We start from the raw sequence: 72,089 nt of genomic DNA, 5'->3' as shown, positions 1-72,089 counted from the left end.
AATAAAGTGATTTCGAAATGTCATTTAAGCAAACTCTAACGACTTATTTCAAAATTCTTCACTTTTAAAACAAGGGTGGCTGCGATGCAGCGAGTCCCTGCACTAAGTTGAGCCTGCATAATACGTGATGTGTCATAGCTATGCTGGCAAGCTCTTAGTTCAACCAATGAGCTTGATTGACTAAGCAGTTGATTCGGGTGATTCGCTTGATTAACCAGAACCAGTGCTTTGAGCGTTATCCCTTGCTCTAGATTGATTATCTTACACTCTATCGAAGTGCTATCAAATATAACCAATAAAATAGATTGACATGAACGCACATATTTTATAAGATAAAGCCACATATTTTATAATGTAAGCTCTTAGTTCAACCAATGAGCTTGATCGACTAAGCAGTTGATCCGGGTGATTCGCTTGATTAACCAGAACCAGTGCCGGGGGTGCAGGTGAGCATCAAGATCAAGTTTCAAAGGCGGCAAGTAGAGGGCAGGCAGATCTAAGTTTAAGCAAGTGAGAAAGCCGGTTTCTTATCCCAGTCTGTTTCTGCAACAATCCAGCCAGTCACTTTCTATGCAAGATTTCTGGAAGACACTTTATTGAAGACGGGTCCCATCTGATCATTATATACACAATTTATGCAATGGTAATATTCGTTGACTCCATTAGTAGAATACATATTCTTAATTCGAAAGGAAAGTTACTTATTTAAAATCGAGAAGGATTAGTATACTTTTTCTTAATTTGAAGGTAAAGTTATTAAAAATACATAAGAATTATATGTATGAAATAGGCCTCCCCAGATATCACCTCTTAAATGCTGCGGTTAAGAGTTCGAGCTCCTCCATTGTTTCGAAGGTGTCGTAGATATCGTCGAGAACCGTGATCATATGACGTATTTTGGCAAATCCGAGTCGGAAGTCGTGTAGAACCTGTTCTGGAGATAATCCACGGACCCGCCATTCCGAAGACCCTCCGTGCATGTGTTACACCTGTTTTGCATAATCTTGGATAGTTCGACTAATGGAACAAAAAGACCGTGGCCACCATTCTGAAGACCCGCCAGCGTGCATGCATTACAGCATAATCTTGGATAGTTCACAGGCTCTTTCTTCCGGCAATGTCGAGATTAGCATAGATTAGCATGAAAGGAGATCTGTTCCTTTTGATCATGGTTTCCGAAGGATGACACTCCACCGTGTGTCTGCATCTGAATATTGTACAAAGGTAGCTTGGAAACCTGCTTGCTTGCTGAGATTCCCAGCCTGCACTGACTGAAAGGTAGGACGGAGCAAGGCATCAATGAGAAAGCAAAGCAGACCTTTTGATGAAAACGAAGACTGGGGTGTCTCCGTTTTCAGGATTTTTGCGCGCTCGATCCTGGGACCTGTGGGTTATGGGCCCAGGAAGCCCCATTCTGAGACTTCTCTCCGCCAAGCCATCGCCTTTTCTTCGAGAATTTTCCAATGCATCACTGCTTACGAGATCCTTAGCTTTCAGATCTTCTCCCGCAACATCATCGGCTTGCATTCTCGGCAAGCTCATCCAACCTGAAAGTTTCCAGTCCCGGATCATCTTCCAAGAGTCGACGAACACCTTCACAGGTCAAAGAAGCAGATTGTTTCTTGAAGTAGGATGACCGAGAGCGCACAGCTTCAGTGATGACCGCATCCATCTGAGAATCCTGGCTAGCCATGCCTTTCGCTTTTCTCTTTGCTGCTTTCAATGCCCACTCCAACTGTGTTCTGTCTGCTAGCCTCTTCCGCTCGTCCAGTACCATGACGATGGGGCTGGGGTGGCGTCGCAGCCGTGGTAGTGGGGCTGTCGAGCACCACTGCCGCCTCCTTTTCAGGGCTGCCTGCAACTTCTTCCTCGGCCGAATGCTCAAAATCAGAAAACAAGGTATCTTCGCCAAAAATTTACTCAGCAGCCATTCTTTTCTGGAATCGAGACTGCGTTCCTTTCCTGAACTGATTTCACGCACGTTGACTGTCAGGCTAAGAATAACATGGTGGCAAGAACATCCTTGACACACAAACTCGTATTCATAGTCTGCCTCAATAAAATCAAAATCATCCTCACCGACATGCCTATTCGGTGGCAATAACATTTTCATTTTCAACTGAAAAGAAAAACCAAAATAAAACACACAAAGACACAATTTCACAAAGATGAATTTTCATTATTTTACAAACTCATTTTACAGTTTTAAGGCATTTCAGCCTTAATCCAGATTTCTTTGGCAATCACATTTTGCCCTCTCTCACACGCGCAGGGTGTTTTCTTTCTTTTTCTTCCTCATTTACTCAAGAATCCTACAGTTCTTATTACACATACATTCAGTTTTAACTGATTTTTTAACTAAAATTAGTTCATTAACCGAATCTTGTTCAAGATTGCCTTGGCTGTCCATGTGGTTGTCCACTTGTCCTCTTCCTCTAATTTTCTTTCATTGACGTGTCCGGATGCTCCTGCATCAGACTCCCGAGGAACAAAAATTATGACTTCCTGGTCATATGCTCCCGAGGTACAAAATTATGACCTCCTGGTCATATGAGTTTCCTTCACAATTCACAATTCTACCCACTGTTTCACTTTGTCAGTGGAACTGCTTTCTGTGAGCTGCAACCAAACCTCTGCCATAGCAAGTCCTCCCTGCTACCAGATGCCCTACCAAGCTTCTCTGCTGAGCTTAGTCCTCTCGGCATCTCCGCGGTTCTCTCCTCTCGAACCCATTGAGCACTCCTGCTCTAGGTTTGCTGCAATCTTCTCACCTTCATAAAATAAATTAAAAAGAATAAAAATTGTACCTCTTGTTTCCTTCGTACCTTCTTTCTTCCTCTCCGCAGGAAATCTTTCCCGCTCTGATACCACTTGATGAAAACGAAGACTGGGGTGTCTCCGTTTTCAGGATTTTTACGCGCTCGATCCTGGGACCTGTGGGTTATGGGCCCGGGAAGCCCCATTCTGAGACTTCTCTCCGCCAAGCCATCGCCTTTCCTTCGAGAATTTTCCAATGCATCACTGCTTACGAGATCCTTAGCTTTCAGATCTTCTCCCGCAACATCATCGGCTTGCATTCTCGGCAAGCTCATCCAACCTGAAAGTTTCCAGTCCCGGATCATCTTCCAAGAGTCGACGAACACCTTCACAGGTCAAAGAAGCAGATTGTTTCTTGAAGTAGGATGACTGAGAGCGCACAACTTCAGTGATGACCGCATCCATATGAGAATCCTGGCTAGCCATGCCTTTCGCTTTTCTCTTTGCTGCTTTCAATGCCCACTCCAACTGTGTTCTGTCTGCTAGCCTCTTCCGCTCATCCAGTACCATGATGATGGGGCTGGGGTGGCATCGCAGCCATGGTAGTGGGGCTTTCAAGCACCACTGCCGCCTCCTTTTCAGGGCTGCCTGCAACTTCTTCCTCGGCCGAATGCTCAAAATCAGAAAACAAGGTATCTTCGCCAAAAATTTACTCAGCAGCCATTCTTTTCTGGAACCGAGACTGCGTTCCTTTCCTAAACTGATTTCACGCACGTTGATTGTCAGGCTAAGAATAACATGGTGGCAAGAACATCCTTGACACACAAACTCGTATTCATAGTCTGCCTCAATAAAATCAAAATCATCCTCACCGACATGCCTATTCGGTGGCAATAACATTTTCATTTTCAACTGAAAAGAAAAACCAAAATAAAACACTCAAAGACACAATTTCACAAAGATGAATTTTCATTATTTTACAAACTCATTTTACAGTTTTAAGGCATTTCAGCCTTAATCCAGATTTCTTTGGCAATCACATTTTGCCCTCTCTCACACGCGCAGGGTGTTTTCTTTCTTTTTCTTCCTCATTTACTCAAGAATCCTACAGTTCTTATTACACATACATTCAGTTTTAACTGATTTTTTTAACTAAAATTAGTTCATTAACCAAATCTTATTCAAGATTGCCTTGCTGTCCATGTAGTTGTCCACTTGTCCTCTTCCTCTAATTTTCTTTCATTGACGTGTCCGGATGCTCCTGCATCACCTTTCAGGACCTGCCAAGAGAAGATACATGGTCGGGAGGCTCACGAAAATAGATTGATATAGCAGTTTAGGTCGCTCACCTCCCCTCACCGGGAGGACCCCAAAAACCAAGACCGGTTCTGCGCCAGTAAAATTGGGACCAAGTGGAGTTGAACGCCTACCCAGAGAGATGAACACCATGAAGATCAAGGATGACAAGGTGATCACATGGTTTAGGTTATTTGAAACAGAACTGTTACAGTGTTTCAAATCAATTTTTCCTAATGGGTAAGTTCCTCAGGAGATGGAAGAAAAAGCAACTGTCGTAGCTGGAAATGTCATAGAGGCGGGGCATATTATTGCAACCACCATTGGAGGCAGAAATGGCGAACCTAAACAAGTAAGTCATGTTGAACATCAGGCATTTTTTTAGGTGGGTTAATATACATGTTACAGTAACTTTGTACAAGAAAGTAAGAAGAAGCCCTCAATAAAGCATGAATATTTGAATAGTTCACATGGCTGGTAAAATTTGCCCTCAGTACGTAGTTATAAACTTATATGTAAAGTGTTTTAAAACTTAAAAACAAGTAGGTAGTTGATACTCAAGGTGTTTAAAAACTTTGAAAAATGGGTATTTTCACAATATAGATAGAGTAGGTGAAGTTAGCCTTGGGGTAGCTACGGTGCAGAAATTTGTTGTGCAATTTTCGCTGTAACTTAGTCCTATAGTTTCTACAGAATCTTCCGAGGATGTAAATAAATATATTCTATTCTCTTGTATCCTATATAAAATCTCAAAAAAAAAATCTTGATCTATTTGAATCCATGTTGTTTTTTCCCAACAGACCATCAGCTATATGGCAGAGAAGTCAATCAGACTTGTGAAACCAACTATAAAGAAAGCAGTCTCAGGGATTTTCCTTCACTGCAACAAAAATAACATACAGGAATGGGATAACATACAGGAATGGGAAAACCTGTTGTAAGGTAGTCGAACGTGCTGGGCTCCTCCAGAAATGGTCGTTGATTGAACCAGGCGACAGATGCGAACCAGGCGACAGATGCGAGGTCGTTCCGCTACCCCGCCAAGGAAGGTCGAGCAGAATTTCCTGTCGTCCTACAACCAGAAGCTCTCTGGGAAGTAAATGCAAGAAACATGGGAAGCAGATGCAAGATGGTCGTTGATTGAACCAGGCGACAGATGCGAGGTCGTTCCGCTACCCCACCAAGGAAGGTCGAGCAGAATTTCCTGTCGTCCTACAACCAGAAGCTCTCTGGGAAGTAAATACAAGAAACATGGGAAGCAGATGCAAGGTGTTGATATTGGGGACCGCCCTCCTGACACCTGCCGGCAGCCACGGACACCTGCAGCTTAACACCAAAGCTTAGGAAACCTTAACATACCCATACCCCTGCAGATAATACGAATTAATGGGAATTAATGTTAACATTAAACCCAGACCGCTGACAGTTAGGGAGAATGCAGTGCGCATAAAAGTAATTTAAGGTATGATCGGGCCTCTTCCGCCTTGGGAAGAGGCCAAATAAGATGGCGAAGCGGATGTTGCAAATGGAACTTAGCTTATGTAAGCACATCGGCTGAAAGGCAATTTGGAAACCTTATGTTAAATAGCTAAAACACCGCAAATAACACCGCAGAATTAATGCTAACTCCACCCTGATCGATTACTATAGTCCCTGCCGAATGCCAGATGGCAGGGACTAATAAGGTGATTTCTAAATGCCATTTAATCATATTATACTCATTCAGATTCACATGAATCATTTATTTAAAATTTGTAAATGCAAGCTTTAATTTACCAAAGCTTTTGGTGTGAGAAAATAAAAACATTTCAGTACATTTATTTTATATATTAAGCAAATAGAAAATGCTAACGAAGCAATAAATTAAAATTTCAATTCCCAAATTTTATATCACCAAGTACCAAAGTATATTCATTATTTTGGAAAATTAAGATTTAGAATAAATTAAATAATAATTACGCTGAAGGCGTTCTCTACAAAGTTGCGCTGGACAAACACTATTCTACAAACACTATTCAACCCAAACAATCAGATAGATGGATTTTTGACTTTCTATTCAACCCAACCTGTAAGGCCTTCGTGCAGCAGGGCGACGGTGGGCGATCGTGCACGGGCACACGGGCGGGCACGGGCGCACGGCGGGTGAGTGCACACGATGGTGCGACGTTTTTGCGAGTTAGTTGTGACGATACCGGGGAGTCATATGCGACGATAAACGACACAATGCGACAATAATGTAAAATCATAATATGACTAAGTATTATGTGGACGCACATATTATATGTAATATGGAGGCGTGGAATAATAAAATATAATATAATGGAGCACATACATATGCGTACATGCTATAAGGAGATATGAAGGTTTATACATGTTAAACATAAAATATACAAAACCGACATCATAAAATACTATGTGAAGGAATTCATAACATAAGTTAAAGTCGGCCTTAAAAGAATACGCATGATGTGGAGTGTATATATATGAGGAGGATGCTCCTCATTCGAACCAAGGACATTCGCTCTAAGGACCTTCGCATAAGAGGAAGGAAGTGCGCATAGGGGTAAAGTAAATGCGCATAACTCATGCGCATTGGACTTGGAAGAAGTGCGCAGATCATCTTGGTTGAAGGTTGGCAAAGAGTGCCATTGTGAGTGGATTTCTTGTACACGGTTTTATGCAGGATTTGGTAGGGAGGTTGAGTGGCTCGGGTGAGCACTCCCTCTTATGCAAGGGTGCATGAAATGTTGTAAAAGGCAGGTGGCCTGTCTTTTGTAAAAATTGGTTAAGTGTGAGACTTGGTTCAGCCAAGACACACTTGTTGTAAAATCTGATATTCTTGACATAATATTATTGTTGGGCAGACTGTTCGGGGAGTTGCCCCTCCCTTTATACTTGTATTGTTCTCGGTTTATTATTGATGGTTAATGAATAAGAATGTTCTTTGTTGAAGTATAAAGGATAACATTTTATTCGGTTATAAGAGCACAAGTAAGTTTATGTTGGAATAGGCGTAGCCCATAAACGTTAGTATTGTTAAAAAGAAAGCATTCGGTGGTGCCGCACCTCGCTACAAGCGGTTGGAAGATCACCGCAGGTGTAGGGGCGTGACACAACCAATCATATGGATGGATTTTTGACTTTCTCTGGCGAATTATTTCTTTTAACCACGTAGCACATAGTAACTGGCATGGAATTACTCATGCTCCTCAAATTCTTGCACGTGACCATGACCCAACTTCTTTTGCATGACCATGACCTAACTGTTGTTGGTCCTGCTCTTCCCCTATCTGCTCTTTGGAATCTGCTCTGTGGAATCTAGTCCCTCGCGATGCATCTTCACGATCTGTTAGCCGAAAACACCACCTCTGTGGAATCCAGTCCCTCCCGACACATCTTCACGATTTGTTTGCCAAAAACACCACCAAAGATACCAATGTTTCCGCCCTTGGCAAAGCTTCCCACACAGACCACCAACCAACATTAACGATTGGAACCTTTCTGGGTTATACCAGCGTTAGTTGAAGGTTTTTGGGCTGTGCCAACCCCTGTACGCTCTTCAGCTTGACAAATTTGTATGCTCTTCAGCTTCACACATTAGTCCGTCCACAACTCCTCAACCCACAATTGGAACTATGTATTCTCAGCGATGTTTGCTCCACTTGCAAGCATTACTCCTCAACCCACAATTGGAACTATGTATTCTCAGCAATGTTTGCTCCACTTTCAAGCATTACAAGATATTGTGGGAACCAAATTGTTCAGCCGCAGTAAGTTGGATTGCATACTTGGTATCTTGGATCTCTGGGCCTCTTGCTCTTTTGAAATTTTCTTTCAATTACTGTGTCTGCAATGATGGAGGCGGGGGCATGGGATGTCATGTGACCTCCAAAAGCTCTTCCTAATATGAAACAAGGGAGTCAATTCAGTGAGTTCTTGTTGTGACTGATACCATAAGACATTTGGCAGACATGTGTAAATAGCTGGCTGCAAGTCTAATATTAATTTGATATCACTATACCTAAAGGTTATATTGTATTAGGTTAAAATTTATGATAATTGTGATGTTGATCTAGAACCTAATGTTGTATGTGAAATGGAAATGGATATGCGAGAAACAACCCTTAGATATGACAATCTTACTCTCTGGGAATAGATAGAAAAGAGGACAAGCTGCAGAAGTTGTCGAAAAGAAGAGTTCATGATTGTCACGTGGATGATGAATGGGTAGCAACAAACAGGCAGCTTCGAAAAACAATAGTAGCTTACACTATCAGTTTAAGGGAAGAAGCAAGGTTTTATTTTCTAGTTTTCTTTTATTTTAATTTTAAAGATTTATTAAAAAATTGTGCAAGTTTCTTAATTAATGATTAATATTAATGGAATGTAATGAACTTATTTTTCATTCTATTATTAATTAAATTTAAATTTTATTTTTATTAATTATTAAAATTTTAAAATTATTGTTTTCTTTTGAATTGTTAATGTTTATGAAATCAAATAAAAATTTTATTATTTTTAGATGTCAGTGTTATGTCTACATCCGTGAACATGGGATGTTACATATACCCATGGCATGAAACCATCTCAAGCATGTGCTAGCTCATGTAAGGCTTTAAAAATGGGTGGTCAATATTAAACTTTTCTCAGATTGGAGCTGATTGAAGAGAGATTGTAGAAATGCTTATGTCAAATTTTAGTATATTTACTTCACAGTATTGTTAATATTATGTAGAAGTCAAGGTTGTCTTAGTAAATAACACCATAAACAGAGACATAAACGGGGGCAGTCCGGAAATGGAAAGTGACCAGCATTTACCTATAAGTGTCTGCAAACTTTTTATGGGACCACAAATCTTCAAGTTTTCTCTTCATAGTATCATGTAAAAGTATATGGAAAATGCATTACTAACAAAAAGGAGCAGAAACTTAAAATATGAGAGGTACACAACAAATTTACATGTATGTAACAAAAATTAAGATGATCTGGCCTCTATGGATAGTAGTGACCACAAAATGGTGCAAGAATCCAAATCTTCCATCATGGTCTTCAAAACTTCCCTCATTAAAGAATGTCACAAAGTGAAGAACATAATAAAGAAAAGAAAACAAATTGCAACAATTAATCCTAGTTGCAAGACTATAACATAAGATCTTAGGCTACTTTATACCAATGAGGGAAATTTATCTCCACAATACAATTGGTGCGGATACATGGTTAATAAGCCAATGCATGATTTGTGTATTGCTAGGAGAACCACTAATGGGCATGATAACATAAATTTGGAGTGCAATATGTAATTATTTTTCTTAGAGAAACAATTTTGAACAAATATCCTAATGATCACATGCTTATGTTATTCATAATATATGTTATATCCACTGTCTTTATTTATGTATATATTTTCCCGAAGAAAAGAGAAAAAAATTGTTCATTAATGAATACACAATCATTTAACAATGAAGATAAAACTCTTAAAGACACCAAGGGGACAAATTGATAGTATCATCATTAATATGAATGTGAAAGATGGAATGGAAAGGCGGCAACAGTGACATGATCGAACAACAAAATTTGAGTTGCTTGATTTAATGCAAAAATTATATTACCACTAAAAAGTAATACCTTCACAATCTCTAGGACAATTATGAGTATGTTCCTTTAAAAAAAATAAAAAGCATGTTTAGAATTCTAAAATTAGTGGAATCTGTTGGGGTTTCTGACCATTCGTCCACCAAAAATTTGTCATGCATTTCTAAGACTATTGTAACATATTTCCTCAATAACTACTGCACCTAGCTTCCTTTGGAAGAGAACATATAAACCTGCAAACTTCATAGACACATCTTTGGGTGTTGTGGACATGGTTATAATCATTGGATTCAATTCAACAGTTAGAGAATTGCAGGGTCATGTCAGATTATATATGAACCTTATTAAAGATTCAAAACTCTTGTTTCTCTCAAACCTTTTTGAATGATTTTGATTTCCAGAAATAAGCTTGCCAATTTTCTTGGAAGACTAGCCAATTTCATGAAAGATCCAGGGTTTTGTAATTAGGAAAAAAAGTAGACTCCATCTTTAGGAAGTTTATCCTTGGTAGGAATCAATACGATATTGGAAGGTCCTCATACAACCCCCTACCAGTTTTGCAATTTGCAAAACTGGCACCCAATTTAGACCTATCATAGGATTCATAGCATATGGTAATAGGGTTCTAATTGTTAAAGACATCGAAATCAACCTCCTTTTATGCACACTTTCTTTGGTCAATCCATAGTTGTAGAACACTTCCACACTAACAAATATGCCAAAGAATATGGACTGGTATCCAACTACTATATAAAACATTTTATGCATATTGGTTTCCACTTGGTCAACTTCTTTTGGTGAGTTCATAGTTGCAAAATACTTGCATGCTAACATATATGCTAAAGAATCTGGACTGATGTCTAACTGCTAGATAGAAGTTTTATGCACAATGGGTTGCACTTCGAAACAAACCCTATTATTCATTTTATTTGTATCATATGTTTATCTTTGTTTAAGTTTCTTATCCATAGACAAGAGGCAAACTTTTGATATTGTCCTTCTTGAATCTGTTCATAAGTTTCTGTTTTTTCCCAATTGATTGATATATATCGTAGGACATGCTTCTTTGGGGCACTTGAAATTTTCATTTCTTTATCTTCCACGTTTTAAAGCAGTTCCATAATGATTTCTCTCTAGGAAGGGATCTGATTTTGTGGTCTTGGAACTTGCCTTGTGCCATTTTGCTTCGAAGTCAAGGTGGAGCTCAATTTCTTTCTTTCAAAAAATTAACAATTCGTTTTATCTGGAATTATAGGGAATTCTATCATTCAACATTTCAAAAGTATTATGCACAAGTATGTATTTCTTTGAACCTTCAACCTTTTTAGGTTCACATGGTAATTCTTGTTTTAGAGATTGTAGTTTTGTTTTGTTTTACTTTTAATAAATGTCACACTTTCTGTACAATGGCTACTTCACGACTGTGGATGTTAGTTCATGCAACAATGTGGGCCCATCACACGTGTTGGAGAAGACACCAACAAGAAGAATGTCCACATGTCTTACCAGAGTTGTGAAAGTTAATTCCTTATTGGAGGCCAGAAATGATCATCCAGATAAGGCAACAGAAGTTGTCTTGGTTCGAAAAAGACTGTATGCTGAGTAAAAGCTCTGCATCTGAATGCACTTTCTATTTTCGTTTATTAGAAGTTACAAGGCAATCTATCGTGTAAATCATGAATTGTTTGACCTCTTTAAGATTGTTGTTTTTTCCTTGTGATTGTATCCTTAATTCACATTACGCAATGAATTTGTTCTTTTATATGATTGTATGCAGGTTGACATGATTTGTTTATTTTGACAAAATTTACAAATATTTGGTCCCCAAGGATCATAATTCTTTGTAAATGTATTCATAGGTATGCATATATTCTGCATCATCAGTAAGTACAAATTTTGCCTCATTGTAAGCCTTTGCAAACATCCAATACTATTTTGGATAGACACTGTCTCCATCGCAACAAATGCTCTAGCTGTTACCCTGTGCTGAGAATTGAAAAACATGTATCAACTTGGCTGATATTATGAGCGGATTGGCTATGGCACAATCCTTAGGGATTAAAAACAAAAAGATAGGTTTGGCTTCTAGGTTAATATTTCAGACTTGGCCCAGAAATCCCATGACTCGCATTCTCTTAAAATTACGCAAGCCAAGGCCAATGGGAATGTTAATATATTGTCACCTTTCGATGCCATTAGTATGTGTAAGCATGGTTGACTGAAAGAGGCGCTGAGAATTTTGCATCTTACAGAATGAATTATAAACCCTTACACTTATGCTTCTCTGTTGCACGACTGCATTAAGAAGAGAGTGATATCAGGGGGTAAACTGGTCCATTCTCACATGAACGAGAGGGTAATAATACCAAATGTTTTCTGGTGGACTATTTTAATTGCAACAAATGTTAGGCATGGACTCTAAAGAGGATTTGAAATTGTTCAATTAAATGAAACAAACGGGGATTCAACCCAATCAGTTCACATTTGCCAATGTTCTCCCTGCATGTGCCAATTTGGGGAATCTGCAACATGGTATTGAAATCCATGAAGAAATAAGGAGAATGAGTTTCAGTTTAATTTGGTTGTGGCTAACGCCCTTCTAGATATGTCTGCAAAATGCATGAATTTAGAGAATGCACGCAATATTGGGATATGCACAAAATGGATACATTGAGGAAGCCTTGAAGCTCTTTTGTGAAATGCCTCAGTGACACTTGGTCTCATGGAATGCGATGATTGTAGGATTTGCATAGACTGGGCATAATGCAGAGGCTTTGAAAATCTATCATCAAATGAAAACCAAAGGTATTAATCCAGATGCCACTACTTTTCTCAGCGTTCTTTCTGATTGTGCGAATTTGGCAGCTCTGGCGCAGGGAATTGAGATATAGGAAGAAATAATTAGAGGTGGACTACACTGCAATATCAATATGGTGAATGCACTTGTAGACATGTATGCAAAATGTGGGAGCCTTGAAAAGGCACGAGATATGTTTCATGAAATGTGGTTTCATGGAATGTCATGATTGCAGGATATGCAATGCATGGTTTTCCCAGGGAGGCCCTCAAACTCTTTGAGCAAATGCAACTCTATGGTGTGAACCCAACTCATATTACCTTAGTTTTTGTCTTGTCGGTGTGCTGCCATGGAGGCTTGGTGGAAGAGGCCTACCATTACTTGGCTGCATGGTTGATGTACTTGACTGTGCTGGCCTCTTGAAGGAGGCATACGATTTTATGAACATAATGCCAATAAAACCTGATACTACCATGGGGATGTGTTTACTTGGTGCCTGTAGAATACATAGAAATGTATAGATAGCCTAGAAGGTGGCAGAACACATTTTTGAGTTGGATTATAATAATGCTGCACATTATGTGCTGCTGTCAAGCATCTATGCTACTACTGACAGGTGGGATGATGTTGGAAATGTAAAGAAAATGATGAAAGATCAGAGGGTGCAAAAGCCACCTGGATACAGTTGGGTTGAGGTTAACAAACATGTGCATACTTTTCTTGCATGAGACAACTTACACCCACAGATGCAGAGGATTTATGCCAAGTTGGATTGTTTGTCAAGGCAGATGAAGGTTGCAGGGTATGTGCCTGACACAAGATTCGCCCTAATTGACATGGAGGAGAACCAAAAGGAAAAAGTTATTTTCCACCATAGTGAGAAGTTGGAAATTTCATTTGCACTTATTGGCATTATCAAGAGTTTGTGTGTTTGTGGTGACTACCACTTTGCCATTAAGTTCATCTCTAAGATAGTTACACGAGATATTATTGTAAGGGATATCAACCATTACCATCATTTCAAGGACGGACAATGCTCTTGTGGTGATTACTGGTAATTTGAAGTTAATAAAGTTGTTAGGGTGATTATTGGTAATTGGAAGCTAATAAAGTTGTTGGCATAAACCTTGGGCAATGACAATTTTAAAAACCAGTAAAGTTATATAGATTAAATGGCTGATAAATATAGATATCCATCAAACTACTACGCTAGCATTTGTAATATTAAAAATTTGTAATGAGTGGATAGGAGTAGAATTTGGAAACTGACAAACTATTTGGAAACCCTTGATTTCATATACAATGAAAAATATTCTCAAAATATTAAATCTAGACCATTCATATATATATATAAAAAAATAAGAAATTCTCAAAAGATATTTTATCAAGAATCTCCTTGTTTGTGGTGACTAACACTGTGCCATTAAATTCATCAACAAGATTATTGCGGATTATTGTAAGGAATGTCCATTGTTACCATTATTTCAGAGATGGACAATGCTCTTGTGGTGATTATTGGTAATTTGCATTGAATCAAGCTATTGGCATAAACCTTACATAATGACAGCGTTTAAGACAAGATGTTGCAATGATTAGATAAGAGCATCTGGAAGAGAATTGGATTAGGGTTGTTTTTTCCTAATGTTTTACTAACTGGAGGTGAAGCTTGTTTTCAACACTAATAACATAAATTGTGTCTATAGATAACATAAATTGTGTCTATAGATTGGTGTGCCAAACATTGCAGTTAATTCAGTGATTGTTGAAAGTTCCATCATGAAATGGATTTAGCTATAGACATCAATTCTTTTTTTTTCCTTGATTCCGTTTTTGTCTTCTTGAACTTTCAACATTCTGTTGCACCTCTCGGTGCAATGGCTAGTTATTTAAAATTTTGGATCAAAGTCAGTACTTGCTTTGAGTGGTGAAATGAGGTTTCAGAGTGAAACTATTAATGCGCGTGGGGTTAAATCTACCGTACACTAAAATTAATTACCATTACGTGAAATGGTGAAGGAAGTGAATTCGATAATTGAAGGGGCTAGTGGTCTTTCAATGATTCAAGAGGCAACCTTAGTTAATAAGTGGATCTCACCGTAATTTTCAGAGTATCTTGGTAACCATAATAAAAAAAGGACTCACTTGGAATTGATATGATTCAAATCGAAGAAACACTGCGTAGATGATTTATTAGCATTAACCAGAATATTAATTCTGAAAGTAGTTGGATGCTGAAAGTGATACAGCTTCATTCATAATGGTTTGTATGAAACATTGTTTATTAAGACACAGTGAGTGATGACTCATGAATATAAATTTAAATCACCAAGCAACTTCCATTAGATTTGATTTAACTCTTTCCAAGTTCAGGAATTTGGAAGTCGTTTTAAAGTTTAAACCGTCGATTTGAAGTTTTCAACATAAACCTGAAGGGGATGCCATGATTTGACATGTTTTCTACACTGAGTTAATGATTTTGGCGTGGCCGAGAGTGTTCTCATCACTTCAAACACCATGATTTGACATGTTTTCTACACTGAGTTAATGATTTTAGCGTGGCCGAGAGTGTTCTCATCGCTCCAAACACTACCTGATCTACATTTGGATAGGAAAAACTGTAGAAATCTAGTGATAGTTGGCCGACCGTGTTGGAGATACCCCCAATAGTGCATAGATTATCACAACAAGACTGAAAATAACCTTGGCGGACATTAATGCATTGATCAAGTTTCAACTGCAATGAATGGATTATGGAGTCCTGGCTCCCTGTAATTATAATGAATACACAGTGGATAACCCTAGAGACCATTTGACAGGTACGCCAAGTAAACCAATTGACATATGACAGATGGTGAGTTCTCAATGGTTATGGATAGACGGTGAAACTTTGCAGATGGCCGCTCACACCAAGTAACCAATTGACCGATGGCATATGGTAAGTTCCCAATGGTTATGGAAACACGAAAAAACTTTGCAAAGGCCCACTCTTTTAAAAAACACCTTAAGCTTAATATTGATGATGATGATTATTAATGTCCACTAAAATCAATATAAGATATGGCTTATAGGACATTAAAGAAGTAAATGATTAATTAAGATTTTTTAAAATTTTATTTTTATGATAAAAAAGAACCGGGAGAAGCATTCTTAAATCATTATAGTTTTGTTGAATTAACAAGTCAAGAAGGTTGGTAGTGTGCCAAATGTTTTGGAAATGAGAACAAATGTGAGTAAAATAAGGGAAATCAAAGAGAATGTGGTTTTCATCTTCACCCCTCTTAGTATCGCAAAGGTGAGAAATTCTTTCATCCCAATATGTTTTGGGAATAGACCAATGCCCGATTTCACTTCGAAGCTCATGAGAATTAGTTCTTATCTTCACAATGCTCATTTTCTTCTTAGCGATGGTTAAGACTAAAGATAATTATGGATAGCAAGAATGGGGTTGATCATCTCCTTATAATACCTTAGCTTCTTTTTTCCTCTAGCTAAGTTATCATCCCACAACTTATCCTTAAATTTGGAAGTAAAAGTATTTTTAATATTATCCTTATCCTCCAAGATGATTTCCTCCTTTACCCCAATGATCGAGCCAAGACTAGACATCCTTATGCTAGCCTCGCTTGAGCTAGAGGTGGGGATTTTGGGTATTATTATTTTAATATATTATTTTTAATGAATTATTATTTTAATATATTATTAAATATTTTAAGGGAAAAATATTATATGTGATACGTTTAATTATTTATATTTTGGGTGTTTTTTTTTCATATTGTTCGGTGAACAAAATTATATAGAGTATTGAAATCATATATTTGAGTTGTGAAATTTGTATAATTTTACATGATTTTTTAGAAATTTGAATTTATTTATGTATTAAAAAATGCATTTTAAATAATATAAATTTATTTTTTTTCAAATATTTTATTCTGTATTAAAAAAACCTTAAACGATTTTTTTATTTTTTATTTTTTTTTTTCACAGAAAAAATCAAACCATCTATTAAAAATAATAGTTAGTTACAAAGCATATGCGAGGCATTGCAGAAGGACTCATTCTTTGCCATGAGACAGGGAAAAGAAAGAAGTCTCGGCTGGTTGAGAAAGAAACCAGCGCAAACACGCTCACCTGGAAGGCAATGAGCCAGCGCAATAATCCCATATGAGTGACAAGTAAGCATTCAAAATGGGAAAGTCACGCACCAAAAAACCAGCAGAGGTGAGGCAGAAAGCCCGTCTAAGAGAAAAGCACACTTCCCTTGAGCCGAAAGGAAGGCAGACAGGCGAAATAAAAGTTTGTGCAGAGACAGAGATTCCGCACAAAAGAGGAGCATACATCTTCCAAGAGAGAATCCTGCGTAGACACGATCAGGATTCTAGAGAAATAGGAGAGTGAAAAAAAGATCAGGTCGAAATGAGCCTCCTTTTACAAGGAAAGCAGCCCGAGAGACCTGAGGAGAAGCAACGAAACGGAAAAGAAAAATCAAATGTAGCAAGACAAATATTTACAGAGCACAGGAGATAGATTCTGAGAAAAGATAACTAAGCGAAAGTGGGTTGTTCGAGAGGTTGAACCGCCCCATTCTCTTCTTCCAAAACAGTCCACGACCCCATGATTTGATCAACACCTTCTTTGGAGAGATGATCGGCTTCAGAATTTCTTTCCCTGTAGATGTGACTAAGGGAGATCTCCGTGAAAAGATTTTTAAGTCGAGAAACTTCTCTAAGCAAGGGAAGCAGGATGAAATTGTTGCATAATTGTGTCCCATTGAACCATCGCACAATGTTCAAAGAGTCCCCAAAAATCTGAACTTCTTGCACATTCCTCAGGACAAGCCAACAAAGAAGAAGGTGGAGGGCTTTTAATTCCGCAAAATTATTGGATCCTTGGCCAAGGCTGACCGAAGCCTTAACAGTCTTTTCCTTTGAAAGATGAATTATTAAACCAGCCCCACAGTGACCATTTATGTCTGAGGCTCCATCATAATAAGCCCACGGGATTGAAGATCTTATAGTTTCTTGCCGAACCAACCTGGGAGAAGGAGTAGTCTGCGGAACAGGGATACTATCGAATATAGCAGCTCCTTCAGCAGCCAATCTTTCGATCGGGAAGACGGAGTCCTTGAAGATGACCTGGTTCCTAGCCAGCCACGTCCCCCAAGTGATGAGGAGCGGGATGGATCTCTCTCTGTCATTTGAAGCTTCTTTCCACCACTTCTGCCAAGCTTCCAAAATCCCTTGCCCTTCCCACCTATAAGGGATTTTGAGTAACCTTAACGTTTCAGCCCAAAGACTAGAATTGAAAGGGCAGGATAGGAACAGGTGATGAACTGATTCGATACTATCTTTGCAAAGAGGACACCATCCTGGGCCAATCCTACCCCGTCTTTGAAGAAAATCCCAGGTAGGGACTTTCTGATGCAGGACACACCAAAAGAAAAGTCTGGTTTTCGCTGGACCTTTTAACTTCCATAGAGGTTTGGCCCACCAAGCCGGATTTTCCCACCCTTTCTGGGTCATCATCCATTTGTACCCCATCTTTGGAGAGTAGATGCCATTCTGAGCAAAGACCCACCGAAGTTCATCTGGAGCGTCTGAGAGCCTGACTGAAGAATTAAGGAGGTCTTTCCTATACGAATCCCATTCCTCCAGCCATTCTTCATCCAGCTGTAGATCTATTCCTTGCATCCACCCTTGGCTCCATATGGAAGAAGTCCGGGGATCGGCCACCTAGTTTAATGTGAATCGACCTTCTCTTTTAACACTGCAACCAACCCCTAAGATAGTGAAAACCGCTCTGAACAGCCAATCCAGGGGTCTCTACCCAGCCTTATTTGAGTGCCATCCCCCACGCTCCAAGCCAATCCCTTTTCAATAATATTGACAGAGGCAACCACTGCTTTCCAAACCACCGAGGAGTGTTTGCAGGACTTTGATGGCAATCTAATCCAATCTATCGTTGATAGTGGGTCAATGTATTTTCTCTTTGTAACAGTAGTCCACAAATTGTCAAAAGAAATAAGCCTCCAAGCGAGTTTGGCTGCAAGTGATTGGGAGAAGCATTGAATATTTTTGATCCCCCAGCCTCCCCACTCTTTAGGACGAGCCACTTTTTCCCAGGCGATCCACGGGGTGACCTTTTCTGTCTTGGACCCTACCCACAGAAACCTGCTGCAAAGTTTATCAATTTGGGATAGGACTCCTTTGGGAACCCAAGTCAGGCAAGCCTAATAGACTAGAACAGCCATAAGCACAAATTTTATTAACACAAGCCTTCCTGCCCTGGAAAGCCATCTAAAACTCCAATGTTTCAGCTTGGATTCGATTTTAGCAAGAATCCAGGTCCAATCTTTGTTCCTGTAGTTGTCTGGTTTGAGGAGAAAGCCCAAATATTTGAAGGTATCCTCTAACGCTTTTACGTCGAAGTTTAAGACCATCTTCACGCTGTGCACCATTTCTCTGGACAAACCTATACACGTGAGAGAGGATTTTTTCTCATTTATACAAAGTCCTGTCGCCTTCAGGAAAAGGTCCATGATCCTTTTGAGCGTCTTACAATCCTCCATGTTACCATTACTGAACAGAATTATGTCGTCCACGAATAGGAGATGGGTAACCCAGAGATTTTCAGCTGCTTCAATGCCTTTGAGAGTCCCTTGTCTTTTAGCATCGTGAATCATAAGGCTGATGCCCTCTGCAGCCAGCAAAAACAAAAGGGGAGAGAGCGGACAGCCTTGACGCAGACCGCGTTCAGGACTGAAAAAACTGGAAGCTGCTCCATTAATCAAAACAGCTATGGAGGAGGAAGAAATACAGCTCATAATCCATTTCACAAAATCATACCTGAAACCCAGATGAGTTAGCAGAAGCCTGAGGTACAGCCAGCTGATTCTGTCAAAAGCCTTTGACAAATCGATTTTCACTACTACTCCTTTTTTTTTCCCAATTTTTAGACTATGAAGAGTTTCTTGAGCAACTCCAACCGCTTCATGAATTTGTCTGCCATCGAGGAAGCCAAATTGCTCAGGGGAAATGTTTCTGGAGAGAAAAGGTTTTAATCTGGAGGCAATGACTTTTGCTATGATTTTGTAAACACAGGTGCACAGGGATATGGGTCTGAAATCTGCAAAAGAGCCCGGGAGGTCAGATTTGGGGATAAGAGCAAGAAATGTGGAGTTGAAGGGATGGAAAATTGATCCGGTGCACCTGGACTCTTCTACAACTGCCACAAGCTCGTCACCTATGAATTCAAAGAAGTGTTGGAAGAATTCGACAGTCCAACCGTCTGGGCCAGGGCTTTTGTCCTTTTGCATGGAATTGAGAATATCTTCTACCTCTTCCTTAGAAACGGGAGCCATGATGGATTCATTTCCTTCCTCCTCTATGAACCTAGGGAAGTACTGAGCAACTCTTATAACTTCAGCAATAGATGCTTCCTCTGGCTCTTTAAAGAGGTTCTTGAAATAGGAGTTCCCTAGAGAAGCTAACTCTTCAAAAGAACGAGCCCTATCACCATTGGCTTTTTTCAATTCCCATATAGTATTAGAATTTTTCCTTCCTTTTGCATAGTTCTGGAAAAACTTGGTGTTGTCGTCCCCCGCCTGCAACCAGATCGCTCTACTTTTTAAGCACCAACTCTCTTCCCTGGCCTGAAGAATCCGCTTCCTTTCCAACTCCAGATCTTTGAGTCTGGCCCGAGACTCTTCAGTTCTATAACCAATACCTCTTGGATCTTCAAGAAGGGCTATCTCCGAATTGACATTTTCCAGTGTTTTTTCTTCATTCAGTTTCTTCTGGAGGGCCCAATGCTTGGAGGCGGCCTTCATCCTTGTTAGATTTTCCATGAAAGCCTTGCTACGACTCTCATCTTCGCTGAGATTAGCATTATTCCAAGTGCTATGGAAAAGGCTAATATAGGATGCGTCCAGAAGCCAGGAAGCATTAAATTTGAACGGAGTGCCCGGTTTAGAGAAGGCGCCCTTCACTTCGAGGAAAACAGGGAGATGGTCCGAGAGACCGCCTTCCCCAACCCAGTGTCTGAAGGCTTGTAGCTTTTCAGACAACGAATCACAAATAAGGAATCTGTCGAGCTTCTTCCCTACCCATTCTTCTCCTATTCTTTGATTCCTCCACGACGGACACATCTTAAGCGGAGTGACATCCACCAAAGGAGAGGAGGCCAGTTTATTTATAAAGAAGTTAGTGAGAGGGTCTGCTCTTTCTCTGACCCTCCAGGACTCTGTCATCCCCAGAGAAAAGTTATGGTCTCCACTGATTACAAGATTTGGGTGCGCCATAAACGACTTAGAAAAGAAGGGGTTCCAAAACCTCTCCCGATCCATAACAGGACCATAAACATTGATAAAGAGAAAGGGGATGCATAGTTCACTGGAGTATAGTTCCATAGCCAGAACGTTTTCCCATCCCCAAGAGGAGATCTCTCTAAGAACCTTCGAATTGAAACCCATTGCCACCCCTCTCGAGTGGCCATTGGCGTCTATGACATGAAATCTCCAACCCGAAAGAAGCTTACCGAGACAGCCTGTAACTTCTTCCCCTTTTCCCAAAGTTTCTTGTTGTAAAATAATATCAGGTTTATTGGACCTGACTAATTCCTTCAGAGCTAGCTTTTTGGGTTGGCTAGCTAGACCCCTGCAGTTGTAGGATAAGATGATCATCTTAAACTCGCAGAGGGTGTCTGCTTTGCTCTAAGCACCCCTGGAAGAGACATCTGCTTCCCGTCTGCAATGTCAATGACAGCCTTCAACTGAGCCTTCGACAGATTAGTTTTCCTTCCTCTTTTGTTCCTCAGTCCTGAAGACTCCATATCCAGCTCCAATCCACTCACAGCGAGCCCTTTTCCTTTTCTATTGGCCAAAGGTCTGAGGTTATATGGGGGCTCAGGACTCCGGACAGAAGGAGGGGCAGAGCAGGAAGCATTGTAGGGAAAAGAGGCCGGCACTGGCGAGGAGGGAATGGTCATAATAACACTATCAGAGGAGGTTTTACCCTTCCTCAGATCCGGCAATTCATTCGAGGGTTGTCTTAAGGGACCAGCCTCATCACAACAAGGCAGAGATAGAACATTAGAAAGGCATAAAGAGGAGGGAGGGGAAAGAAACAAACTCGCCTAAGCCTCACCTACCTTTTCAGAAACTAGTGAGGGTCCCCGGGAAAACATTGGATAAGAGATGTATTCATTTGCTGTAAACCCCGGTTGTTCTTGGAAATCCTTGCTCCGAGACCAAAACCTGGGAAGATGCCAGAGGATCGCTTTCCTTGGTCAGAGCCTCTATTTCCTGAGAGGTCGCCTTTTGGTTTGCCTTCTGGGTATTTCTGCTTCTCCTTTGTCCTCGACATCGATGGTGTCCAATAGTACATTCCCGGGCCAAATGACCATATTGATGACATCGATGGCATCTGAAAGGGAGGTTTTCGTAGTCCAAGATCTGAACAAACTCCAGACCTCGATACTTCAGGTTCATAGCGTCCGCCAATCCCGCCCTGGGGTTTAGGCTAACCAGAATACGGGTGACTCCCCATTCATGAGTTCGAAGGTATGTTCTATCAATGTCGAGAAACTTCCCCAGAGTATTACCAATAGAGGTGAAGGCTGAGTCGGTCCAGAATTGCATAGGGAGGCCCGGAAGTTTGACCCAGACTGGGGACTCCACCTCTTTTTCTTTCTGGGCGTCAAATAGGGGCGTCCATCTTCTAAAAAGGATTGGCCTCTTTCCAAAGCTCCAGTTTTTTCCCATCACCCAGTCGACATGCTCCTTATGTCCAAATCGAACACAAAACCATCCTCTGTCCAAATTTTTGATTTGTTCTGGTTGTCCCGGTGCTTCTTTCCATTCTAACTGAATCCAGTCCTTGATGTAGCCTACCGAGAACTTTCTTCCTCGGACTCTACCAACTAATAATGTTTCCGAGGCTTCCATAGCCTGATCTATAAGAATATCCACTCCAAACACACAGTTAGGTCGCTCCTCCTTTATTCTGATGGGTTTGATCTTTTTCCTCTTTCCTCCCCCGCCATCCTTCCTGGTTTCTCCCATTCCTGTCTTCTTATTAGCAGGATCAACCGCCTTTTTTACCTCATACAGCTCAGATTTATTAGCGACATAATCTCTATTTTCTTCTTCCACCTCCACAGCCGACCTTTTTATCCCAGCCCCAGGAATAAGAGACAATCTTCTCACTTGCTCCTCTTTTCTGATACCTATCGACTCCCTTCCCTCTTCTTTATTAGTTGGAGCTTTAGTCATGATGGTAGTCAGCCCTTCCAATATAGGTTTTATAACAGATGCCTGTTCCTGGGCTCCTGACTCCAAACTCCCTTCTCCCACCGCCTTGTCAGGAGACCGAGGGTACACTGTTTTATTCGGGAAGAAATGATTTAGGTTTTTCTCGGAAACGTCAAGACCCCAGCAGGCGAGAAGGTCTTCTGGCGCTGGGTCTATATCGATGGTCTCAAAATCACGAGTCATCTCGTGATGAGCATCGCTTCCCGGGTCCACCATTATTAGTCGAAACAGATATCTGTCATAGCAGCCTCAAAGACGTGGACCCACATGCTTGCTACAAGCTCAGCGCTCAGCCTCCCTGCGCACACTGCATTCTTCTTTTAATTCGCGTTAACACAACCGATTAAATCCCTATTTCTCTGCGTTCAAAGCCGCACAGTGTTTGGTCTTCGCGTTGCGGATCTACTGCTGTAGGAAAACCCTGTCCTTGGCCTCCACAGTCTCACCTAGCTTCGCCTGCCATTAGGGTTTAGTCCCTATGATTGTATGATAAAGATGAAAATACAAAGTATTTTCATAGGGTGGACAACCATCAACCTTAAACGAATTACGTTGCACCATATTATATTAAAGATAATCATAATTATTTAATATTATTTCATAATTTTTTTTATTATAATTGTATAATATTGATAATGTATCTTGATACTAAACAACATTCTTAATTGATATAGTTAACTATATTCAAAATTAATGTTTTTTTGTGGGCATTCAAAGTAATAGGAAACTAACTGTAATGATAAATAATAAATAGGGGAGTTTTTTTTAATATAATAAATAATAATAAATTAAGATTATATATATATATATATATATATATTTACTAGAGGAATGAGTAACTAGCTAGTCACGTGCTTGGATGACATGGGGTTGATTCCAACTGCCAAAACTATAAAATCTAGGTGCCTACATACACCCTTTCCACATGCACAGATTACTCATGATATTTTAACACCAAAGCTCCTTGCACATAATACTTCATTTACATGACCATTTCTAGTTTAGCTACCCTCGAGGCTACACTATATTCTTTTTTTTCAAAAATGAGTAAGGTTTCTATTAAAATTTGCGCCTCGATCCAACAAGTACAGGAGAAATTGGTTTCATCACTTCTTCTTATAGAGGATCCTCCTAGGAGAGATTGACAAGCATTTTAAAGAGACTAAATTGAAAATTGGTTGCTACAGAAGGTCGACATACATAGACTAAAAAATTGGTTGATTAGAAAAACACATTTACAATATGAGATCATCAGAAAAAAGGAGAGAGATATTCTTCTAGAGGCCTATTGAGATCTAGCTGTAATTTGTTTGTGGGTTGGCTAGATGTTGTGCTTGTGGAGTTCTGGTTTTCATTTTCCTTGATATGCAACTTTAGGTCTTTCAAATGCCTATGCAAGGTGTCAATTTCATCATCTTGGTGGGTTATTTTAACTTTGAGGGACTGAATCTCATCCATGAGAGAGATGGAGGTTTCCATCTATTGGTGAATTTTCCACTTAATGTCCATATGTTCTAGTTGTAGAGCTTCAATTTGTTGTGAGCACATTTTGTAATTACCATTGTCCCCTATTGCTGATAAATTTTATTTCCTCAAAAACCGTATTAGATTTCTAGAGTAAAGGAGCCAGGTTCTAGAGAGGACGAAAATGAGAGGGCTATTAGCAAATTAAAAGGGAATGTAGAAATTTTGAATAATTTAACACATATTCAACATAGATTATCCTGATCATGTACTATTGCGGAATACATACACAATACATAAGCTCCTCTATGTTGATCATCAATATAGCAGCATCAATAACAATAAAACATCAAGAGCATTCACACATTAACACAGTATGTAACCCGGGGAAAGCATCTCGCTAAAAACCCCACACTATCTGTATATTAATGATTGAGACCATGTAACATTACAAAGTACAATGCTTATCACAAGCAATCTAGTACCAGCTCCACCTATTACACACAATACAACTAAGATCTGATCTCCAAATCTATTCCACTGCTTGCCTGCCTCCACTGCTCAATACCTGCTCAAGAATGAATGAGAATGGTCTACCAAACTCGTATTTCACCTCCAAAGAATCACTCACAATGTGTAAGACATGAGCAGAAGCTACAAACTGGGAAAATACATGAGGAAACTCATTGGCATACTCAATCCCTGATTGTGCAAGAACTGATGCACAACTATAGTCACAATTGATAGCAATCTAATTCTCTAACACTTGTCCCTGCTGAACTGAACATGCATTGACATGCAACTGAGTTAACTGATGTATTCTATAGTTGTATTATGAGTTAATAATTAGTTTAACAACTCATCATTAGTCTATTTGCAGGTAGACTAACTACAACTAGTTTAACCAAGTCAAACTGAACACAACTCCATCAACTCCACAATCAACTCCACCAAACTCAACTGATTGAGTTCTAATCGAAGTCATGCATGCAACAACTCAACTAACTCATAAGAAAAGCATACTTCCTTCTGACAGCTGCATGGGCCACATCTGTAGCTCAAACTGAAGTGCTCCAAGAGAATAAGATCAAGTTTATAGTCCAAATATTATTATGAGACAATAATATTTGACTTTTCTATTTTTGACAGCCAGTCTAAAAATAGACTTTGATCACCCACACTGTGATCACTCACACTGTGGTCACCCACACTGTGGTCACCCACACTGTGATCACTCACACTGTGATCACCCACACTGTGATCATCCACACTGTGATCAAAAATAGAACTTGCGCCATAATTTGCCTGCGGGCCCACTTAGTGAAGGCGACTCTTTTCACTAAGCTCCATCATCTTGTTGCAATCTCAACACTCCCTCTTGACAAGATATGGATTATCAGCAACCCCTATCTTGCCTCGGTGGTACTCGAATTTTCTCCTGGTGAGAGCCTTCGTCAGAATATCCGCATCCTGATCCTCTGTTGGAATGTATGAAAGCAACATGATCCTCCGCTGCACACAATCTCTGATATGATGGTACCTGATGTCAATATGCTTAGATCTATCATGAAATATAGGATTAGCCGAGAGTTTAATGCAACTCTGGTTATCACAGTAAATCACAGTAGGATCCAAATGAGAACCGAACAAACCAACCAGGATCTTCCTCATCCATATAGCCTCGCATGCAGCCAAACTTATTGCCATATACTCGGCCTCCGCTGAACTGAGTGCCACGGATCTCTGCTTCCTGCTGTACCAAGAAACTGTTGTCGATCCAATACTGAAGACCCCTCCTAATGTGCTCTTTCTGTCCGTTGGGCTCCCTGCCCAATCTGCATCCGTGAAGCCACATAGCTTCACCTCATCCTCCTGTCTGTACCACAAACCATATCCCAATGTGCCTCTCAAGTAGCGCAATACATGCTTGCCTGCCTTCGAGAAGAGCTTGGTAGGCTTAACCATAGCTTGTGAAAGCTGGTTAACTGCATAGCATATATCAGGTCGTGTATTGACCAAATACATCAGCGACCCCACCAACTGTCGATAAACAGTGGCATCCACTTCTTCTCCCGAAGTGGCATCCTCCTTCCTCCAACCTCCAGGAAGAGGAGTATCAACAGGCTTGCAGCCATGCATGTTGAACTTCTCCAGTATCTCCCGAGCATACTTGCCCTGAGAAACAAACAATCCACCACTGCGCTGCCATATTTCCAATCCTAGGAAATAGTGAAGGAGGCCCAAGTCCTTCATCTCAAACTCTGTAGCAAGATCCTTCTTGCATGACAGTATCAACAGCTCATCACCCGTTAGAATCAAATCATCAACATATAGTACAATGATAAGCAACTTACCCTCCACCACAATCTGGTATAGGTTAGGATCCGCCTCGCTCTTGGAGAATCCAAGTCCTATGAAATAGCTATCTATCCGTGTGTACCAAGCACGTGGTGCTTGCTTCAACCCATACAGCGCTCTCTTGAGCCTGCACACATGCGACTCGCTGCTGAAGACCTCAAAGCCTTCGGGCTGCTCAATGTACACCTCCTCCTCAATGACTGCATTGAGGAATGCAGTCTTCACATCCATCTGATGAATGTGCCATCCCATCTATGTTGAGAGAGCAAGAATCGTCCGTATGGAAGAATACCTTGCGACAGGTGCAAAGGTCTCCTCATAATCGATCTCCTCTATCTGTGAAAAGCCTCGGGCAACAAATATTGCCTTGTACTTCTCCACACTCCCGTCAACTGCCTGCTTGACCTTGTAGATCCATCTCGAACCCACCACTGATTTCCCTTCCGGTCTAGGAACAATCTCCCATGCACTGTTTCTGACAATAGAATCATACTCTTCCACCATGGCGTCTACCCATGTGAGATCCTCCATAGCTTCCTCGAAAGAGGATGGCTCAGTCACAACACACTTGCTCATTAGAGCCATGTATCCAGTGTACCGATCAGGTGACTGTCTCTGCCTGTGTTGGGCTGTAGGTGGTCCTAAAACTTTCTCTGCATCTTGAGCCAGTCGCTCAGCTTCTGTCAAGCGCTTCACCCTCTGATGGTTGGCGCTGCATGAGTGGTCTCTTCCACTCCATGAACCTCGTCCTGTGGCTGATCCACGTCCTGAAGCTCATCCTTAGGAACTAATAGCTCCTCATCTGCATGCAAGTGTAGCTCCCTCTCAAGCGAACACTTCATGGCTTTCTCCTCCTGAAATTTTATATCTCGTCGCACAACAGTTTTACCACTGTCTGGCAAATACACACGATAGTTGTGGGGCGTATCAGTGTACCCCAAAAATATCCCAGCCTCTGCGGTCGACTCCAACTTCTTCCTGGCATCCTTCGTCACATGCATGTAAACGTTAGCACCAAAAATCCTCAAATGAGAAAGATCAGGCTTCTTACCAGAATAAGTCTCCTCAAGTGTACTCATGCCAAGTATCCTATGAGGACAACGGTTCTGCACATAAACTGCTGTATTGCATGCTTCCGCCCACAAGTGAAGGGGTAGGCCCTGATCATGCAACATTGCTCATGCAGCACCCACAATCGTTCTATTCTTCCGCTCAGCTACCCCATTCTGCTGTGGGTTATGGGGAGCTATGAGCTCTCTACGAATCCCTTCTACCTTGCAGAAATCCTTGAACTCGTCCGAGATGTATTCACCACCATTATTGCTCCTAAGAGCCTTCACCTTCTTCCCCGAATCCTTCTCTACCAGTGCTTTGAATTCACAGAACTTTGAATATGTCTCGCTCTTCTTCTGCATGAAGAAGATCCAGCACTTACGAGAGAAATCATCAACAAAAATCACATAATACCTGTGTTTTGCTGTCGAAGCAACTGAGAAAGGTCCACACACGTCTATGTGAATTCTCTCAAGGATCGTCGTGGCGCGACTATCCTTCTCGTGAAAGGTGGCTTTCACAAACTTCCCCAAAGTACACCCCTTGCACTGATCTGATTGCACAAGTGTGCCTTTAGGAAGCCCTGCAGTGATCTGCTGCAGTATCTTCAAGGCTCCATGGTGAAGGTGACCCAATCTCCTGTGCCACAACTCGCCATCATCCCGGCTCACCAATCCTTCTGCCTTGCCCGCCATTGCTGCGCATCCATCTACATGCAACTGATAAAGGTTCTTCACTCGAACCCCTATCTTCCAGGTCTCACCAATTGTCTTGCTGTGCAAGAAAGCCTTTCCCTCGCTGAAAACAACATCATAACCCTTGTCTTCTAACATCATCACTGAGATGAGATTCTTCGTCAATCCTAGAACATGCATGACTTCCTTCAATACGAAGGGTTTACCAGACTCCCTCTCAAAGGAAATGGTACCGATACCGATCGCACTGTATCTACCATCATCGCCCATCTCGATGTGCACTCCAAGATCTTTGTCCTCCAGATCAGAGAATAAATCTCTATCTCCCGTCATGTGAAAAGACGCACCACTGTCCAAGAACCACACTGATCCCATCAAACTTGAAACCAAGCATGTGATCAATGAAAAATCAAGCTCAAACTATGAGGCTAGAGCCTCTCCTGCTGAAGATCCAACAGCCTGCTTGTTCTTCTTCTTCTGCGGACAATTAGTGGCATAGTGTCCGTGCTGGTGACAGTGAAAACACTTCACCTTGGACATATCCTGCTTCTTGCCTTTGCCACCAGACTGAGAAGCTTTCTTGCTCTTCCCTTTCTTTGCTTTGGCAGCCAAAGCACAATTCTCTTCATCAGCTCCCTTTGACGAAGATCCGCCCCTGGTACTCCGCCTGATCTCCTCCTGCAAAAGATCTGACCATAGTCTTTCCCATCCTGGCAATTTCTCCTGACCATTGACAGAGTCCTGATAGGAATGCCAACTCTTCGGAAGACCAAGGAGAGCCAAGCTCACCAAGTCCTCATCATCGACAGTAACCCCCACACTTCCCAGCTCATCTCGACACTGAGTGAACTTCGTGAGATACTTGGGAATACTGTCACCCTTCTCGCATTTGATGTTTCTGAGTTTATCTTTGAGTGCCAGCTTCCTCTGATCGCTCTTGCTTTGGAATAATTCTGTTAATGATTTCCACATCAAATATGGAGTAGCCTTTCCATGGAGGCTGGACACAATGTGATCCTTCACGCTCTCCAACAGAATCCTTCGACATTTTGCGGTCTTCTTTTGCCAAACTTCCGCCTCAGCAGCATCAATAGGCTTTGGGATATCCATATCTATGAACTCCTTCAGCCCGTTATCATCCAATACTGCCTCCATCCTGTCCTTCCATGCAATATAGTTTGAGCTGCCCTCAAGAGCATACTCCAATCGCAATCCGTTGAAAGACATTGCTGCGTTGTCACCAAGAAAACACTGCTGCAAATTCGAATTCCACCAGCAACCAACTCAACCGCCTCAGATCTAAGATTCGTGAGAACACAATATTTCTCGTACAGAGATTGACTGTATGGGCATTCACTGAATATCTCACCTTCCAAAGGAAGGATGAATCCAGAGGCTACCTGGCCCGATTACAGACTCTGCCTAAAGAAATAGAATGTAAACACTTCCTGAATAGTAGATCTGATGATCAATAGCTCTGATACCATGTAGAAATTTTGAATAATTTAACACATATTCAACAGAGATTATCTTGATCATGTACTATTGTGGAATACATACACAATACATAAGCTCCTCTACGTTGATGATCAATATAGCAGCATCAATAACAATAAAACATCAAGAGCATTCACACATTAACACGGTATGTAACCCGGGGAAAGCATCTCGCTAAAAACCCCACACTATCTGTATATTAATGATTGAGACCATGTAACATTACAAAGTACAATGCTTATCACAAGCAATCCAATACCAGCTCCACTTGTTACACACAATACAGCTAAGATCTGATCTCCAAATCTATTCCACTACTTGCCTGCCTCCACTGCTCAATACCTGCTCAAGAATGAATGAGAATGGTCTACCAAACTCGTATTTCACCTCCAAAGAATCACTCACAATGTGTAAGACGTGAGCAGAAGCTAAAAACTGGGCAAATACATGAGAAAACTCATTGGCATACTCAATCCCTTGATTGTGCAAGATCTGATGCACAACTATAGTCACAATTGATAGCAATCTGATTCTCTAACACCTGTCCCTGCTGAACTGAACATGCACTGACATGCAAATGAGTTAACTGATGTATTCTATGGTTGTATTATGAGTTAATAATTAGTTTAACAACTCATCATTAGTCTATTTGCAGTTAGACTAACTACAACTAGTTTAACCAAGTCAAACTGAACACAACTCCATCAACTCCACAATCAACTCCACCAAACTCAACTGATTGAGTTCTAACTGAAGTCATGCATGCAACAACTCAACTGACTCATAAGAAAAGCGTACTTCCTTCTAACAGCTGCATGGGCCACATCTGTAGCTCAAACTGAAGTGCTCCAAGAGAATAAGATCAAGTTTATAGTCCAAATATTATTATGAGACAATAATCTTTGACTTTTCTATTTTTGACAGCCAGTCTAAAAATAGACTTTGATCACCCACACTGTGATCACTCACACTGTGGTCACCCACACTGTGGTCACCCACACTGTGATCACTCACACTGTGATCACCCACACTGTGATCATCCACACTGTGATCAAAAATAGAACTTGCGCCATAATTTGCCTGCGGGCCCACTTAGTGAAGGCGACTCTTTTCACTAAGCTCCATCATCTTGTTGCAATCTCAACAGGGAAAACTATGGTCTAAGGACAGGTGACAAAATTGTGAGAGCTAGAGTGTATCAATGATATCCATAGTGGGTAGAAGGGGGAATACAAATGTTCACTAGGTTAGGAGAAAATAGGCCAAAAAGGTAGAGAAACAAAGGGGACTTCCAATAAATGGTGCAAAGCATCTAGGAACCAAATAAAGCTAGAATAACAAAGAATTTTGCACAAAGGGGTAAGGGGTATAGAATATGAAAGGAGTCGACAGAGGAAGACATGCTTGTGATGAGCCCCAAAAATGTACAATTATTTGGGCTCATTTAACCTCCTAATTTGACTTAGTCCACCATTCTCATTTGTTTATTGCGTGTTTTTGATTATTTTTATGTTAATAGAGTGAATTTGGTTAGTCATTATGCCAACAACTCTAATGGGTGCTTTGTGTAGCCTTGTTGGTCAACTTGGAGACAAATTTGAAGGTCTTAATGAGCACTTGGCAGCCAAATTCGTGGGAGAACAAGCTAGAGGATTTGTAGGAAGGTGTCCCCCTCATTTATGGGCCCTTACCTCGAATTCTCCACCATCAGCTCGGAGTTCAAAGGCCACCAAATCAATGAGCTCAAGGGCAGCCAAGCAAGTCAAGTTGGACTGCTGTTAACTCCAAGTCTTGGGCAGCCAAGTCCCTAACTTTTAGGAGGACTGTTGGGTCCTCAAATTGTATAAATAAGAAGGCTTGGGCCCTCATTTTGGTTAGCTAGTGGTTGGTCATTTTTGTTAGCTAGTGGGTAGTCATTTTTGTAGCTAGTTAGTCATTTTGTTTTAGCCATTAGTTAGCTAGCTTGTAGTTCGATTTTTAGGCCATGGATTAGCTTTTCTTTCAGCTCATTCTCAAGCTCTCCTTATGGACAGTTTTGATGTACTTTTCATTTCTTGATTAATAAAGATGGATCCAGCTTTGCACCAGCTCTAAATCTTTCATGGGAGGCTGTAGCTCTTGGGGTTGGGCCCATCTCAAGCGCCCAGTACCTCCCTTGTGTATCTTTATATGTTTACTGCATTCTTGAAATAAAAATCTGCTCTTTAGATCTTGCTTGGTTATGGTAGTTGGTTTTGATGGGTAACGTAGCTTTTTATGCTTAGAATCGATTGGTAGGAGTTTGTTATGCATTTAGATCTTTTGGAATGCTCTTTCTCACGTGAGGTACATGGTTCTCTTTCCAAACAAAGCTGCTGTTCATTTATTTCATTGACAATTAGATTAAGTTAGCTAGGACTTGGTTTGTTTGCAAGAATTCATTGATTCGTTTAAATGAGCATTGTGCAGGGCATCTCTATCATCTTCATCACCTCCTCAAGTTCTATTTAACCTCTGTCTCACTCATTTACCCTCCAACTCTCTCATTTCCCACATAGCTCCATCTCCTTCAACTTTCGTTGGTTCCATCCTTCCAATCATCAAACCATTGCATGCACTCTTCCCTCATCTGATTTTCCAGCCTCTGAGCCATCACCAGCCTCATTCCTACCTTACACATCTCCCCCTACCATTCCATTACTCCTCCATCACTCCAAACACTCACGGTAGGTCATCCTGTAGCCATTTGTAGACATCCTGTAGAAGACTTACAGGACTTTCCTGTAGAAACCCCTGCAGACATCCTGTAGGAGGCCACTCACTCGGTTGCTGAGCCTCTGAACGTGAGGAACCTCTGTGGATGGATGCTAAGGATCCCTAGGAACCTCTCCTAGCCTCCCCAACCTGTCCCACGCTTTCCTTCCTTCTCCATCCCACCTGCACAAGATCACAATCATTCCACACACTTAAAGGAAAAATACAAAAACATAACTTTCATGATGCAAGTAGTTTAGATCCATGCATTTTCATTTATTAGAGGTAATGATAGCATTGGTAGAAGTTGCATTTACATTCCTTGCATTGTAGAGGTCAGACTAGTTAAATTAGGGTTTCCCAGGTTTACATGCTTTGATTTGCTTTCAGTTCATTTTTTCCAAATAGATTAGTTTTCTTTGAGCTAGCTTTTGTCCATCATTTAGCAAGCTTCTTCTGAGAGCCTATAGAAGTTGGCTTGAGCCCTAGCGGACTTGTGCCAGCTGAACAAGTGACAGCTGCGACAAGAGCTAGTACTTGTGCATACAGCACCGCCGCTTCCAAGTTTGTACGAACTACTGGGTTGATAAAATTAAGAGACAGGAAGCCCCAGGAGTTGTAGCATTATTGCTGCAATACTGGAGCTCACCAGCTTGCACAAAGAGGCACCCATGAGAATGAATAGAGTAGCAAATTTGGTTGCCTCAAACCAATATGAAATGATATGTGTCTTCGCGTGTAGATAAGGAGACCCGACGATCCATAGAAATAGATATACTTCCAAATTCGTAATTTCCAGCACTGTATAAACTCCAATTTCGACCAATAATGTAGGTGATAAAGAATTTTTCATAGATAAATTTAGGAAATGAAGATTAACATAGATAATTTATGGTAAAACAACCTGGCTTAGATGAGTCGATGTTGGGAACCTTTGTAGATGATTGAGCCACAACTCCCACTATTTAGGCAATGTAGAGCTATAGTGTAAGGAGAAAGTGCAATCCATGAATTTTATTCAAGAATCAAAGATCCCACACACGACACAATTCTTGTCAACATTAATCTTCATAATAACAATCATCCCTAAATCCATTAATGAGATAAATGCGATGTGAGATAGAGGTTGGATATGCCATCAAGAATTAGATCTTAATGCATGTGAGAGTAATGGGAATTATTCCCTTACATGAGCCACATTCTCTCCGAAATCCACAACACCATTATTAATTTATCACCCTTTTGGATCGTGAATGCTAATGTTTCATTCAAGACATGGGAGGGGAGATCTTAGCCTAAGGGTCCTTTGTATATTCATTAAAACTAAGGGGAGGGGGGAGAATCATGGGATATTTCTCCATCCAGAAGAATCATTTATTTTAGTTTGGCCCATTTTTAGAAGGCACACATAATTAGCTTATCTATTAGCTTCCACATTTTGAAATCTGAGGATGTGGAAAAGGGACTTAAGGTGGAAGTGATCTAGAGCACAAATAATTCTTTGAAGAAGGAGTTTGAGGTGGTTTTCTTTAGGAAATGAGCCTTTTTACAAATGTTGAATTGTTAGGAGGGAGTCCCACTTAATTTTTATCTTAGATATTTCAATGTCCTTGGCTAGGTTTAGTCCAAGAAAGAGGGCATACATTTTAGCTTGATTATTGGTCCTCCTTCCAAGAACCCAGGAGTACTTGATAAAAAGTTTTTATTCAGGATTATATATAACCCCTCCCCCTCCTGCCACTCCTTTAGATTATAAATAATGTTATTAATCATAACATTAGCAATTATTTTTACAAGTAAAAGTTGAAATGCTTTATTTTAAAATTGATTTAATGTTGAGTTATCAGTAAACCGCATACTGTATTTTTACTTCAACATTTGATGGAGGTAGATATAACATAGATTTATTCCTTTTTTGAATGTATGGACCTTTATGAACTTATTATATTCCTTTGTTTTCCTTTACTTTTAAGTATTTTATTATATAGTTTATCCTAGTTTTTCTTTTTCCTTTAATTTCACTAGGCTCCTTAAAATCTTTCTTTCATTTTTTTCCTAATCTCTAAACAAGTTTTCTTTTTCCCCTTCATAACTCTTCCAAAAAAATTGTACTTTGGTTGTAACGCAATGCATATTGCATCTCAACCATTTTTGGTTGTGTCATATCACATTGATTTGAATTTGTATCTATCATGACAAAGAGAAGTTTTCAAGAGAATTCCTTACATTTTCCTTGTCATGACATCTTTCAAAATTTTCATTGTTTTTCATGTATCACATGGGCCAAAACATTCCATTTGAGTAACACATTGTGTGGATGTAAACTTTTCTTCTCTTAATGTATCCTTAGGAAAAATTTAATGTATGCAATCTATCACATAGACCAAAACTTTATACTTTAGGATCTTATAACTTGTAGCATGACACATTGCATGAACAAAGTTTTCTTGTGGTGTGACATGTTACACTAATGTTTAGAATAGGTGTGATAGACATAAGATATGTTTATTTAAATATTATAATACTTCAACATTAGGGTCAATCACCTCTTTAATAATATCATCCTTACATACACACATAATGTGGAGCTTAGAAATAAGGAAATGTAAAAAATGGACAGAGAGGTAAAGGCTGTAATTATGATTTATATTAGACCATGTGATAGAGTTTGCATGGTGTAACTCCAAGCTATGCGAAAAATTAATTTAATGATGGAATATACTACAATGTATGATTATAGAAGATGACTCGAGTGATCTAGGTGGATATCAATGGCCACCCAGTTCCTCCACTAACCCAACAATTCTCTATCTTCTTGGCAATTTTTCTATGGTTTTTTTGGGTCCCAAACTTATGGGGTCATTTCAAGGCCCTAAACAATGTTTTGGCCATTCGCAGGATAATGGGTTGTCATGACATGCCCTAGTATTAGCAAAGAGTTGTAATCCTCGGATAATTCTTTCTAATGAATCGTTATTTTTACCAAATGACATTGTATGCAAAATTGTGCCTCAAAGATGTTGATGGACCAACTAACCACCTTAGGGTCCTCAAATATTTTGGTGCTTAGTATTATAGGGTCATGGCTTTGGACTTACAAGGTTTTTTATTTATGTTAAAAGGTCACTCTTTTAACCTCTTGTAATAGTTTATTATGAATATATGTAGCCATCATCTCTCCCCCTTTAGAGACATCTACTACCATTCTAGCCACTTTGTGTTCTACACTTTTTTGTTATTTTATTTATAAACAAAATTTGGGTTTTCACTATATTATTATGCTCACTGCTATATTTCTATTTGTGTGTGTTCCATTTCCTTTCTTACCTTTTTCATTCTTTGTACAACTTGGATTAATGGTATCATATCAATCTTATACTTCTTGTTTCTGATTGTATGTCCTCAACAAGGTTATGATACAGAGAGTTGGGCCCTTGATTGGTCTCCCAAATAGGTAAAACATAAGGCCCATCTAACCACACCTCCGTAATGAAAGGCTATATTAAACCTACCTTTTTTCACTTAATGACACACTTTCCTCGCTTAATGAGTTTTTAGGAGAGTCAATGAGTTTTTTCATACTTTATGTGCCTAACATGACTACTGTGCAATCTTTTCAAGGGGTTTTGCATAGATTTTGAGGAGACCTAGCTAGAGATATTCTTGGGCTCTGCTCCTTACTTTATTAGAGTCTCAACACAAGTGGATGGGGTAATTTAATGCTCCTTCCTATTGTTGTGTGGTGATCTTGGAAGCAAGATCCCATTTTCTAGGGACTTTGGAGGGAAAGTAGTCCTCCCCTCAAAGAGGCTACCCCTTACTCATTTGTATAAATAAGAGGCTCGAGTAGCCTAGTAGGATAATAGAAAAAAATATATAGAGAAGCATGTGAAGAATAAGAGAAGTCTAGATTAGTGATTTCAAGCAAGTTTTATAACTTTGTCATGTACAAGCAAATTTCTAGTCAATGAAAGTGATATATTATTTCAAATCCTATTTTGGATTTATTCTAAGGGTTATGAGCTTCCTTGGGTTAGGGCACACCCCAGGTTCTTAATATCCCTCTGTTATCATTTATTTTCATGCATTTGTTTATTTTTGCAAATTATTTATGAAAATTACTTCAATGCATGGTTAATTATATAGTTTTATGAGCAACATTTTCTTACAGGTTATCTTAGCATTTCGTGATGATAATTGTAGTGGTTACATTTTCTAAACAAAATTTTCACTTTGAATTTAGTTCATTTCCGTTACTGATGTTTATTCATTTTTCCTTGTTTGTTGCTTCCTACAATGTAACATATTTTGTAGCTACAGGAAACCCTACAAGTTTTCATTTTGCTAGGTTAACCCTATAACGAGTTGTTGTGATTCCTTGGATAGGTGTATTTTGTTATTTTCCAATTTTTATTTAGATTCCTTGCCATCTAACCTCACATTTAGCATGTTCACCTACTTGTTGGACCATCTCCTATAGCAAAATAGGGACTCTTGTAGAAGTTTACAACCCACCATCTTAAAACATTCAAATTTGCGCTAAAATCATGATTTATCTTCCTTAATATATTACAATGTTCATGGAACCCGGATAATGGAACTTGAAAGTAGAGAGACCTTGTAGATGCCTTCATTTGGTTTGTTCTAAAAACTACGTTTTTGTAAGATTAGGGTTTACTATTTTGCAAGCTTTCATCTCAGTAGTGTGTTTGATTTCCTTGCAATGTATAATAGGCATGATTTAATTTCATTTGAGATAGTGTATTTTTCCGTCATTTATTGCAAATAACCTAGGTTTTCATGCTATCTTTCTTTCAACAAGTTATTTATTGCAATTTTAGTTTTCTCGTAACACAGATTAGTAAGCTTGGTATATGTACATATAAATTCCATTTTAGTATTTCCACATATAAAAAAGTAAATAAAAGGAAGAGATAGTTCTTTCTACACATATAGTTCCTACCCCTCTTAATTTTGTACAAACCATAGGTTGACAATTAAAGTTGAGACCCTCTGGAGTTGGAAGATTGTTGTTACAATATTGAGGGCCATCACTTTTTAGCACCGTTGTTGGGGAGGTGTCAAAGTATGGACTATTTTTTTCTTTAGTTGAGATGGCCTGTCTTTCATTTCATCTCCTACAAAAGAAAAAAACAAATTAGCATCTTATTTTAAAAAAATAAGAAAAAAAATAAAATGCATTCTTTTCTTTTACGCCTAGAAGAATTAAGGACGGAACATGAAAATTCTTTCCCAAAACCCTGCTTCCACTAGTATTGAGCCTCTTTTAGCTAACTATGAAAATATTTCCCTATCCAAAGGAACCCTTGAGGCCCATATTAATGAATAAGCGAGGATCTTTTAGGAGCTTGTATAAGGAGAAACTCCTTCACACCCCACCAATTCCATGGATAAATATAGACAATAGAGAAACATATGGAGAAGCTAAAATGAAAAACATTAAACCATCTGTCCTCCCACACTTTTATGGTTTGATTATAGACAATCCTGACACTTTCATGCTTAATTTTTTGTAGTATGTAGGAGTTATGGCTATTCCACTTATGAGCCAAAGCAAAAAATTATTCCCTTCCACTCTTAAGGATGCAATCCTTCAATGGTTCATGCACATAGAAGGGGTCAATACCACCACATATGAAAAAATGAAGCAAGCTTTCAACAACAAGTACCAATATTAGTAGAGAGAAAGGGATACAAGGGATGCAATATTTAGAATGATCCATGGAGAAAATGAGTCTCTACAATATTTTGAGGAAATGTTCTAGTTGAGTTATAGATGGGTGCATAATTGTACCTTGGATTAAGACTCCTTAGAGGTATTCCTACTATGAGGAGCCAAAGAAGAACTAATGGAAAAAACCAACCTACTAGCCAATGGAGACATATATTAGCTCACTTATGATGATGTCAAAAAGGTATTAAAGAATCATTCAAGGGCTACTAAGAAAAGAGATATAGAAAACAAAATCTCAGTACATCCTTCTTACTCCTCCCTGATTACTAAAAATGAGATAGGAGGTATGTTAGAGGATATGAAGACAAAAATATTACATTTTCCATGTAGATGGACACCTTACATATCAAGAGAAAACTAGAGGAAGAGTAAAAAGCATTAGCCATATTCTGCCCTCAATGCACCAAATGACATCCTAGGAATGGATGTCATTTAAATATCATAGAAATATTCTCTGTATGTGAGGAGAACCATTGCATTGATGAATGTCCATATTTTCTAGGTTTAAAGGTTGTATACTAGGGATTAGAAGGGAGCACGAAGCATTTATGCTTTGTCAACCAAAAGAGGCCAAAAGCCACTAGGCAGTTCCAACAAGGTATGCACTTCCCCTCTCCTTTAAATGCTAATTATAATTGTCATTACTAACCTTGGCTCCTTCCTAAACCTTCACCCTAGCCTATGCCCATTCATTGGCCATATCCTCCTTGAACTATTACTCCTTCCTTCTAGCCATACTCTATTGAACCTCCTCAATATGGAAATCCACCACAAGAAAGGGGGCCTTAGGGAGCACAACCATGTGCCTTGATGTCTCATCCTTAACAACCTAAATCACCCCCAAAAATTCCTCCATAGAAACCATAAATTACTTCCCAACCAAATCTAAATACCAAAAATAAGCAGGCTCAACTAATCTACAATGGAGAAACTACCTACCAAACTTATGCTGTAGAAATCCAAGAAATCAACCTTAGGTATGGGAAGGTCCTTCCAAATGTTCATCCACCTCCTCCAATAGAAAATATTGAGGAAGAGGAGGGTCATGTACCTCAAGTCACCCAACCAAAACCTCCCTATCCTAAACGGTTGAAAATCAGTAAAGAACACACCCTAGAAGAAATTGAACTTCTGGGAGAACTGAAAAATATTTGTGTTAAAATACCTCTCCTTCAAGCCATCAAATATGTTCCTATCTATAGAAATTTAATTAAAGAGGAATGTATGAGAAGGCAATGGTAGATAAAAAAACAGATTCCCCTACTATTAATGTGACAGGGCAACCAGGTGATCTTATGCTTGGGATAGTAACCATCTCATAATACTTAGATCCTCGGAGCCTAGTAGTAGATGTGCACATCAATGAAATTTTCATTCCAAACAATCTCATTGATTTGGGAGCTAAAATAAATTCCATGACCAAGGACACCATGCTAAAACTTAACCTCCAAGGATCTATAATAAATGGCTCTATTGTGCTACATTCTTGATATATCCACAAAAACACCTGAAGGTATCATAGAAGATGTAATCGTATATATTTATTCCTTGGAGTATCCCACTGACTTCCTTTTTGTTCAACCTAAGATCAAGTTTAATGGATATCCACTCATCATAGGAAGACCTTGGTTGGCCACTGTTGTTGCATACATCAACTGTATGATTGGGATTCGGGAACATTACCATCACTAATGAGAAATTAAGAAAACAAATTGTGTTACACTCCCTGGCTCAACTTTTTGTTGAGGATGAATTTTCTACATGGGTAGAGAAAGAAGAAGAAGTGGACTCTTGCCTCTCATCATCCTACCCCGTATGTACATTAGAAACCACCATTAGTAGTAGGAAAACCAATGAAGATAATCTGATTGATAATTTTTTGATAAAACTGCAATATCCTACTCCCATGAAAATTGATGGATTAAAATAAGAATAATCTATATGGAAACCTATTTTTTTTTTAAGACAATTCATGGGAAGATTTTTTAACTTTTGGTTCTGAGAAAAATAATGTAAAACCAATATAAATCATCCCCTTTAAAATAGTGAAAATGAACCCATTTTTTTCAATTCATCAAGAAAACCAACTTCTCACTATCTTAAAACAACCTATTGATGCATTTTCATGGGACTACAAGGGAATGAAAGGAGTACATCCTTATTTTTTCAAGGAGGATCCCAAACCTATTTGCTAGCCACTAAGGCGAATGAACCCTGCATTGAAAGATATTGTGAAATAGGAATCACACAAATTATTGGATGCAAGATTCATCTACCTAATCTCAGATAGTGAATGGACATCTCCCTTGGCCATTGTACCTAAGAAAAAGGGAAAGTGTAGAATTTGTGTTGACTACAGAGAACTCAATAAAGCCACCAGGAAGGATCATTTTCCCTTGATTTTCATTGACTTAGTTCTTAATGTCCTTTAAGAGAAAAAGTTATTCTCCTTTTTGGATGGATTCAATGGGTACAACCAACTCTAGATCAATCCAAAGGATTAGGATAAGACTACCTTTACATGGCCTTTGGGGACTTTTACTTACAAATTTATCCTATTTAGCGTGTCCAATTCCCTTGTCACCTTCCAAAGGGCTTTGTTGAGTATATTCTCTAATATTCTGCATGATTAAGTGTAAATATACATTGATGACTTCACACCTTATGGGGATGATTTCCAAGAAGCTCTTTCTAACTTTAGTAAGGTCTTCCAAATATGTGAAGAGATGAACATCTCCCTAAGCCATGAGAAGTTGCTAATTATGATGAATGAGGAAGTTGTCTTAGAGAATTTCTTCTCTTCAAAACGAATCCAAGTGGACCCCAAAAAACATATCCATCATAAAAACGTTCATTTTCTCAAAATAAGAAAGATGTTAGAAAAATTACTTCATAAAATATTTTAGTAAAATTTATTCTCCTCTATTTTCATTACTAACCAAAGATGTTGAGTTTTGTTGGACATATTTATGTCAAGAAGCATTTTAAGGTATCAAAGAAAAACTAATGGAAACATATGTCCTCAAAGGTTCAAACTGGACTCTGCCCTTTCATATCCATACAGATGCATCAGATAGGGAAATTGGGGTAGCTTTGGGACAATTTGAAGGTAAAATCCACTATGCAATTTATTTCGTTAGAAAAAATATGTATTCAACTATACAATAACTCAAAAAAGAGTTCCTTTCCATTGTACATTCTTTAAACAAATTCAGACATTACATCATTGGTTATCAAGTCTTCATGCACACTGACCATGCAACAATAAAGTACTTAATGAATAAATTAGATGTGAATGCTCACATAATTAGGTGGTTATTATTGTTTCAACAATTTTACTTAACTAATGTTAACAAAATTGGAAAAGAGAATGTTATAATTATCTTCCAGATCCATCACATAATAAAAATTTTGTTGGAAATAATACTGAGAGGGGGGGGTTGAATCAGTATTATCACATCAATAAAACTTTTTCATTTCCATATTCAGATTCATATATGCTACTTCCACAACTTCTTATGATTCAGTTAGTTGATCCTTAATGAGTGCATTCAAACATCATCAACCATATTAACAGTAAGCAGGTGCAGTAAAATAGAACAGATCATCACACATAAGCCACACACATGAACACCATGATATAAGGTGGAAACCCAATGTGGGAGAAAACCACCTGCTGCAATATGTCTCTATCTTCTTTCAATTAGAAATTCCTTTTACAATGATTTTGTACTGGTGCAGTCCTTTACCAGTACGCAGGCTACAACCTGCAGAGAGCTACAACCCTCTTTCGTTCTCCAGCTTCTCCTGGAAGGGAGCTACAACCCCCTTAGCTCTTGTACTAGCCAAGATACTAGTACGTAGGCGCCGGCCTACAATCTTCTCTCCTCCAGGTACCACGTTTCATACATTTTCTGACTGGATACACCTGAAGCACAATACATAATCTGAAGGGCCACGTTTCATCCAATTTTCATACTGGACCCATAAATATCATTGAAGCACATAATCAATCAATCTTCTGAATCACCCAATCACCAGATCAATACATATACAAGGATAATATGAGTGTTAGCAACCCGATCTAGTCCATTAGATCCATTACTAGATCTCATCCATCAACACAATCAATCAAACTGAATATGTAGAATACTGACACCATTAAACAGTCATCAGAACACATCAACAACCTGAACCACTTGTAACATTAAACATCATAGCTCAAATGGTATATGCTACTACAATGAACCAAACCTGCGTACATACGTGCTTTCACCAAAGCCAACCCGCGTACAGATCTATAATTATTCAATCATGACTTGCAGCGATTTCAAACTTAAGTTATACCCAGTTCAGATCATTACAAGCGTCAGTATATAGATCTAGAATAAGCATAATCAACTATATAGAGATAGTTCATTTCAAACCATTTGATCCCGATCTATCCTTGGATCTTGTTTTCCATCAACTGGTGAGATCCCTCTTTAGCTCAGATCTAGATCTGCACCATAACCCAATCACAGTATTCCAGATCTAGCACTTTATGAGATATTCAATCATTCAGATAATGCCTTGCCAAATGATCTCCTTCCTCTTTTATAGCCTTAGTCCTTTCTCAATACCATGGTCCAAAACCATAGGATCAAAAAACTGTTGGACTAATACCATGAACCAACCATGAAAGTGCGTGAGATCAACACTTTTGGATGTAATACCACGGGCCAAAACCATAGGATCAAAAATTGTTGGACTAATACCATGAACCAACCATGAAAGTGCGTGAGATCAACACTTTTGGATGCAATACCACGGACCAAAACCATAATAAACCAATACCACGAACCCAATACTTGGGATCAAAACTTCTGACGAGGTACCATGGTCCAAAACCATAGGTTCAAATACCAAGGACTAACTACCATGGACCAAAGGTAAGTTATCCAACATATACGCGCTTTTCCTTGCATGAACAACCCAATACTTGGGATCAATACTTCTGACGAGGTACCATGGTCCAAAACCATAGGTTCAAATACCAAGGACTAACTACCATGGACCAAAGGTAAGTTCTCCAACATATACGCATTTTTCCTTGCATGAACAACCCAATACTTGGGATCAACACTTCTGACGAGGTACCATGGTCCAAAACCATAGGTTCAAATACCAAGGACTAACTACCATGGACCAAAGGTAAGTTCTCCAACATATACGTTCTTTTCCTTGCATGAAAGTGCGTGAAATTTTTCTCTACCTGAAATAAACTTTTCTCTGCATAAAAGTGCGTGAACTTTTCTTTACATGAAATAAACTTTTCTCTGCATAAAAGTGCGTGAACTTTTCTCTACATGAGATAAAATTTTCTCTGCATAAAAGTGCGTGAACTTTTCTCTACATGAAATAAACTTTTCTCTGCATAAAAGTGCGTGAACTTTTCTCTACATGGAATAAACTTTTCTTTGCATATAAGTGCGTGAACTTTTCTGCACTATAATTTATCATCTGAGATGAGTGGGTTGCCATCAAGTACAACGTATGTATCATAATGCCAACAAATTAAGTGTTGACACGTTTCGAACTGTCTAATGTGATTCATCATCAGGAAAAAAGATGAAGAGATTATGATCTAACAAGAATTTAAAAAGATCTAGGCTTGAGAGAAAAATAAAAAATGAGATAATAATAACTAGAAAAAATAAAAATAATAATATTATTATTATCAAAAGTCAAATAATAGAAAGTCAAATTAATAAGAATAAAAGAAAAAGTAAAAGAATTATATAAAAATCTAATTATATAAATAAATAGTTTGAATAAGAATTTCATGCAATCCGGAAGCTAAAATTAGGAATATATATATATATATATATATATATATATATATATATATATCTATCCCCAATAACAATAATAATAATAATAATAAGGGAGGATACTAATAGATTATATATAAAGTCTATTAAACAAATAAATAATTAAAAATATTAACAATAAACCATTGAAAGTAAATTAGATAAAACTTTAAAAAAGGGGAATAAGCTTGCTATTAGAAAAAGAGGTCTAATCATCAATAAATACTAAAGCCAAAAATGATAAATAAAGGGATAATAATAGGAATCTAAAAATAAAATAAAAACCAGAAGAAAATAAATTAAGGGTCGTAAAAGACAATAACAAAGCAAATAACAAGGGAGGCAAATTAAGAAGAATAACATGAGGAAAGAGTAGGGACCCAATTTCTATAGGTTCTCTGACCATCATCTCCATTAAGGTTGTAGATTTTTTATCAATACTAACCTTTTCTACAGATTAAGAAGTGATAGATGACCAACTCCCTAATGAGCGTCGTTTTTCGATATCACTTATGTCTCCATAGTTTTCCAACATTTCCAATTTCCTAGTTACTAGCTAATTCCCTCCTCACCTATCTTCAAAGGAGAAAACTAAGATTGTCAGAAAATGCCTCCTACAGTTGGATTGGGGGAAACCTCTTCTAGTTGGGGCATGATTAGATTCTGAGAAGATGTGTGAGGCAGGATGAAGTGCATGGCATCTTCTCAAATTGCCATGATGGACATTGTGGGGGCCATTTTACTACAAAGAGGACAATCTACAAAATCCTACAAGCAAGATACTTTTGGCCAACCCTTCAAAAGGATGCCCAAAGATATATTTCACAGTGTGATGAGTTCCAAAGGATGGTAAAGCATACTCAGAAGGATGATATGATCCTCCAACCTCAAGTGTTTTTCAAGCCATTTAATAAGTGGGGCATGAACTTCATTGGTCCTATTGATCCCTCATCTGGGCAGAAGAAGTACATCATTATATGCACAAACTACCTAAGTGGGTTGAAGTGAAGGTGGTGAAAGGAAAACTACAACAAAATTTCGCTCAATTTTTAAGGGAGAATATCTTCTAAAATTTTGGTTTTCTAAGAGAATTGATCATAGAACAAGGCTCCTAGTTCATCGACAAATATGATCGAAGGGATAATGAAGCAATACCACATTCGACATCAGAAGTCCATTTGATATTAACCATAAGAAAATGGGGAAGTAGAAGTCACTAACAGATCATTATAAAGCACTCTGACCAAAGTGATCAACAACAACAAAAAAGACCAAGCAAAAGGACGTGTTGATGTCAGATGGGCCTACAACGCCACCTAGAAAACCACCACATGTTTCACCCACTATGAGTTAATCTATGGTAATAAGGCCATATTGTAAATTGAATTTGAGTGCAATATCTTGATGATGAAAACCTTGTTAGAAAATTATATATTATAAAGCAATGGAACACATAAAATATGTTGTAGAAATGTAAACACAAAAAACGCATAAAACAAGAGAGACAAAGATATACATGGTTCACCCAATTTGGGCTACATCCACGAAGAAACAACTAGTCCTTCCTTTTATATTATCCAACAAACTGAAGAGATACAACCTATAGTAGATCTATTGTAATTACCTCTTCACTCTCACACAATTTCCTCTCCCTTTCTCACTCAGAATAAAGATCTCCATAGCCGCAATACAATTCCCTCATATTTAGCGAGGGGTTGCCTTCTAGGGGAAAAACCCTAAATTAAACATAACTTCTACCGTCAGATTTCTAGGTGGCGTCGCCCCCCCGTGGACCACCCTAGCGACACACATTTACGAGCGGCATTGCCACCACATTATGAACTGGGGACCAATGCGGCGATGCCTCTAAATAAAGAAGATAATCAGGCTCCACACACAAAGACCACAACGCCACCTGTAAAACAACCACTCGTTTCACCCACTATGAGTCAGTCTATGGTAATAAGGCCTTATTTTCAATTGAATTTGAGTATAATATCTTGAGGATGCAAACCTAACTTGACATTGATTTAATTAAAGCATAGGTTAATATGTTGTAGCAATTGAATGCACTAGATGAGTATAGAATGCACACCTTATTGAAAATTTAAGTAGTCCAACTATAAAGAAAATTATGGCATCAAAAGCACATTAAAAGTAGATCCTTCCAAGTGGGTGATTAGGCCTGTTAGCTCTACAATGCAACGCTGATTTTCTAAGGTTAGAAACGATCATGGTCGGATTGGTTACATTCAAAGGGAAGCTCACATTGGTCACTTTCTCCTTTCTTCCTCTACCTTGCTTATTCTCCTCCATCTCCGTTTCCCCTATTTGCCTCCTAAACCTAGCAAAATAGCCCCTTTTGACTTTAGCCCCGAGCACAAAACCATGAACCTACCATAAAACCCTACCATATGTCTTTGCGCTTCATAACTCATCGCGCCTCATCCCCACCATTGATCACCCCACCGATCCAACGGCTCACGTCGCACCCGATAAAGGCGACCCACTCTACCACTCTCCACCGTCAGAACATCTCAGCCAAGATCTAACAGTCTTCACTTTCATTGTGCCAACAACTTAATCGAACGATAGCACGCGATGAGAGCTTTTTTTCTCTCTCATCCACTGCTACGTGTCGATTGTTGAATGTAATCGCGCAACCCTGGGCATTTACCGCTTAGCACCTAAAAGCGGTGCAATGAAGACCTTTACCGCCCAACCAAACCACCTACGCCCGTTAAACACCCGTGCAACTCTATTTCGCGATGATCGTCAGATCTGTCCATTGAAGATCCAACGACTCCAACTCACCCCACTCTCACCTCGGTCAATAGCCTCCGTCGAGCCATCTTCGCCATCCATTTCCTCGATCCAGTGGCCATTCTTCCTGCTCATCCAAATCATCCACTCGCCCATGCATTCCACGTCCTTTGACCATTTTATTTTCCTGAAGAAGGAGATGACCAGCCCTGCCATCATCAATCACAGTCAGACTCCTAACCACCATATTTAACAGAAAGCATGGCCGAAAGGAGAAAAGGACAAGCACGACTCTGTAACTAAATTTATCAGTTATGGACTCCACAGGTACGAGCACTCCAATAGCCTAAAAGGATAGCACAACACCTGAACAGATCAGATTCATCCACTGAAGCAAGCAAACACGTTCAGAGACTCCATCAGGTAGTTAAATGTGGTTGGTGGTCAATTATGACTCCTCCATACCTAAACGGTCGAGTGCCCTTGTAATGTAAGCCTATAAATATCCAGAAGCAAGATGTAATCAAGGTTGGCAGTTGATGTAAGGTTCAACTTCTGAAGACTGTAGATATTTTGTCACTTGCAGCATCTCATCTTCATTTTTAGCTAATACAAGCTTCTTTTGCTATTAACTGCTCACTTTCCATTTTCCTCTATTCCAAGCTTGTACCTGATTTGTTGTGTTCTTGATCTCTTGATGTTTAGCACTAGATACTCTATCTTATCTCTATGTTAGAATCTTGTATACATTATTGAATAGGTTGCCCAGGTTTCTTTCTATCTAATGCAGGAGAGCTGTCATCCTGTCTTTGCATTAGTGGATTAGATTTACAGGTTTCTTTACTAGTTGCAGCCAACCATCACATGGTCTTGTGCATCTGTTGGTGTGGTTAGTATTCTCCATATTCACTTAATATCTAAACTGTGAGAATTGGTGGTCTAAAGCCTTGTAGTCTGAGGGTGTTCACACATGTCTCGAGTGAAACAAAGTAGAAGTGGTTATCTGGCTTGAACCAACCCATCATTCCTTTCATTAAACCTGCAACAGTAGTTGAACTTATATGTTACCAAGCATCTCCGAGTTACAACCTAGGAGAGTTTCTTGGAATACCTAACATAATTGGCGCCATTGCCAGGGAGAGGAGACTGAAGCTCAGCTTCCCTGGGAGAACAACACAGATCCAACTTTGATGATAAAAAAAGTCTGGGCACATTTTTGGTTGTAATCATCTATCTAGCAACTCTATTGGAGGACAAACCTTTTGGCGACTCCACATCACAGTGTTGGCTTAGTTTGTGAGGCACACTTGGAGGAATCCTCATAAATCACCAGCTGACCCAGTGCCTGACCCTGAGAAGATTGTCAAGCAAAGCAAGATATCACAAAAAGGAGCATCAAGATCAGGTAAGCCTAAACAATCTTATGTATCTCTACAAGAAAGGCTTGTAGCTGAGCATGCACATGTTGAAAATATAGAACCTAGCACTATCAGTGAAGAAATACTATCAGAGATTCATAAAGATCCTTGTTCAATAAGTTCCCCTTTGGATCTTAGTCCAAAGAAAACTCCCCTTCTGTCCATCATATTCCTTTAGCCCTGTCATTTGTTTCTCAGCTTCCTACCTTCCAAACTTCCAGTACCCTTCCATCCACCCTAGTCATGGTAGGCCCACAAGCACCTACCAAAATGGAAAGAATCATAGCTGTGAGGTATGGACCCCTGCTCTTGCCTATTCCTTTGAATGCCATACCTGCAGGAGAATACCAGAAATACATGCCTAAGTTCATTGGTACAGAGGGAGTAACAACTGAAGAACACCTTGAGTCTTTTTATAGCTATGCTGATAACGTAGACATCAATGAAGATGATGTGTGGATGAGAGTGTTTGTCCAAAGCCTTGATGGAGAGGCAAGAAAGTGGTTCAGAGAACTGACCCCTAGGTCTATAGCAGACATTGAAGCATTAGATGATGTGTTTTTAAAACATTGGGGAGATAAGAAAGACCTATTGTATTACCATACTGAGTTTGGCAACTTGAAAAGGGAAATGGAGATTCATTGTCTGATTTTAATAAAAGGTTCAATCATATGTATAGAAAGATACCAACTGAAGTGAAGCCTACCCGCACCTCTGCCAAACTCACCTATGCCAATGCATTTGACTCTGATTTCTTCCTGCTATTAATAGAGAGGAGATGTGCTACTCTAGCTGAAATGCAAGATGCAGCCCTGGAGGTGGAATCGAATATCATGGCTACAGAGAAACTCAAAGGACATGCTAATAGAAGGAGGCACAAAGGTGAGGCTTCCTCTTCTTCTTCATCTTCAGAACCTAAAATAGAAAAAATGACTACAATGATCGAGTCATTGGCTGTTCAAATGTCCAAGCTGAAGGTTGAGCAGAGTTCTAGGAAAGAAAAGCTTCCTAATACATTTGCTCCTAGAAATCCTAATCCATTCAGAAGAGAAAATGAACAATTGCAGATCATTCAGAGGGGCAAAGAGGCCAGTGAAGGACAAAGGGTTAAGATTCCTTTCTAGAACGTAGTCATGGAGGAGGAATAGTTAAATGAAGAGGATGAGATTCACTGTATGGAAGACAAGGGCAATGCTGCCTTTTTGACATTGGATGCCTACGAAGAGTCATTACTCAAGGACCAAACTAGTCAAGAGTGGGACAAAGAAGATGTTCTGCAAATTGAATACCAACAAAGATATAACTTGAGGTCAAGGACGAGTAATGTCAAAGAGAATCCTACCCAAAGAGATGCTGTCCCACAGAGCAACGGATCAACAAACATAAGTGACCAACAGCTGATCCCATCATCCTCAAAGCACCAGCTCAAGAGGTAAGAAGCCTTAACAAGTCCCCTTCCCCTTTCAGTTTTGAATCAGAAGTCCAGAAGTTGAAAATATCTGTACCTCTGATAGAACTTGCAAAGAGTGAGGTCTTTAGGAAGCCCATCTTTGATGCCCTTGAGATGAAAGCCACACAAGCCTCCAATGACTATGTGAATCTACAAGATGATAAACCTGTAGTTGTGCTTAGCCCAATGACCGAACCCGCAATGACAATTCTCCATAATTTTATGTCTCCTTGACCATTCATGACAAAATCCTCCACAACTGTCTGCTGGACACAAGGGCTAGCCATAATATAATGCCCAAAGCTGTCATGGAAGAGTTAGGCCTTGATATTACCAAACCTTATCATGACATGTTCTCCTTTGATTCAGGGAAGGTGAAATGTCTGGGGTTAATCAAAGACTTGGCTATCACCCTAACTTAGCTACCCATGAAAAGCATGATGGATATTGTGGTAGCAGATGTCCCCCCTAAGTTTGGCATGCTACTGTCCAGAGGGTGGATTAAGAGGCTGGGTGGGATATTACAAAATGATTTATCTTATGCCACTATCCCAGTTTTTGGAGGAGAAAGTAGAAGACTATATAGGGAAGCCCAGGTGGCCTATATCATCAGTGATGAGAAGAATACCACTAATCATCCTATTTACGTTGTGGACACTAACTTTGGGGCATGTATTCTCCAAATTGAAGAATCCCATAAGGCCTCGGTGCATCTCAAGAAACTAGTATGCCAGGCCCTGGAAGGGGAAGGAACACAATTTTGGGATATGTTCTTTGATGGAGCATGTTCAAAGGAAACTGCAGGAGCAGGAGTGGTGTTAGTGTCTCCAAAACAAGAAAGCACACATCTTTCTTTCAAGTTGACTTTTTAGGTCACCAACAATATAGCAGAGTATGAGGCTCTGATATTGGGCTTAAACGCTACCAAAGACATAGGAATCAGAGACATAAAGGTGTTTGGAGATGCTGATCTCATCATTCAACAAGTGAAAAAAACATTCCAAGCAAGGCACCCAAGGCTAAAAGCATACAGAGATGAGGTATGGAGACTCAAAGATTATTTTGATAGCTTTTGTATCTCATATATTCCTGGAGTAAAAAATCAGCTTTCTGATTCCCTTGCTATGTCTGCTAGCATGTTCATCCCTCCCATGCCCCCTAGATTGGCTTATGAAGTCCAGATAAAATATAGACCATCCTTGCCTGATAATGTCCAGCACTGGAAAGTATTTGAGGATGATGATGAAGTAAATAGGTTTCTGCAAGTCATTGATGAATTCTCTGAAATGCAAATTGATCAAGAGAATGAAACCTTGGAGGAATGTCCCCAGCCCCAGCTAAAGAACAGAATTGGCCAAGACAACATTGTACAGTTGCCTAGAAATCATATACCTAAAGGGCTAGTGCCCCTAGAGAAGTTGTTTGACCATAATGATGTGCCTCATAAGATTGCCCAAAAAGAAGATCAGTCTGCAGTCCATAGGCATAACATAGGGAGTCCAGATCACCCCAAATATATAAATCTATCCACCCATTTGTCTGCTAACCAAAGTTCTGAGTACTGCACCTTAATGAAGCAATTTGCCGATGTCTTTGCTTGGGAATACAGTGACCTTAAAACATATGACAAAAAGATCATCCAACATAAGATCCCATTGGAGAAAGACACTATTCCTTTCTAGCAGAAGCTGAGACCCATATACCCTTTGCTCCTCCCTCTAATTGAAAAATAAATCAAGGAGTTGTTGGCTGCCAAAATCATAGTTCCTCTAAGATATTCAAAGTGGGTAGCCAACTTGGTAGTGGTGAGGAAGAAAAATGGAGAAATTAGGCTATGCGTTGATTTCAGGAACTTGAACAAATTCTCTAAGAAAGACAATTATCCTCTGCCCAAGATGGAGAATTTGCTATAGAAAGTCTCAGGAGCCAAAGTCATGTCTTTCATGGATGGATTTTCAGGGTATAACCAAGTTGTTGTACATCTAGATGACCAAGAAAAGACTGCATTCACCACTCCTTGGGGCACTTTTATGTACTCAAATATTCCCTTTGGATCGATGAATGATGGAGCTACCTTTCAGAGAGCTATGGATATAGTGTTTGTAAGAGAGAAGGATAAGTTTGTCCTTATCTACCTAGATGATATAACAGTATACTCCAGCAGCCATCAAGATCATTTGCAACATTTAAAGAGAGTGTTTCTGAAGTGCAGAAGGTTTGGGATATCAGTGAATCCTAAGAAGTCATGATTTCTTTAGAGGAGGGAAAGCTTCTAGGACACATTGTTTCTACTGCAGGTGTCAAGGTTGACCCAGGAAGAGTGAAAGAAATACAGGCCTTGTCTGTCCCAAGATCAAAAAAGGACATCCAATATTTTATGGGCAAAATAAATTTTGTAAGGAGGTTCATTCCTAATTTTGCAGAACTGATAAAACACATCACCTCCATGCTAAAAAAGGGATCAGAGATCAAATGGACTGATGCAGTTAGAAGATCTTTTAAAGCCATCAAAAGAGCTATTATGGAAGCTCACACTTTGATTAGCCTAGACTACAGCACGAAGTTCCATATCTTCTCCTTTGCTTCTGGTGACACCCTTACAGCAGTCTTATTGCAGAAAGATGATGAGGGTTCAGAGCATCCAGTGGCATTCTTTAGAAAAACATTAAGGGATGCTAAACTAAGGTATGATATCATCGAAAAATAGGCTTATGCTCTTATCAAATCTTTGACAACTTTCTGAATATACATTCTGCACTCCAAGATAATTGCATATGTGCCCTCTGCTTCAGTAAAAGATGTCATAATGCAGCTAGATGTTGATGGAAGAAGGGCTAAATAGATTGCAAAGCTTATTGAATTCAACATAGAATTGAAGCCCACCAAGCTTATTAAGGGTCAGGGCCTTGCCAAGCTAATGGCTGAAGAAAATTGTAGGATGCTATACATGAATTTGATAAGCAAAAACTCAGATGATAGACAAATAGGGGAAGAAACAGTTGAACCAGGGCAGAACTAGTCGTTGGCAAAGAATCTAGCTTCTTGTGAATGGTATTCTACAATAGCTCAATTTTTGCTGAAGCTAGAAGTTCCTCTAGGCCTTAGTTCAAGCCAAACTAGAAATATTAAGCTCAAAGCAGCGAAGTATTGCATTCATGAAAACTCGTTGTATTGGAAGGATCCATTTGGAATCCTTTTAAGATGTCTGGACAAAGAACAATCTATGGAGGTCATGCATCAGTTCCATTCTAGCATCTGTGGAGGACATCATTATTGGAAAACCACAACCCACAATATCCTCAGAGCTAGGTATTATTGGCCCACTTTATTTTCTGATGTCTTTTCATTTGTAAAAGCTTGTGATAGGTGCTAGAGGTTTGAAGGAAAACAACGATTGAAGTCTTTACCCTTGAAACCGGTACATTCTAGTGGTCCTTTCCAATAGTGGGGTTTGGATTTCATAGGGGAAATTAATCCACATTCCATTGGCCAGCATAGATGGATCTTAGTAGCCACTGACTACTTCACTAAATGGATTGAGGCCATCCCTACTAGGAAAGATGATCACCATGTTGTCACGAAATTCTTAACAGAAAACATTTTCACCAGGTTTGGTGGTCCACATAAATTGGTTACAGACAATGCAGCAGCTTTCAGGGCAAAAGAGTTGGTGGACATGTGTGACTCAATGGGCATTAAGCTAGTGCATTCCACCTCATATTACCCTCAAGGTAATGGCCTAGAAGAATCATCAAACAAGAGCCTAATAAGGATAATCAAAAAGCTGTTGGAAGACAACAAAAGGAACTGGGATTCCAAATTGAAGTATGCATTGTGGGCTAATAAGGTCACCACCAAGAAATCCACAGGGAATTCTCCATTCAAGCTGGTATATGGTACTGAGGCTATATTCCCAATTTAGGTGATCCTCCCTGTGGCCAAGTTCTTGCGAGAAGAGCAGAGTGAGGAAAATGACATGGCAGAGAGGATTAGTGACTTGGAAAAAGTGCATCAAATCAGAGATAAATTGATTGAAAGGTCTACAGCTCATCAAAAGAGGATCAAAGAAGCCTTTGACAGAAAGGCAAAGATGGACAATTTTCAAATTGGAGACCTGGTTCTTAAGTGGGATGCATTGAAGGAAAAGAAAGGAAATCATGGGAAGTTCAATGCTTTGTGGATTGGACCCTTTTTCATTGCTCAGATCCAGGGGAGCAACACTTTCATGCTACAAAGTATGGAAGGAGAAACAATTTTTGATGGCCCAGTCAATGGGCAGTTTTTGAAGATTTATGTTGTTTAAGGCCTTTAGGCCTTAGCATTGTAAATATTTTCTTTTTACAAGTTTTAGTGTAGGCTTAATTAGACTCCATGCCCAATGGAACACTAGGAATTATTGTTGATCTTGTTTTGTATGAAAGGTAGTGGTCTACGGTTCTTGAAACCTCACAGGGAGGATTTCATCCCCAGAAGGAGCCAGTGTTAGCTCTACTATGCAACGCTGATTTTCTAAGGTCAGAAAGGATCATGGTCTGATTGGTTACATTCAAAGGGAAGCTCACATTGGTCACCTTCTCCTTTCTTCCTCTACCCCGCTTATTCTCCTCCATCTCCGTTTCCCCTATTTTCCTCCTAAACCTGGCAAAATAGCCCCTTTTGACTTTAGCCCCGAGCGAAAAACCATGAAATTACCATAAAACCCTACCATATGTCTTCACATTTTCATAACTCATCGCGCCTCATCCCCACCGTTGATCACCCCGCTGATCCAACAGCTCCCGTTGCACCCGATAAAGGTAACCCACTCTACCACTCTCCGCTATCAGATCATCTCAGCCAAGATCTGACGGTCTTCACTTTCATCGTACCAACAACTTAATCGAATTATAGCGTGCGATGAGAGCTATTTTTCTCTCTCATCTGCTGCTACGTGTCAATTGTTGAATGGAATCGCACAACCTCGGGCATTTATTGCTTAGTGCCCGAAAGCGGTGTGATGAAGACCTTTACTGTCCAACCAAACCACCCGCACTTGTTAAACACCCGTGCAACTCTGTTTCCTGATGATCGTCTGATCTGTCGGTTGAAGATCCAACGGCTCCAACTCACCCTGCTCTCACCTCGGTTGACAGCCTCTGTCGAGCCATCTCCACCATCCATTTCCTCGATCCGAAAGCCATTCTTCCCGCTCGTCCAAATCGTCCACTCACCCATGCATTCCACATCCTCTGACCATTTTGTTTTCCCGAAGAAGGAGATGATCAGCTCTGCCATCATCAGTCACAGTCAAACTCCCAACCACCATATTTAACAGAAAGAATGGCCGAAAGGAGAAAAGGACAAGCATGACTGTGTAACTAAATTTATCAGTTATGGACTCCATAGGTATGAGCACTCCAATAGCCTAAAGGATAGCATAGAACCTGAACAGATTGAATTCATCCACTGAAGCAAGCAAACACGTTCAAAGACTCCATCAGGCAGTTAAATGTGGTTGGTGGTCAATTATGAATCCTCCATACCTAAACGGCCGAGTGCCTTTCTAATGTTAGTCTATAAATATCCAGAAGCAAGATGTAATCAAGGTTGGTAGTTGATGTAAGTTTCAACTTCTGGAGACTGTAGATATTTTGTCACTTGCAGCATCTCGTCTTCATTTTCAGCTAATACAAGCTTCTTTTGTTGTTAACTGCTCACTTTCCATTTTCCTCTGTTCCAAGCTTGTACTTGATATGTTGTGTTCTTGATCTCTTGATGTTTAGCACTAGATAACTGTCATCTTATCTCTGTGTTAGAATCTTATATGCATCATTAAATAGGTTGCCCAGGTTTCTTTCTATCTAATCCAGGGGAGTTGTCATCCTGTCTTTGCATTAGTGGATTAGATTTACAAGTTTCTTTACTAGTTGCAATCGGCCATCACATGGTCTTGTGCATCTGATGGTGTGGTTAGTATTCTCCATATTCACCTAATATCTAAACTGCGAGCATTGGTGGTCTAAAGCCTTGTAGTCTGAGGGTGTTCACATATGTCTGGAGTGAAACAAAGTAGAAGTAGTTATCTGGCTTGAACCAACCCATCATTCCTTCCATCAAACCTGCAACAATGGTTGAATTTATATGTTACCAGGCATCTTCGAGCTACAACCTAGGAGAGTTTCTTGGAATACCTAACAAGGCCCACATGTATGACTCTAGGTTTAAGGATTTCAAGGCTAATCTCATGACTAGATGGTTGGGGCCTTATCCATTTGAGAAGTGCTATGATAGAGGCTCAGTCAAAATAAATACTATAGATGAGGAACAAGTTCCTCTAATAGTAAATGGATATCAGTTGAAAATATACAAGAAGCCCCTTTGTTGGGATAGGGTCCCCTGAGGTAAATTTTGTAACTAATTTTGTTAATTATGTAAAGCCTCTACATTTTGTGGGAGTAGAGGATGAAGGTCATAGAGTCAAAGGGTCTTTAATCCCTTAGTTTCTAGAAGATAAGATGTTTAGTGACCCACCCATGGTTCACGAGAGCATTGTATGGGCAAGTAGTCTGAGGTAGGAAAGTTTGTTTCCTATACTTAGGTGAGGGGGGAATTCTCCTGTAGCTGTGCGTGCAGAGACCTTGGTAAGTCCACAGGCTAAGCGCATGGGCCCCTGCAGCTATGTGCGCACGGAATAAGAGTCTGTAACAGAAAAGAATACATCTAATAAAGACTGTTTTGGAGCCATAATTGTCTATCTATGTGTTTGTATTTACTCATGCAATTTCTATATATTCACTTAATTATATGAATTTATATGAATAATTGTTTAATTGATGTGCGAATGTAGTAGATCTGCTCATTTACTTGATGTTATGAATGTTTAAAGTACTTCATGAAGGGTTAGATTTTGTTTCTGAAAGTTACTGCAATTATCTATATTTTAAGGGTTAGGGTTCATGAAGGTCGAAAATAATCCCTAGAAGCCATAGGATTCCATCACACAGACCTCTGGATGTATAAACCTAGTCCTGTCATCTCGCAATACTTCTTCGGGTTAGACTGCAACCTGCGCTACGCAGGTTGTTGCCAAAAGGGCCAAGAGTTTAGGGTTTTTTTGTTAGCACAACTAATTCTAAACCTAGGTCAGGACCCCTCATGCTAACAAATGGTTTTGTTGCCGAGACCAAGATCTGTCTGAGGAATGTGTGATGTTGAATAAGTGGTTCCCAACTAAGAAATAAATCGAGATCTAGATAGATCAAAAGTTGCATGAATTCGCGGTTCTGGGAAAAAGGAATCCGCGCCTATCAAAGGAAGAGTGGCTGAATAAACATTTGTATACAGACGAGAATGAGATTTTTTTTGTTATTTTTTGTGTGAATTACACCAGTGGTCATCAAAATTGGCAGATAGTCAAGGCACGTGGAAGTTGGAAAAACCTATTTTGTGGAATCCGGAGTTGGTAAGGCATTTGGAAGCTTTAGAAAATAATATCACGAGGGATGTTGATTACTAGATCGATAACATTTTGAGTGGATTCATCACTAAGTTCATGATCGATACATCTGTAAGTTATAGTGAAGCTGAATGACCATTCTTCAAAGGACCTAGAGGTAAGCATATGAAATCCCTGAAGACTTGGATTAAAATGCTATTGTGTGAAAAAAGGGTTATGCCATTAAATTAATGTTTAGAAGAGATTTGACGGGAGCTATGTGAAGTGGAAAACCATTCAGAAGAGACCTAGATCGAGGTGCTAAATATAGTCCTTTGTTGGGAGCATCTAATAGTGACAAAGAAAGTAGTGTTCTAAGGACGCCTATAGAAGTGATACATGCAATAATACATGGTATCACAGGGATACCTAATCAATCCACTCCACCTCCACCACCACCTCCACCTCACACACCTACCCCTACACCTCCACCTCCACTGCCACCTCCACTATTCAACATGGTCAATGCGATGAAGATGCCCATATTCAGAGGTTTGGGGACGTAAGACCCTGAACAATTTTGGTTTGTAGTAGATGTTGTGTGGAATTCACAGCAGGTTACATATGATGATTTGAAGAAAGTGCAGTTGGTTACAACACTATAGGATAGAGTGCTAAGATAGTATATTAAGTATTGTTCGGGTCATGCAGATGTAACACTAGATGAGACAAAGCAAACACTCAATAATGAGCTCAAGAAGCCTAAATCACAAGATCAGTAAGTGACAGAGGTAAAAGAGATCCAGCAGAAGGTGAATGAGTCCATATGGGGCTTTGATCAGAGGTTGAAATGTTTGCTGTAGTAGGCTAATATGCAAATCATAGATGATCAACATAGGGATTGGTACATTGCTTTGTTATTACCCCATCTAAGATTGCCGCTGTCACAGTAGAAAATTGGCACGCAATATGAAGCATTAGATATTTATATGATATTGGAAGCTTCGTCCATTCAGGATACAAATCTGGGAGTTCAGCAGATTCAGTTGCAACTGGCTAGCTGGCATATGGAGCTACAGAGCTTGAAGGAGGGAAAATAAGCCCAGCCTAAGGTTCACGCAGAAGTTTGGTGCTTGAAATGAAAAGGCCATGGTCATGACAAGGACCATTTCTCGATTTATCAGAACTATCTTATTGGGGGAAGCCCTGTCCCCTTAAAATAAAAAAATACCGTTGGGGCAAGCACAGGAGTAGCACCGCGGTGTGCTATTTGTTAGGTTATCGAACAACATGTGACAGATAATTGTAGTAACTTGTAGAAACATAATCTAACCCTTCGAGAAGTACTTTAAACATTCATAACATCAAGTAAATGAGCAGATCTACTACTTTCGCGCATCAATTAAACAATTCTTCATATAAATTTAGATAATTAAGAAAATCTATAGAAATTGCATAAGTAAATACAAACACATGGATACACAATTATGGCTCCAAAATAGTCTTTATTAGATGTATTCTTTTATGTTACAAACTCTTCTTCCCTATGCACACAACTACAGGGGCCCGTGCACTCAACCTGCAGACTTACCAAGGTCTCCACGCACATAGCTGCAAGAGCCTTCCCCTTCACCTAAGTACAAGAAACATGCTTTGCTGCCTTAGACTACTTGCCCATATAATGATATTATATTATTTCGTGACCTCCTATGACTTACTTCGACTTATTTGTATAGCTCTTTCCATTACAATACCATGCTTTACAAAACATGGGCAAGTCACAAAACATCCTATGTTCTAACAAACTAAGGGACTAAAGCCCCTTTGACTCTATGACCTTCACACTCCGCTACCACAAAATGCGGAGCCTTTACGTAATTAACAAAATTAGTTACACAATTTACCTTAGGGGACCCTGTCCGTACACCCTATCTGAGGTTAAGTTTACAAATTCAATAAGTAAGGAACTAAATTTTATTGAGAGCATTAGAGCTCTAAATCCATTTAGTCCCCAGCAAACAAAGAAAAAGATAAAAATAACCTCAAGAGAAAACCTCCTTTAAGGAAGTTGAGGAAAACTCACCATCTGAAAACCTCTATGAGGAAGTTTGTAAGTCTAAAAACGAAAAAATAAGAACTCTAGGTGGAAACCTCCTTCAAGGCACCTGGGGTAGGCTCACTTGCTAAAAACCTCCATGAGGTAGCTAGTAAGCCTCAAAAAGGGGATAAATAAAGAAAGAAAAGGAAAGGAAAAAATGAGAAGAGAAAGAAGAAGAAAAACATTTTTGTCTTGCTATAACTCATGTGCAGGTACCACAGAAATAGCAAGATAAGTTGAATAATTTACCTTACATCATTGATCCAAGGCATCGGATCAAGCACTACAAAAGGGCCCAAATGGCACCCCTACACTATTTTTCACATTTTTTCATCATCGACCACATCAAACTTCCATCACCAATTCCTTCCCATACATTTTTTTAGCTTCCTAGAACCATTACATGAAAGTTCTGTGATGTTATAGGAAGACCTAGTTTTGAGAAAAGATACAAGTTGAGGATATTTTTGGTATCTGAGCTAGAAAAAGACACCAAAAAAAACCCTAGAAATTGTCCCTTTCATCATCATGCTTCATCACATGCTTTCTACCCCAATATTGACCATATTTTACCTTACAACAACTCAACTTCATTTTTCAATCACAGCACAAAAAATGCCCTCTCCATCATCATCATCTTCCCTTGCATGAATTATCGAGTCTCTGTGCTACTTCAAATGGTATTTCAGTAAGCATGATGGACCTATTTGACTATTATAGGAGACTACACAATCCTATCGCAACCTATATAAATCCCATAGGCTCAAGTTCTCGAATTGCATAAGCACTCTTCAAGAAGACCACATCCTTTGACAAAGTTCAGGAACTCTAGATCTATAGCATCAATAAGACACTCACTGCAGCTTTAAAAAGGGGGGCCTAAGAAGCTACAAGACTATTTGTTCACTAACAACACCTTAAAAACACCTGCAAATGAACAAATAACACCCTCTAGAGCCATGAAAGATAAGCATTAGATATGACAATATCTAATACTCACCTAGTGAATTCAAAAGAAGCATAGAAAAATGTTGTTTGTGCAAAAAGGGAATGATTTAATAGCCAAAAAAACAAGCAAAAGTCTTAGACAATTTGGAAATCAACTCCACTTTGTCTATAATTGTTCTCACATGTGGAAAAATGACTGAGAAAAATCAGTTATCTTTAAAAAAGATGGCCATTATCGCTTATTGATGATTTTATGAGGTGAATGTATGGGTTACATGATGTTCTAGAAGGGTAGGTGGGCCACCTTAGTATTACATGCTAAGACTTCCTTCTCCACCACTTGAAATCATCTGCACTTAAACCAAAAGTTAGCTTGATATCACCACTTATTTACATTTAATGTTGTGCATGCAAACAAGTGTTAAGAAGCCAACAAAGAATTTTGCATTTCTATAGGAGGAAGCTATATGTTATTGAACTTAGAATTATAGAGCTACTTGAAATAGATTGCAGTAAACTACAAGAGAGAGAGGGTTTGCTATTAGAGCATAAAGTGCCGCAAATCATTTACAAAGACCCTTGTGTAGGCTGAAAGGGTTTTTTTTCTCAAAATATTTACATCTAAATTATTTCCATCAGCTTTCTTACATTTGACACTAGGTTTGTTAGATAATTTTTGAAAACTATTAGGTCATTCTTCATAATTTCTATGCTAGAATTGTGAATTAAGGGAAGAGGAATAATTCATCATTTTTTTTATTAGCATCCATGCATATTTCATAGTAGGATTGTGGAGAGATAATAATAAATTATGATTTTTTTGCAATTTTAGTTGAGATTATGTATTTTTACAAATTGCAGAAAAATAGAGTGTTTGACTGCCATAGGAAACTCTGAATCTTGTGTTATCACACGAATAATGTTTTTCCTTGCTTGAAAACTTGTCCAAATTTGTATAATCAAACCCCAAACCTTTGAGAAAGATTTCATACACTATGGGGGGTGGCTTTAACAAAAGAGAGGCAACTGATACAACTAGAATTCATCACAATTATGAGGTTGTTGTTATCTTGGGAAATTTTTAATGGTTATGCTTCTTTCAAAGGCTCATAGGGTTCGATGATGAGGGTTCCTTGGAATTTGAAAATCCTTGAAGGCTAGTAATTGATCACTATATTCAATGGAATGGTGATCGATGTTAATAAAAATTCCATCAGGAGAGTCACCACTCTCCCTAGGGGGATACATTGGAACAAAGAAGAGAGGAAAGACATTATTAATGCCAAGAGAGGATTCTTCCTCCCTAATGAACAAACTGATGAGGATACAAATGGAATTGGAAGGAAGACTATGCCTCACCCTTGGGATTAGGTAGCCTACCATATTTTTAAATACATTTCTCGTGAAGGTGGGATAAGCATAATGTATGCTTACCAATTCATATTTATCTATCAAATAAGATTCTAGCCTCATATCACAACTCATGATCTATTGGGTATGCAATACTTTCGTATTAAATCTCTTAAAGAAATGTGAACCAAGGTCAAAGAAGGCAAACAAAATTATCTAGTCCATTATGACCTCATTAAGCTTCTAGTCACATTTGCATTATAAAACCTTCAACACCCCATTCTATGGATGGAGTTTTTAGATCTAGACAAACAAGCATTTTTAGAGGCCTAGGAACATTTTAACAAACCTCCTAAGAGTTCAATCAAGAAAAGGAAAGGGAAGGAAATGGCTAGCCTTGCAAAATAGAAAAAGAAGGAAATCCTAGAGGAGGAAGAGAAGGATATTGTAGCCAACTCGGCAAACCTTAACACTACCACCAAACTGGTGGGCTCCAGTATTATAGCAATAATGCTACAACTCCTGGAGCTTCCTTCTTTAGTTTTATCAACCCGGTAGTTCGTAACAAACTTGGAAGCGACGGTGCTGTATGCACAAGTACTAGCTCTTGCCGCAGCTGTCACTTGGTCAGCTGGCACAAGTCCGCTAGGGCTCAAGCCAACTTCTATGAGCTCTTAGAAGAAGCTTTTTAACTGATGAATGAAAGCTAATCTCAAAAGAGGCTAATCTATCTGCAGAAAGGAACTGAAAGCCAACAAGAAACGCAAACCCTAGCAAACCCTAATTCTACCAGCTAGTCTTACTGATGCAGAGATGGGAATGCCAACTACTGAAAGTGATGCCATTACTTCTATGAAGGTGAAATGCATGTGTTTAGACTACCTCTATCTGAAGAAAACACATTTTGTATTTTTGTTTCAATTATTAGAATTATCATGCATGTGCTTTTAACTAGTTTTTATGTGCAGAGGTGGATCAAAGAGGAGAAAGGCTTGAAAAAGGTTGGGAAAGTTCAGAGAGGGTCTAAGGGGTCCCTAACACCGTTCCAGAGAGTTTCACAAAGTTTGGCTACCAAGAGGCCACGTTTATGAACTTCTACAGGAAGTCTGCAGGGGTTCTACAGGATGTTTCAGAACTTCTACAGGATGTTCAGTAATTCCTACAGGATGTTCTACAATCGGATTTTTGGGTGATGGGTGAGTGGAAGAGGCTGCATGGGTGGATAGGGAGGTAGGAGAGGGGTTTGTAATGCCTTAGTGACAGAGAGATGAGATGATGAGGGGGTGTGCTAAGCTGGTTTGTCTAAAGGAGGGTAGAGGGAATGGAAGGCCGAGAAGGTGGGATAACGTGGGTGGTAGAGTAGCTGAGAGACAAGGGGCCTAATTGGAAGATGAGTAGTTGGCCTGGGCACGGCTTAGAAGGATGAGAGAGTGAGGGAGTAGCACTGCACAGTGCAAACTAAATCAAATTCATCCACGTCCTGCATATAATCAAAACATTCCTAACTGTTTAATGGAACCAATGAACAGCAACGTTATTCTTAAGGAAAACCATGTATAGTACTGAAGCAAGGAAATATTCCAAGAGGTCTGAATGCATGGACAACTTCTACAAACAAAAATGTTGCACCACAAATTGCATGTACTTGTAAACCAATGTTTTTGGTGGGTAGCACTGTCTGCAATTCCAGCCCCTAGAAAGAGGTGAAAATGAGTGTGCAAGCAACCCTTTTCTGGGACTTTTATCAACTCCAATCTCTTCAATTTATTCTAAACAGCTAAAGCAACTCTATCTTCTACCAATGACCTACTTAACCACACCAAGAAATCTAACTCAACAAAAAGAAAAAGATAACAATACAAAGGAAGGAGGCCTTAGGCTCTCAGGTTGGGCCCAACCCCGAGAGCTATGGCTCCTTTAAAAGCTCAGAACTGAGATCAAATCCAACTGCTTTCCATTAAAAAATAATAATCATAAGTCAAATAGCATGCCAATAATGGCTACAAAAGAGAAAAACTAAGCTAGCAGCTCATAGTGCAGGATGTGCAACAATGTTTCAAAAGTCCTTTTCGAAGGCTAAAGCCTTAGCATTTATACATCACGAGGCCCCAAGCTGGCCTCCTAAATCAGTGGGGCTTGGCTGACCAAACTAGGAGTGAACTGCTGCTTCCTCAAAATCCGTTTGGTTGTCTTTAAATCCAGTTGTGGTGGCTACTGGAGCTCGGAGCTGGGGGTGAAGATCCTGAGGAAGGCCATTTAATGCTGTGGACAACCCTCCTACGAATCCTCAACCTCATCTTGGCTATCTCCTAGTCCTTATCTGCTCAATTTTGTTCCAATCATGTGTCAAAAAACCTGAAATGAGCACGTGTTAGCCACCTAGGAATAGTTACTGCCCTCATTCGTACAAATGACATAAATATACTAAAAAATGATGCATAAGTTATGAAAAATGAAGGATTGAGCAAAGGTAGTTAGGCCAAATGAGCCCAAAATGTTACCAAATTTGGGGCTCATCATCACCCCCCAGCTAAAATGATTGCTCATCCCTGAGCAACTAATCCAGCTCCTCGTCCTTCATTGCTTTCACCGCCACCCTCACATCCCAGGCTTCTGAAGTGGTCTCCTCCTCACTGGCATGGAACCCAGCCTTCCTTTCCACCTCTTCCCACTGCTTATGATCTTCTTTTTCTGTGTTGCCTTCCATCAATCCCAACAGTAGAGGTGGGCTTAGCTTGAGGCCAATCCAGTTGGCTTGGAGGTTCTGTATGGCCTTCTTGTAGAGGGGCACCCGTGCTAGAGCTTCCCTCATTCGAGTTGGAGTATGATATTCTCTGATTTTAAGGCTGTGGGACAATGTGTTCCATCGGCGGGTGCAAGCATGAACACAATTGTCCCCTAACAGTCGCTCCATATCCTTGAAATGTGCTATGGCCTGTGCCTGCTGATCCATGTATTTCAATAAATTTTGAGGGTTGGTGGCTAATTGTTGGTGGGCCTATATCAACGCAGTGGGATCCCCTGACTCTGCTCTGATCAGCAGTGGCTCATATAATTCTCGGTCCATGACCTCCTTGACTTTTGTTGCCCTCTTTTCTTCATGGTTCAACCATGAGGCAAATGCCATCAATTGCATATCCCCTACAACTGTGTTGGGATCCCATGTAGTCACGTTAGGAAGGGCCAAATTATGGAGATAGAACTCCGAGAGTTTGGCCTTATCCTCTGATGAACTGCTATTACATAACGCTGTGAACTGCTGGGGGTCTTGGAGTTGGGAGATACCCCTCTGTGCCAATGCATTTATCTGAAATTGCAGCCACTGGTCTCGTAGGTACAGGCCATAGGATTTGGCCGGCTGTCTGCATTGTAGAGCATCCATGGCCCAACTGGCCATGCAAGCCAGTTGTGCCTCTTTTTGCTGCAACTGCTGTTTGAGAGCTTGTATCTCGATTTGTGCTTGCAGTTCCCCTTCCTGTAGATGCGAGGTTGGCTCCCCAAGACCAACTTGCAGTCCTTCTCTGCCTTGATGTTCTGCTGTGATGTCCCCTGAGGATGTGCCCTTTTCCTTCTTCAGCTCCTGTAGCTGCAGTCTAAGTTTCTCGTTTTCTTCCTGTAGGAACACCTGCTGGCAGTTTGCCACGTCTTTAGCCATAGCTAATTCCTTTCTTGCCTCCTTGAGTTGTTCCTCCAAGGGGCCTATATCTGCCACACCTTTTGATTTAGCTATTTTCATCCACGTGTGGGTTCTCACCCTTTCTTCCTCCAACGCAAAGAAAAGCAGCACGATGAATTTTTGTGGAATAATTTTCCCAGCCTCCAAAAAGTTATAATACGAGCTCAAGCTTGGCTGGGGACTTGGTTTTGGAATATGCTCTTTCTCTTCTTCCCTTGGTGGCTCTACTTCGTCTTCCCTAAGTGGTGATGAGGGTGCCTCTCCCTCCATTCTCTCTGTCTCCTTAAGCCGGGCCAAGGTTTCCTGTAGAGCGGCCTCAGCATCCTGTAGCCGGGCTTTTGAGGCCAACCGGTCCATCCTCTTCTTCCAAGTAGTTGTCTTCGGGCTCCCCCGCTCATAAGTGACTGATATCTTTGAGGGGGACCTCTCCCTTGGTGAGGTAGGGGTATCTTCTATAGTAATTGGGTTGCTGGATGGAGGTTGAGGCCTGCCCGATTTGATTCTCACACTTCTCCTGGCTTTGAAATACAGAGGGGTCTCCCTCTTTCGTTTTTCCTTCGGCTTAGGAGGTGTACTAAGGGTGGCCAGCACGGCTGCTACCTCTCTTGCAAGAATTTCGGCTCTCTTTTCCTCTGGTTTTCCTTTCTCAGGGCTTCCTGTAGAGGGCCCTGTATCAGCTGATTTCTGGCTTCCTTTAGAAGCCGTTTTTGGTTTTCCTGTAGAAACAGGTGGCACCGTTTTAGCTTGTTTGACTGAGGGTGCTTTGCCTTTTGACTTGGTTGAGGCTACTTTCGAGGTGCCTTTACTGACGTGGATGGGTTCAGTTCTTTCCATCCTACTCTGTAGCCTTTTCTTTCTGGGTGTCAATGTGGATTTGTCACCCTCCTTTTTGGCAACCTGGGGTTTCTCTTGCCTCCCCTTTTGTTCTTTCTTCGGTGCTTTGGCCACGGGTTCTTGGCCTTTCCCTTTCTTCTCTGTGTGTACTGGCTCCCTCTCCTCGCTGCTGGAGGTGGTGAGCTCCTCGGTCAACATCTTGATATCGCCATCCTTAGTCAGATTTCGGAAGGCTTCCCACGAGAGCAGGACTGTGTGGGTGTGGAGTGCATCCTCCACGAGGAGCTTAATGAGCCCATGATGGGCTACCTGGTCTGGCATGCCCTCTTTTAACTTGGTGGCACATTCAGTCATAGACTGCAGGAGGAAATAAGGAATACTTAGCTTGTTTTCTGAAGGCAGGTCCATTTGGTGTCTCAATTCAGTGAGTAGCCGGAAATGGTACCCATATACAATGCTAAACCATCCTTCGCATGTGATGTATTTCATAATTTGGAGGCTGACCTCACTCCAAAGTGGCTGTAAGCTAGCTCTGCGAACCCCGTTCTTATCCTCTGAGAATTGCTCCTCTGGAGGGAAGAACTCCTTTTTAGCCTTCTGGCCTAATTTCCTCTCCTCCTTGTCCCACGGTACCCCCATTGGGAGGTCAGTGACTCTGCTGATGAACTGTGGGGTGAGTCTGAGATTCAAACCCCTGAAATTAACAATGGCCAACGTTTTTGATTTTGGCTTCAAAGCTCGCAGGAACTCCTCTACCACCTCATCATCATAGCCTTGAAGTTTGTCACAGAACGACATCCATCGCTCACAAGTGAACAATTCTACCACCTCTGGGTTCTCCCGTAGTTTCTTGGAGTCTGTCGGTTCTTTTCTGATGAATCTGCCCGGCATGGTGAAAGCCTGCTATGTTAGCCGGAGGTGGCGGGTGCGTATCAAAAGATGGCCTTTCAGATTTCTTCGGGACAGAGCATAGAACTACGCCTCTGTCATGCACACAATTCGTGAATTCTGGGCTATCTACAGATGAGCCTTGACAGGGGCACGATTACAAACCACATCCTGTAGAAAACCCCGCATATACTTCGACGACAACTTTCATGCAAAAGGAAGACTGTAGTTTTATATTTTTGAGGATGTCGACTTTGCCACCCTTTAAACCAATTGCATGGGAGGAACAGGTTCGGCTTACCTTTTCCAATTCGCCACCTTTGACGTGAATAGACCAACTTTCCTTCGTAGCGCTAGCTTCCTGTAGTGCAGCTTCCTGTAGAAGTCGTGCACAGGTTCCGGAGAGCACGGCAGTGGTTCTGCTCCTTCTGTGCCACCACCAGACGTCTGAACGAGCCGAGGACTTGGAGTAATGAGCTTTAGATAAATTCAGACGCTACTCAACTGCAAAACGGCTGGTGATAAATGAGTGGAGTGACGATCTAGGCGGTGGATTTGAATCCCGGCCGAACTCGTGGCGCGGGGGTGAGCTGTCCCTGTCGGACCGTTGGACGACGTCACCTACTCATTTCACTGCAAATCTCCCTTACTACCGCATCATTCCCTGCAGATCCACCGCCGCCATTTCCGTTAAATCATCGCTTCTCCCCGACTGGACGCTTCTCACGTGTCCATTACCCATTTTGCTTGCCACGACCAACACTTTCCCAATCTGACTAGACCATCTGACTGGTCGTGGTGGCCAGTTGAATGGCTACCCGACTGCTCAACCCGTTCATTTCCACACTTGCAAACATTCTAGAGTATTATTCATGTAATTTGACGAAAGAAAGGGCGAGGCACTTACCTGTGCGGCCGCGACGTTGTTTCCAGGTTTCGGGACGAGGGTGATTGGATTTGCTCGTTGCTGCTATTTGCACAGGCCCGGAGGTCCTTCCTTGCAGACTGCTACTGATGACGAAGCTTGTGACTCGGCTGCGGGTGGTGCATGTGCCCGCTCTATGTGTTGCAGGCGCCTTGATGGTGTGCACTCTAGCTGGATGAACTGCTACGGGATTCCTGTAGGATGTCCTGTAGTAGTTTCTCCTCCTCGGTTGCATGCTGAAACGGTGGAGATGGTGGCATCACGGTCACGATCGCAGGACCCTTGGATGGCTTTGACCAGTAGTGCATGGTATCCCTGCATCTTCTTTTCCATTTGAGAATCGCTTCTTCTGATAATTTGATGTTCTGATTTGACTGTGCAGGTATTTCCATTGCATGGCAACTGGGGTGGTAGAAGGAGGTGACAGCAGTGCGTGATGGAGAAAATATTAGCTTGCATGCCTCCGTGTCAGACCTCGGGCATTAGATCTCCCCACACAATTGGTTCTGGGCCGTCCAAAACTTCTACAGGAAGTTTCCTGTAGAAATACAGAACTTCCTGTAGAAAGTCCTGTAGCTTCCTGTAGAAGGCTAAACTGTGATCAAATCGTGCCCAGACCTTGGAGAAGATGAGTGTTTCCGGAGGGGGTGCTGGTGAGGTCACCTGGTAGCATAGTAGGGACCCTTGTCTTTGAGTTGAGGGGCCTCTTTTCCTTCATAGAATACCTGCAACCTGCATGCATTGCCACATTGTGAACTTGCTTTCCCTGTTTTTTTTTTTTCTTCTTTTTCTTTTCTTTTTATTTTCTTTTTTTTTTTGAAAGACAGCAGGGGCGCCTCCATGAGGTTTTCACCCTTACCATCTGCCTTGAGTGCCTCAAAGAGGTTTTCACTCAAGGGTCTTTTTTCAAACATTTTCAGAAAGACAGTAGGGACGCCTCAATGAGGTTTTCACCCCTACCATCTGCCTTGGGAGCCTCAGAAAGGTTTTCACCCAAGGATCTTTATTTGTATTATTTTTTTTTTCGAAGATCTTCAGGGTATGCCCAAAATAGAGGCAGAACCCTGATCTATGACCAGTGCTGATTTTTCCACAGTTTTGATGAATTCTTGTCTTGAGAGAGGTTTCCTGTAGATCTTTAGTCGATGCCCATTGACAAGCATAGGGATGGCCTCCTCATCAATGGTCCGAATAAGAACAAATCCATTGTCATTACATTTTTCCACTGCATATGGTCCCAGCCATCTGGTTCTCAACTTCCCCTTGAAATCCTTATGCCTGGAATCATACAACAGCGCCCAGTCTCCCGGCTGAAATTGTTTGTCATTGACGTGTTGGTCATTCCACACCTTCCTCTAAAGTTGAACCACTTCTGAGTGGAGAAGGGCCTGCATTCGGTGCTCGTCCAATCCATTCAGCTGCAACAACCTTTCTTGTTGGGCATGGCTGAGATCCAGGTCTAGCTGAGCTGCCATCCTCAAGGTGTTGTATTCAAACTCAATTGACAGCAAAGCTTTCTTCCCATAGACCAGCTCATAAGGTGTGAAGCCAGTTGTGGTCTTCCAAGTGGTGTTGTAAGCCCATGTGGCCTCAACCAGGCGATCTGCCCAATCTTTCCTGCTGCTGCTCACTACCTTAGTCAAGATCCCTTCTAATGCTCTATTGGTGACTTCCACTTGCCCATTTGCTTGAGGATGATAGGGGGTGGAAGTCTTATGCTTGATTTTGTGATGAGCGAGTAGGTCTTCAATTAAGTTGGAGGTGAACTGGCTTCCTTGATCGGTGACTAACTCCCTTGGGTAGCCAAATTTGTAGAAGATGTTCTCTCTTAAGAACTCGGCCACCTTTTCTTCTGTCGCTGCTTTGATTGCCTTGGTTTCTGCCCACTTTGTCAGGTAGTCAGTGCACACAATGATGTAAGACCTTTGCCTCGAAGGAGGATTTATTGGACCCACAAAATCCATACCCCACTTCTCAAATGGCTCAAGAGTCACTTGAGGTTGGAGAGGCATTTCGTCCCTTGGAGTCGGTTTCCCCATTCTTTGGCATCGGTCACATTGGCTGATATACCTTCTGATATCTTGATGAAGCGTGGGCCAATAGTAGCCTGCCTGCAGGATTTTGAAGGCAGTCCTTTTGGCTGCAAAATGTCCTCCACAAGGCCCGTCATGACAGGTTAGGAGGATATCAAAGACTTCCTCCTCCCTTACACAATGACTTAAGATTTGATCAGGGCCAAGCTTGAACAGGTTGCCCCCGATCCAAGTGAATGAGGCACTCTTCCGTATGATCCTGCTCTTCTCTCTTGAGGATAGGTGCGGAGGAAACTGTGCTGAGACAAGGTAGTTTGCTATATCAGCAAACCATGGAGAGAGTATTGAGATAGAAAACAGATGTTCATCGGGCATCTGGTCATCCACTGTTCCATCCTCTCCTGCAGGTAAATCCAATCTAGACAAAAAGTCAGCAACAACATTTTCTTTACCTGGCTTGTCAACAATAGTCAAATCAAATTGCTGCAACAAAAGTAACCATCTAATAATACGAGCATTCACATCCGGTTTATTCATTAAATATCTAATTGCAGCATGATCAGTATGTACAAATGTTTGATATCCAGTGATATAATGTCGAAATTTGTTCAGTGCATGGACCACGGCCAAGAATTCTTTCTCAGTTACAGTGTAATTCAGTTCCGCCTTGGATAAGTTTTTGCTGACAAAGTAGATGGCGTATGGAAGTTTTTGTTCAACTTGTCCTAAGGCTGCCCCTATGGCTTTGTTCGAGGCATCAGTGTGGATGTGGAAAGGTAGGGCCCAGTTTGGACCTCTCAAGATTGGGGCAGACACCAACTTGTCCTTTAATTCATTCAGAGCCTTCTGACAATCGTCAGTCCATTTAAACTCAACATCTTTTGCCAAGAGGCCAAACAATGGCGAGGCTAGCTTGCTGAAGTCTTTAATGAATATCCTATAATACCCTGCTAATCCTAAGAAACTTCGAACATCTCTTACCTTCTGAGGAGGTGGAACCTTCTTGATGAGAGCAATTTTGTTGGGATCCACCTGTAATCCTTGACAAGAAATGGTATGGCCTAGCACAGTCCCTTCAGTCATCAAGAATTCACACTTTTCAGGACTAAGGGACAGGTTCATCTCAATGCACTTGGTTAGGACTTTTCCCAGATTGGACAATGCTTCCTGGAAGTTGGACCCATAAGGAGTGAAGTCATCCATATAGATTTCCACCGAATCATGGACCAGCTCAGAAAAGATGCTCAAGACGGCTCTCTAGAAGGTGGCAGGAGCATTGCATAGTCCAAAGGGAAGAACTCGGTAAGCAAAGGTACCCTAGGGACAAGTGAAGGTGGTCTTGTCCAGTTCTCGTTAGTCCACACAAATCCTCCACTTCTCGTTTTTCTTGGGAACCAACACCAAAGGGGACACCCATTCGCTATCCGAGATGGGGTAAATGAATCCGGCATCCAACAGTTTTTGTAATTCCTCTTTGACGATGTCCTTAAGGGCTGGATTCATTCTCCTTTTGGGTTGCCTAACCGGTTTACAGTCTTCTTTGATGTAGATGTGATGGGTACAGACCAAAGGATGAACTCCTTTCATCTCCTTATAGTTCCAAGCAAAAGCATCTAAATGACTGGCCAACAGACTACACAGCTCCTTTTCCTGGGAAGGAGATAGGGAGGAGCTGATCTTTAACGTTCTCTCAGGACCGAACTCCACATTTTTGACTCTGGGAGTGACAGGGTCGGTCACACAAAGGTCCACTAAGGTGCTGGCTTGGGCATCCTCCACCAATTCCTCTAAGGACAATGCACTGGGAGGTGGAGTCTGGATCAAGGTCTCAATCAAATCATCCTCTGTTGGGAGGCCTCCCCTAGTGGTGTCTAGGGTGCACAAAGGTGCTGAGTACACCTCATCCTCTTCTCCTTCCTCCAACCAAAGTGGTAAGTCATGCTCTAATAAGGGTTGGGCAAGAGGGTACAGGACTAGCTGCTTGGACATAGGACCATTTTTGATGGTCATGTTTCCTGCACGGCAGCTTATGTAAGCATCTGCAGTGGCTAACCAAGGCCTTCCCAAAATAAGAGGGTATCCAGTAAGCTTTGCCTTTGGTTGCAGAACCAAGAAGTCTGCAGGGTACTCCCAAGA

The sequence above is a fragment of the Pinus tabuliformis genome, chromosome 9 (genome assembly GCF_031772625.1).
Source record: "Pinus tabuliformis cultivar Carrire ecotype Pingquan chromosome 9, CPIR1, whole genome shotgun sequence".
NCBI lineage: Eukaryota > Viridiplantae > Streptophyta > Pinopsida > Pinales > Pinaceae > Pinus > Pinus tabuliformis.
The sequence above is the reverse complement of the archived record's forward strand: the minus strand, read 5'-3'. Positions refer to the sequence as shown.